Genomic DNA, 72,089 nt, shown 5'->3' with positions numbered 1-72,089 from the left:
TCAGGCCCCTGGAACTATGAGGTTCTCACACAAGCCAAGCTATAAAAACAATGAGAAATTGGAGTCATGAACTCATGATTCATTAACTATCCAAGATGTAGAAATATTTGTGGTCACCCATTCGAAAGTAAGAAGAGAAGAAGAAATTGGTTACTGGCTAAGTGTATATGCATCACTGAACTCAGAGTTGTGAATACTCATATACTTACAGAGTTAGGAAGGACTAGCCGCTGGTAGTCGCTCAAGTTGGCAAGTAGACAGAGGTCGGAGTCGAAATACCAGCCAAAGGCGCTATCATGCAGGCAAGGAGAGAAGAACTCATTCTCCAAGGCTAGCTCCATAGGGTACTTGGATTCCAATGCAGCTTCTTCTAGCTCGTCGGCAGGCTTTCCTAACAACAACTACACAGATGGACAAATGAATATATGGTTGATCGCAATAGACAGATAGGTGTGGTGATATGGGACTAACCAGGTAAGCTTTGAAGCGATAACGTTTATACTTGGCAAGGAGGCTATCCAACTGCTCTTGATTCAGTCCAGTCTTAATGTCAATTTCAGCCGGTCTGCGAGTCTTTAGTTGTCCGGAGTACTTGGCGAATTCCTTCGCAGTGATATCATCGCCCAAGTCCTCTCCAAAGTATGTATCTCCAACATCTGGTCCGTGGGGTTCGCTCAAGAACCTGTGGGCTTGATATTCTACTAGGGCAGCCCGCAGCTCATCATCATAGAAATTAGAACGAGCGAGGATTTGGACGATTTCATCCGAAGGAAGATTTGGACTGTCGACGGCGACGCCGGCTTGTAACTGCAACCGGGCGAGGCGCGAGGCCAGGATCTCATGGTACCTGGACTGGCGGGCCGGCGGCTCGTCCAAGGATCCGGACGGCGGTGCGCTGGATGTCGTGCTGCTACTTTCCAATTCGACAAGGGATCCAGACAACGATGCGCCTACTTCACCGCGGCGCCGGCGGGACGGTCCTTCGCGAGGAGACCTCCTGCGGCGGCGGCGCCTCTTCTGCGGCATCGGCATCTGATCGGCGACCAGAGGGGTGGAACCGTTGTGACGGTGATAACAGGGTTCGGACGCTAGTGACCTTTGTCCCTCTCGGGACGGCTGGGCCTAAATGAAAGCAGGCCCAAATTTTCCTCCGGTATTCCTTGAGCTTTTTTAACAAAAGTACTCGTAGTCGTAGCTACAGACCAGACGCACCCTCTCGTTTAGGGTTTCTCGTCCTCCGACGGCGATCTCATCGCCGTTGTGAGTTTTTTACCCGGCTGCCGGTCCTCCTCCTGCTAGCGCACACCTCCCTGGTCTGCTGCTGGGAGTTTAGGATCGGAGCCTTCTTTTTCCACGCGGGGCTGCTACATGGTCTAACCCTAGATGGCGACTCCGGAAGGATCCTCATCGACGGCCCGCTGGACCGGAAAGAACTTGGAGGAGATGCTGCAGCACCTCGATTTGAAGGACGAGGAGTTGGATGACGTGGTCGTAGGCGAGGAGGAGTTGAGGAAATTTGAGGCAGAGGCACGGTGGATGGCAATCGGGAAGCTGAACACGACGCGCCGTTTTAGTTCCACCGCTATGTTCGAGACACTGAAATCGATCTGGGGGCTAGCGCAGGTGCCGAAGTTCAGAGAGGCAGGCGACAATCTGTTTGTGTTCCAAATGTTTTGTTTGGGAGACTGGAAGAAGGTCGTCCATGGCGGCCCATGGCTGTTCAAGGGGATGGGTCTTTTGATCGAGGATTACGATGGCAAGACAGACCCGGAATCAGTGGTCTTTGATGGTCTGTATGTTTGGGCACAAATCCATAATATCCCAAATCTGTATCGTAAAACAGAAATTGTGGATCAACTTGCTCGCCGCATTGGCAGAGTTAAGGAGGTGGTACTTGCTCCAAAGCTTTACTATGAGGGAGATTATGTCAGAGTTCGCGCAAGGGTGCTGATTAACAAGCCCTTGACCAGAGTTACACCATTGAATGTCACTGGTGAGGGGCGTCGTTTCCTCCCAGTCAAATATGAGAAGATCCCTTACTTTTGTCAGGTATGCGGTTTCATGGGGCACAACCATGAAGAATGCGGAGACAGGGTGTGGGAACCAAAACAACGGCAGTTTGGAAGCTGGATGCTCGCCCAACGCAAGGAGGTGGCCCCTGATCAACAGCAGTACGGTCGTTCCACTCGAGGGGGCTGGTCCCGGGGCCGAGGCAGAGCCGGGACTGGGCGTGGTAGAGCCCCACCAAGTAACCAGGAGGGTCTGCGCAAAAGGTCATCCCAGGAGGCTGGCTTTGAAGATGGAGATGATATAGATGCTGATGTGACTAGCCCTCTGAAACCTACTGCTGGCCTTAGCTCGTCTAGTGAGGAGCCAGTGGCACGGCGTAACCTGAATGATGTTCTTACTGCTAGTAGCAACATGCCTGAAGAGACAAGTAACACGGGGACGAACTCAATCATCACTGATCAAAGCCAAGCGCTAGTGCTGGCACAGAAGGGAGCTGCAAGTGCTATACCTGCTAGTGAGTCTGATACACCACCGCCTCCACCAGCATATGTGTCTCCAAGGGAATCGAAGAAAGCTAAGAAAGGTTCCTCACCGATGAAGGATAATAAGATGGCGTTATTGGCGGGCTCCGAGCCGGGGCGCCGCCAGGCCCAATGAAAATACTATGCTGGAACTGTCGCGGGATTGGCGACCCTGCGACGGTCAGAGAACTCCACGATCTCGTGGAGAGGAGTTCGCCGTTGATTCTTTGCTTAGTTGAAACTCAACTGCCGAAGAATCGTGTTGAAGGTCTTCGTTTTTCGTTAGGTTTTGATTTCAGTTTTGGAATTGGTAGTTCTGGCCGCAGTGGCGGCATATGTATCTTTTGGAAAATTTCTCTGGATGTTTCAATAAAAAACTTTTCTCGGTATCATGTGGATGCATGGGTTAAGGAACCATTGAAGGAACAATGGCGGCTCTCGTGTTTCTATGGTGAAGCAAATAGAAGCCTCCGCTATAAGACGTGGGATATGATGAAGCGTTTGAGAGGCGAAAGCACTCTGCCGTGGCTGTGTATTGGGGACTTTAATGAAATTCTCAGGAAAGAAGAGCAGATGGGAGTACATGAGAGAGATAGTGCGCAGATGGAGGCTTTCCGCGAGGCAACTTGGGCTATAAGGGGCTGGACTGGACATGGGAGAAGAAAGTTTCTGGTGGTAATTACTGTCGAGTTCGCCTCGACAGGGCACTTGCGTCAGCTTCTTGGTCCGCCCTATTTCCATTTGCCAGTGTAGAGCATCTCACGGCGGTCAAGTCCGACCACTCCCCAATCCTATTGGCGACTGACTTAGTCAGTGAGAGTGTTCGGGCAGCCCAGCGGCCCTTCCGGTATGAATGCATGTGGGAACGAGATGGTCGGTTTGGGGCTGTTCTGGAGAATGCATGGAAAGCCAAAGCCAGGGCTCGGTCAGTTTCTGATTTTTCAGAGAAGCTAGCTAGTGTAGCGACAGATCTACAGAAGTGGGGGCGTTACACTTTTGGTTCAGTTCGATCTGAACTCAGACAACTCCGCAAGAGACTTGAGGAATTGCGAGCGGCACCTATGCGCGTCGGACCAAGCATGGAAGAGGAGGAAGTTGAAGCTCGGATGGTCGAGCTGTGTTGTAGGGAAGAGATCATGTGGCGTCAAAGGGCCCGTATACAATGGCTCGCTGAAGGGGACAGCAATACTAATTTTTTTCACAAAAAAGCTAGTGCAAGGAAAGCCAAGAATCACATTTTGGAGCTCCAGAGAGATGACGGATCTATGACGTCCGATCAGGAGGAGATGGCAGCGATGGCAACTAGCTTCTACGAGAACTTATATGCTTCGGAAAATACCATTGGAATGGAAGAGGTTCTCTCTCACATACCGGTTAAAGTGAATGGCCAAATGAATAGTATGTTGAACGCCCCTTATACCAAGGAAGAGGTGAAGTCTGCACTCTGCCAAATGTTCCCGACAAAGGCCCCGGGGCCCGATGGCTTTCCCGCTCACTTTTTTCAACGTCACTGGGATTTATGTGGTGATGAGGTAACCGATATGGTGCTGCGTCTTCTGAGTGGAGATGATTCACCGGAGGAGATAAACAAAACTTTCATCGTTCTCATTCCCAAGATTGCTAGTCCAAAATATTTACCACAGTTCCGACCGATAAGCCTATGCAATGTGATCTTCAAGATTGCTTCAAAGGTATTGGCTAACCGGCTCAAACTCATTCTCCCCGAAATCATTTCAGTGGAACAATCTGCATTTGTACCTGGTCGTCTAATCACTGACAATTTCATCTCTGCTTATGAGTGCCTACACTATATGAAAACAAGGAAGTTGAAGGGAAACAGATTATGTGCTCTAAAACTCGATATGATGAAGGCCTATGACAGACTCGAGTGGCCATATTTGAAGGCAGTAATGTTGAAACTAGGTTTCAGTCCACGGTTCACCGAAACTATCATGAGGTGTGTTATTTCTGTTTCTTTTTCAGTCATGTTTAATGGAGGCAAGTCAGAGGAATTCAAGCCAACCCGAGGCTTACGACAGGGTGACCTCAATTCGCCCTATCTTTTTCTGTTGGAGGCAGAAGGCCTCTCATCTTTGTTGAAATCTTCGGTCCCAGGGGAGAGTATCCATGGCATTCAGGTAGCTCCAGATGCTCCAATTGTTAATCACCTCCTCTTTGCTGATGACAGCTCGCTCTTTTTTGACGCTACACCCAAGATGGCAACACGGGTCAATGTCCTTGCTTCAGAGATATTGTGATGCGTTGGGACAACGTATTAACAAAGATAAGTCATCAATCTTCTTCAGCAAGGGGTGTTCTGAGGACTTGAGGAAAGAAGTTATGCGAGTCTTGGATGTTAATAATGAACAATTATCAGAGAAGTACTTAGGGCTCCCTTCGGATGTCGGAAGAGCAAAAGAGGGATCATTTAAGTACCTAAAGGACAGGATTTGGAAGCATGTCCAAGGGTGGATGGAAAAGGCCCTTTCGGTGGGTGGCAAAGAAGTTCTTATAAAATCTGTGGCGCAAGCGATACCCACATATTCAATGGCGTGTTTCAAACTACTGAGGGGCCTATGCCTTCATATTAATGGCTTGCTTCAGAAGTTTTGGTGGGGATCTAAGAAGGGAGAAAGGAAAACTGCATGGGTCTCGTGGGAAGTCATGACGCAACCGAAGTTTATGGGAGGCATGGGCTTTCGTGACATCGAGCTTTTTAACTTAGCCTTGCTTGCCCGTCAAGCCTGGCGCCTACTGCAAGAGCCTGATTCGCTAAGTGCACGCATATTAAAGGTTGTTTATTACCCTAATTGCACCGTTCTGGAAGCTATGCTGGGAAGAAATCCGTCTCAAGTGTGGCGCTCCATACATGAGGGGTGTCGGTGTCAAAATCGGCGGATCTCGGGTAGGGGGTCCCAAGCAGTGTGTCTTAGGATCAATGGTAACAGGAGACAAGGGACACGATGTTTTACCCAGGTTCGGGCCCTCTTGATGGAGGTAAAACCCTATGTCCTGCTTGATTCATATTGATGATGTGGGTATTACAAGAGTAGATCTACCACGAGATCAAGGAGGCTAAACCCTAGAAGCTAGCCTATGGTATGATTGTTGTATATATCTATCGACTAGCCTGACCCTGGTTTATATAATGCACCAGAGGCCTAGGATAACAAGAGTCCTAGCCGAATACGCCGGTGGGGGAGGAGTCCTTGTCTTGATCGCCAAGTCTTGTGGATTCTTCCTTGTATGCGGCAGCTGTCCGGACTGGCCCATGAGTATACGGCCATGGGGGTCCTCGGCCCAATCCAACTGATCGGGAGACGACGCGTTGAGTACCCCCTAGTCTAGGACATCGTCAGTAGCCCCCTGAACCGGTCTTCAAGTTAGGGACGCTCCTCAATTCTTCCGAACTTTTCTTCATCTTCGGTTGCCGGTCTTGAAAACTGGTTCAACAAATCTTCTCATCTTCTATCTTGAGGATCGCCGAAATGCATTCGACGAGTTTACATGTTGGGTATCCGAGGAGCCCCTTTAAGTTTACGGCCTTTATCAATGCCTTGTTATTTTTATGCCATGCTTCGGGTTTGAAGTTGTTCCCGGGCGGCAACGTCCTCTTGCGTCCGAGCTCCAACGCCGGACTGCATTCGAGGTATCTTTTGCAGCCGAGCACCAATGTCGGACTGCTTCCCAGCTCTAACGCGGGACTATGTATCCGAGCTCCAACGCCGGACGGTATCCGAGCTCCAATGCCGGACTATGTATCCGAGCTCCAACGCTGGACTGTATCAAAGGTGTCGTAAATCACCTTGGTTCAAAGAAGTTTGAAGGAGTTTAGCCGAGCTTAATGCCGGAAGTGCCCTCTATGGAGCCAGCCACTAGCGCCCGAGCTTTACGCCGGACTGCTTCTGAGGTGGTGCACCACCCCGAATGTGGGCCGATTTTTGTCAATATTTTTTGTTGGTGCAATTTATTCTCTGCCGAGATACATAGCCAGTAGCCCTCAAGGTGGGTATCGGTCTAAAACCCGAGATGCACATGAAGGATGACATAAGACCGCTGATCCCCGTAGCCGCTGAGACTCAGGTTGATTTGCAAAATCGGTCTGAGGATCAAGTCCTAGCTCAGGAGAATACTTCGGGACACAAAAAGCGGCGTGCTCAGTCCTCGAGACTCAGGTTGGGTGCGGCCGACCAACCTGAGGATCAAAATCTCCTCGGAAACTGTATTGCACTTAAAATTTTCTGCATAGAACAGGCAATGCAGTAGCCCCCGAGACACTGGTCGGGTGGCAATACCAGATCAGAGGATCGATGTGCCCCTTTAATATTTGTAAATAATAAGCCCGAAGCCCAGTAGCCCCCGAGCCTTAATGCGAGCACGAGAGGCCGAATTAAGGATCGATATCCATAGTAAAATCACAAATTATGTGTAATGACTCTATGTATCCAAGTACTTTACGTCATTAATGCTCGGATCCGCATTGTACAAAACTTTGTTGACCGACCATCGGCTTCCACCTCCTCGGCCAATAGCCGAGGAGTGTTTGTCCTACTTAATAAAGCCTTTATGAGGGCAAAGATTTACAACAAACAAGGCAATCTGGCCATACGATTTTATAAACAAATGTACGCGGAGAGACATGTTATATTACTGTTTAACAGAAGAAATGTCTTCCAAAGAAAATAGTCCCGCTATCGGTTTCTTTCTTTGGGTTGTCATGCTAAGCATGATCATGAAACCTCAGCTCCAATGTAAGGGCAAAATATCGAGGATTTAGTTTGGGAGGCCAGTTAATAGCCCCCAGTAGTGTTCGGCGACAGTCGAGGTCAAGTCGTAAACACTTCGGCCATTGTTATGAATGGCCCATCGTTTAACGCCGTCGTCAGATCACCGACCAGTTTACGCTTATTGTGACAGTCAGTTTTCGGCTTTCTCCACTGAGGTGCTTAACCATGTGAGCTGGAAGCACAATCGTAGTGGTTCTCCCTTTGCACACCTAGCCGAACAAAGCGGAACATAGGAGGCAAGCGCAGGAGCCGGGCAACCCAACCATTGACCGAAGACACAATTCGAAACCGATACATATATAGGAATATCCGAGAATGTTTTTGCCGAATCTCTAAAGGTGTCCGGCGTTGCACTGCGAGACTTGTGCTGAAAACACATAAATAGTTTAAAAGTGCCATGGGCTCGAAAAGCCAAAAAACTTATTCAAAAGGTTAATGTCCGAACTAGATGAAGTGTTCGGTGCCAATCCGAAAATTGGACTTTAGAAAAAAAAAGGTGCTTCTGCCGTGCTTTAACGTGACACATCCTATCTCAAAACTTCAAGCGGGTCAGCCTACAGCTTCAACCTCCTATCCCGAAGGCGGAGTACTTCTTACTAGGCCAGTTCAGCAAACTAAACTCTAGCTACTTTGAGAGAGAAATTAGGCTCCCCGGCTAGTGACCGCACACTTGTGTCAAAAAAAGGAGTAATAAATAATAATAAAAACTTTGCAACGACTAAGAAGAAAAACACTTATCATAAAACGGCTCATATAAATTTAAGAGCCCCCAAGTGACTTGGGTAAAAGAATGATTGCATGTACCAAAGTACTTATATCATATCTATGTTCAACCGAACTTTAAACGCGTCTTAACCGACCGTCGGCTTCTCCCTCTTCGGTCAAGGACCGAAAAGTGTTATGTACTCCATCTGTCGAGAATATCAACGGTGTTTCCAATAACCAGGCAATCAGGCCATAAGGCTGTAACAGACAAAGCGCGCTCAGGGAACTTATGCTATATTACTGCGAAGAGTAAGAAGCATCTTCGAAGAAAATAGTACCCCCACCGATACCTTTCTTCGGTGCTCATTGTTATTATGAGACTTGTGCAATAGATTTTTTGTACTCATGAGTTCTGTTGTGTGCCGACCATGATTGAAAACAATAAGAGAGCTAGCTTTCGGCTTCACCCAGTCTGAGGTCCGGCTCGGTTGACCCGATCGTGACAATCGCAGAGGTGCTCCCTTTACTCCCTAGCCGAACAATCGGGAACGTAGGGATAAGCACAGGAGCCAGGCAACCCAGCTTGCAAATCGCTTAAGTCAATATGGTGCATATTGTGGCCTAATACACGAACAAGGAACGAAGCCGTACAGGTATAATCATATGCAAGAGGAAAAAGCTTCATGAAGGAAGCCCCCAAGTAAACGGGGATTTGAATTTGCGCGTCACAAACAAAGTTTGGACAAGGAAATTTTTACAAGCAATTTTTTTCCAAAAAAGTATAATGCTTGACTGAGCCGAACACAAGTTAAAAATTTAAAACTTTGAGCATGAAGACAACTTAGCTGGTTAATGTGTTCGGTATTGATGACGCGGTCCGAGCTTGATGCGGGACAAGGTTCCATCCCCAAGCCGGTCCCGAGGTGGCGGAGCAAAGAGCTCGGCACTCCGAAGTGGTGACATAGCACGGTCAATGCAGGACGGTAGGGTGATGCCGAAGTCCCCGGCATGGGGTAATGAAGTGTTGACGAAGCCCCCCGTCCAGCCGAGGTGACGCCAAAGGATATATAGTCCGGCTGGATCATTTTCCTATGCACAAAAAATAGTGCAAACCAGAGATAATAGTAATAATAATAATAAAAATCGTTGCATAACAAATAATTTATGCAAAGTGAGTAATAAAAGAAATATGGCCTGGTGCCGAAGTCAATGCCAATGCAGGGCGGCGGTGTGATGCGGTAAAGGCATGGTGAGGCCTGAATTCACAGGTCGGTTCGAGTTCCGGATGCGGCGTTCGCCACACTATGTACGAAAACTGACCGAACCATCATGCGACCGTCATTAATGCCGCCACTATTTGATAGACCTGCGTACATATGACGGACAAACCAGAGTAATAATTCATTGGAAAAAAATGAACCCTAACAAGCAAAAAATACTAGGATTAATAGCACCTGGCTTATTTGTTGTAGCAATCCGAAGAAAGGTGATTCCCAAAATTGGGATTCGATCCGCACACCTATCGCCTGATGGGCGATAAAGCAACAGCATGGAGATGCTGGCAAAGGTTGGCTCGCCGAGGCAAAGCCCTCGGCCCAGCTAACGTGACGGAGCTGGTCGGCCAGCGACACCGAAATCTCCGGAGTAGGTTGCTGAAGAGATGATGAAGCCCCCGGTCTAGTGATGCAGGTCGTGACGTGGTCGATGCCGGCTTGATGAAGTGACCATGTGGCGATGCAGGTGTGCCCGCTCCGTGTAATCCGTGGGGCGGCGATGTTGGCGACGATTTATCCTTCGCGATGCAGAACTATTGTTCGGCTGGCCGAGATGATGATCCGAAGAAATTGAGCTCGGCTCAACAAAGCGACGACGTGTCTAACACAGGTCGGCCGACGTGGAGTGATGTTGTCGGGCTGGTTTGACACCGGCGCGACGGTGAAGTTCGTATTGCAAGAATACTTTTAATACTACTGCGATGTGTTTGAGAATAAAACACAACACCCCATACGAAAACTTCCTTCAAAAAGGATGTCCTAGATCTCGTTCATAAAGAAGATGAATTCGGGTCGGATTCGTTCTCGCGCAGAAAACAGATCCAAAACACTAATCGGAAGTTTTCCGGAGTTTGGACGGTCGGATCGAGCTGAATTTTTGGCAGGTGGTAGATATGGGAATTCCGCAGCAAATCAACGGTTGGATCCTCCAAAGGACATCTGAGCTAGATGCTGGATACCACGCCCTAAACTCGCCCGGATTCTCGTCCAGATTCAACAGGGCTCCGGTATATCGGAGATTGCCAGAGATTCCTCCATCGAAACTCGACGGAATTTTTGCAGGGTTGTTGTAGACTTAATTCCGCATAATTCCACCGAAGGAATCGTTTAAGCGACACTCGAGGAGGCGGTGGCGGCGGATACAAGTTTGCTGTCCAGAAAAACAGCACGGTCGCCCGAGGGCAATGTTGATGTTGAGCCCCCGAGCTCCATGGATGACTCCTCCATGATCTTGATAGAGATCGGAGTTTGTGTTGATGAAGGCCTTCATCCGAACATGACGATCGAAGGTAGGGCGCAGTCCTCGGTCAAGCCAAGGTGACCAGTCGAGCTGGTGACGAAGAAGCCGATGTCGCAGTTGACCTGCAATCGAGCCATTGACCCTTTCGTCGATCACACAGCGGAACTCTCAATGAAAGCACCAATGTCGGTGTCAAAACCGGCGGATCTCGGGTAGGGGGTCCCAAGCAGTGCGTCTTAGGATCAATGGTAACAGGAGACAAGGGACACAATATTTTACCCAGGTTCGGGCCCTCTTGATGGAGGTAAAACCCTACGTCCTGCTTGATTGATATTGATGATATGGGTATTACAAGAGTAGATCTACCACGAGATCAAAGAGGCTAAACCCTAGAAGCTAGTCTATGGTATGATTGTTGTATATATCTCTCAACTAGGCTGGCCCCGGTTTATGTAATGCACCAGAGGCCTAGGATAACAAGAGTCCTAGCCGAATACGCCGGTGGGGGAGGAGTCCTTGTCTTGATCGCCAAGTCTTGTGGATTCTTCCTTGTATGCGACAGTTGTTCGGACTGGCCCATGAGTATACGGCCATGGGGGTCCTCGGCCCAATCCAACTGATCGGGAGACGACGCGTTGAGTACCCCCTAGTACAGGACACCGTCAATTGGTGTGACACCCTGAAATTGGGAATCATCAAAAGGATTGGCACGGGATGTGAGACGAGCATTTGGCATGACAACTGGATACCGCGAGATCATAAGCTACGACCGGTGTGCCCAAAGACCCCAAACCTGCGGCAACTTGTGTCAGAGTTGCTTGACCACACTACTGCGGGCTAGAACATTGATGTTCTCGATGAGCACTTTTATGCAATGGACAAGGAAGCGATACTGAATATCCCTTTGAGTACACGAGTACAATCTGACTTTTGGGCCTGGCATTATGATAGAAGAGGCACCTTTTCAGTACGGTCTGCATACCGTTTACTGGCGACTACAAAGCAACAGAGAACGGAATGGTTGGAGCATGTTCCGGGGCATTCAGATTCGGATGCAGACAAGAAGTCTTGGGGCAAACTCTGGAATTTGAGCATCCCACCAAAATCAAAATGTTTGCTTGGTGGTTAGCCAAGACATCGATCCCCACCGGCGAGGTGAGGCAGCAAAGGAAGATGACAGACTCGCCGGCTTGCCCGCTCTGCCAAGCGGCAGTGGATACGTGGAGACATTCTCTGTTTGATTGCCATATGTCACATTGTGTCTGGGCTCTGGCTGACGAGGAACTGACAGAAGTAATGATCTCAAACCGAACAGAGGATGCTTGTTTGTGGATGTTCTGGCTACTGGATACTCTAAAGAGCAGGAAGTTGTTCATATTTTGATCACAATGTGGGCCATATGGTGGGCGTGACGCCGTGCTATCCATGATGAGCAGTACCAAAGCCCCTTGAGCACTTCGGTTTTCATCAACAAGTTTCTGTCCGATCTTGATTGCATGGCTGTGCACAAGTCACGCCTGAGGGACTTGCATGCAAAGCCAAAGGACCTGCATGTAACAGCGGGAAACTCGAGGACCAGAGCGACATCACCTGGTTGGCTTCCTCCAACCGATGAAGAAGCGAAGCTAAACGTTGATGGAGGCGCGTCCATATCTGGTAGAAGGGGTGCAGCAATTGTGGTCTGCCGTGATAGAGCGGGAGCTTTTCTTGGAGCCTCAGCCAGAGTTTTTGAGGGTCTCACGGATCCGTCCTCGTTGGAAGCACAATCATGGAATGAAGCCCTTCCTTTGGCGATGAATCTCAATCTCAACTCTATATGCGTGGCTTCGGATTGTGCTGCTGTTATTTCCATGATAGGCTCAGATGTTCCCTGCCAGTTTGCCTCAGTTTTGAGTGAGATAAACCATAGGGCTAGATTTTTTCCTAATATCCGTTTTATTCATGAGAATAGGAAGCATAATTTCGAAGCGCATGCTCTTGCAAAAGCTGTGGTTTCTTTGTCTCCCGGGCGCCACCCGTGGCTTCTAAATACGCCCGACATCATCTGTATACCTATAAACATCCAGATTTAATAAAGGTTACAGATGCTCAAAAAAAGCTACAGACCAGACCAGGCATGCACCTTTAGCCAAAAACTGGCTATTCACACAGCTAGATGCATTATCGCATGAGATGTTTGTCAAATTGACAGTCACTTTGTGGGCAATATGGTCATCACGCAGAAAGGCTATTCATAAGGGAATTTTCCAGAGCCCAAATTCCATCTTTTCTTTCATAAATAGATTTCTAGAAGAGTTAACAATGACAGGGGAAAGCCGGCCAGAACAACCTGCTGCTAGGCAGCAATCCTCGACAGGAAGTACACTGAGGCGCCCTAGAGCTGCACTCCTCAATATGCAAAAATAAATGTTGATGCTGGCATCACGCGGGGAATAAGAGGAACGGCGGCTGCAGTGTGCCGAGACAATGAAGGTAAGGCAGTTCTGCGATCGTGATAGCTGGAGTGCATGACCCAGCGACGATGGAGATTGCATGCCATGAGGCACTTTGCCTTGCTGAAGATCTTCACATTAATCAATTTGTAATGGCCTCTGACTCCAAGCGAGTGATTCAAGATATCAACCAAGGCACTCTAGGCAGCTATGCAGCCATTACCAGTGAGATCAAGTCTAGAGCATTATATTTTTTGTGTAAATTTATTTTTGAAGGTCATGCCAACAATTATGAGGCACATAGGTTAGCTAGATTTTCTCTTAATATTGCTTTGGTCGTCATGTGTGGCTAGGCCAGCCCCCTGACACCACTTGTATCACACTTTTTGTGGTCTCCGATGAATAAAAATTGGCCTACCCCTAAAAAAAGGCATGCATGTACCTTTCCTCTAACTAGGGTTATGTTTCTCCCGGCGGCGATTCTCGCCACTATCGAGGCTTTACCTTCCCTCCCCTGATCTATCTGCTGGTTCACTCGGGGTTTTCTCGGGGTGATCCCGAACCACTCCCTACACTCGATCGAATTGTTGGTGCGTGAGAGGGGAGCTAGGGTTCAAGGTTTCACTAGCAGGGTCAGCGATGACGGTGTCCGGCGCGGGATCAACAGTCGGTTTGCAGAAGATGATGGTGGAGTTTGGGCTCCTCCAGGAAGGGACAGACGCAGGGATAACTAGCGCGAGCACTGGAAAAAAATCCTGAAGAACTAGAGGGCAATCAGCCGGCGTTAATCACATAGGGAGCCCCTGTCGCGATCCCACCTCCTACAAGAGACCCCTTGTGGTCTCGATCAAACAATGATGGCTCGACACCGAGCAGGGTTGACTTGACAGGAAATCAGCTACGATTGTTCCAGCTGGAGCTATAGTTATGAGTCCCTCTCTGCAGAGAAATCCCATGAGAACCAGGACAGGTCAAGACGGTAAAGATGGCACAAGCTTGGCAGCAAAATCCATTTTGGCAGGCCCTCTGGATGTGCGCCGCCGAGCCCAATGAGTTGTTTCTGTTGGAACTGTCGCGGTGTGGGCAAAGCTACGGCAGTTCGGGAACTTCACGATATCACGAGGAAGTTTGCCCCTACCGTGTTATGATTGCTGAAACACGGATTAGTGGGACACGTGTATAAGCACTAGCTAGTACTTTGGGATATAATAAAACTTATGCAATAGATAGTCAAGGTAGAAGTGGTGGCATTGGATTCTTTTTTTGGAATAATTCAATGCGAGTTGAGATCTTGGTGTTGGGGAACGTAGTAATTTCAAAAATTTCCTACGCACACGCAAGATCATGGTGATGACATAGCAACGAGAGAGGAGAGTGTTGTCCACGTACCCTCGTAGACCGTAAGCGGAAGCGTTAGCACAACGCGGTTGATGTAGTTGTACGTCTTCACGATCCGACCGATCCAAGCACCGAACATACGGCACCTCCGAGTTCAGCACACGTTCAGCTCGATGACGATCCCCGGGCTCCGATCCAGCAAAGCTTCGGGGATGAGTTCCGTCAGCACGACGGCGTGGTGACGATGATAATGTTCTACCGGCACAGGGCTTCGCCTAAACTCCGCGACGATATGACCGAGGTGGAATATGGTGGAGGGGGGCACCGCACACGGTAAGGAACGATCCGTAGATCAACTTGTGTTGTCATGCCTAGAGGTGCCCCCTGCCCCCGTATATAAAGGAGAAAGGGGGAGGGGGCGGCCGACCTAGGAGGGGCGCGCCAAGGGGAGTCCTACTCCCACCGGGAGTAGGACTACCTCCTTCCTTGTTGGAGTAGGAGAAGGGGAAAGAGGGGGAGAGGCAAAAGGAAAAGGGGGCTGCGCCCCTTGTCCAATTCGGACCAGAGGGGGGGCGCAGGCCTCTTTCCTTTTGCCCTCTCTCCTCTATTCCCGTATAGCCCAATAAGGCCCATATACTCCCCGGCGAATTCCCGTAACTCTCCGGTACTCCGAAAAATACCCGAATCACTCGAAACCTTTCCGAACTCCGAATATAGTCGTCCAATATATCGATCTTTACGTCTCGACCATTTCGAGACTCCTCGTCATGTCCCCGATCTCATCCGGGACTCCGAACTCCTTCGGTACATCAAAACTCATAAACTCATAATATAACTGTCATCGAAACCTTAAGCGTGCGGACCCTACGGGTTCGAGAACAATGTAGACATGACCTAGAACTATTCTCGGTCAATAACCAATAGCGGAACCTGGATGCTCATATTGGCTCCCACATATTCTACGAAGATCTTTATCGGTCAAACCGCATAACAACATACGTTGTTCCCTTTGTCATCGGTATGTTACTTGCCCGAGATTCGATCGTCGGTATCTAATACCTAGTTCAATCTCGTTACCGGCAAGTCTCTTTACTCGTTACGTAATGCATCATTCCGTAACTAACTCATTAGTCACATTGCTTGCAAGGCTTATAGTGATGTGCATTACCGAGAGGGCCCAGAGATACCTCTCCGACAATCGGAGTGACAAAACCTAATCTCGAAATACGCCAACCTAACATGTACCTTTGGAGACACCTGTAGTACTCCTTTATAATCACCCAGTTACGTTGTGACGTTTGGTAGCACCCAAAGTGTTCCTCCGGTAAACGGGAGTTGCATAATCTCATAGTTACAGGAACATGTATAAGTCATGAAGAAAGCAATAGCAACATACTAAACGATCAAGTGCTAGGCTAACGGAATGGGTCATGTCAATCACATCATTCTCCTAATGATGTGATCCCGTTAATCAAATGACAACTTTTTTGTCCATGGCTAGGAAACGTAACCATCTTTGATTCAACGAGCTAGTCAAGTAGAGGCATACTAGTGACACTATGTTTGTCTATGTATTCACACATGTATTATGTTTCCGGTTAATACAATTCTAGCATGAATAATAAACATTTATCATGATATAAGGAAATAAATAATAACTTTATTATTGCCTCTAGGGCATATTTCCTTCAGTCTCCCACTTGCACTAGAGTCAATAATCTAGTTCACATCGCCATGTGATTTAACACTAATATTCACATCTTTATGTGATTAATACCCATAGTTCACATCGTCGTGTGATCAACACCCAAAGGGTTTACTAGAGTTAATAATCTAGTTCACATCGCTATGTGATTAACACCCAAAGAATACTAAGGTATGATCATGTTTTGCTTGTGAGAGAAGCTTAATCAACGGGTCTGTCACATTCAGAGCCGTATGTATTTTGCAAATATTCTATGTCTTCAATGCTCTGCATGGAGCTACTCTAGCTTAATTGCTCCCACTTTCCATATGTAACCAGATTGAGACTTAGAGTCATCTGGATCAGTGTAAAAGTTTGCACCGATGTAACTTTTACAACAAACACTTTTATCACCTTCATAATCGAGAAACATCTCCTTAGTCCTTACTAAGGATATTCTTGACCGTTGTCCAGTGATCTACTATTAGATCAAAATTGTATTCCTTTGCCAAACTCAGAGCAAGGTATACAATAGGTCTGGTTCACAGCATATCATACTTTATAGAACCTATGACTGAGGCATAGGGAATGAATTTTCATTCTCTTTCTATTTTCTGCAATGGTCGGGTCTTGAGTCTTACTCAACTTCACACCTTGTAACACATGCAAGAACTCCTTCTTTGACTGTTTCATTTTGAACTATTTCAAAAATTTATCAAGGTATGTACTCATTGAAAAATCTTATCAAGTGTCTTGATATATCTATATAGATCTTGATGCTCAATGTGTAAGCAGCTTCACCGAGGTCTTGCTTTGAAAAACTCTTATTCAAGTATCCTTTCATGCTATCCAGAATTTCCATATCATTTCCAACTAACAATATGTCATCCACATATAATATTAGAAATGCTACAGAGCTCCCACTCACTTTCTTGTAAATACAGGCTTCTTCAAAAGTCTGTATAAAACCATTTGCTTTGATCAACTCATCAAAGCATATATTCCAACTCCGAGATGCTTGCACCAGTCCATAGATGGATTGCTGGAGCTTGCACATTTTGTTAGCACCGTTAGGATTGACAAAACCTTCTGGTTGCATCATATACAACTCTTCTTTAAGAAAACCATTAAGGAATGCAGTTTTGACATCCATTTGCCAGATTTCATAAAATGTGGCAATTGCTAACATGATTCGGACAGACTTAAGCATCGCTACAGTTGAGAAAATCTCATTGTAGTCAACACCTTGAACTTGTCGAAAACCTTTTGCAACAAGTCGAGCTTAGTAGATAGTAACACTACTATCAGTGTCCGTCTTCCTCTTGAAGATCCATTTATTTAACATGGCTTGCTGATCATCGAGCAAGTCAATCAAAGTCCATACTTTGTTCTCATACATGGATCCCATCTCAGATTTCATGGCCTCAAACCATTTCGCGGAATCTGGGCTCATCATCGCTTCCTCATAGTTCGTAGGTTCATCATGGTCTAGAACATGACTTCCAGAACAGGATTTCCGTACCACTCTGGTGTGGATCTTACTCTAGAAGACCTACGAGGTTCGGCAGTAACTTGATCTGAAGCTTCATGATCATCATCATTAACTTCCTCACTAATTGGTGTTGGCATCACTAGAACTGATTTCTATGATGAACTACTTTCCAATTTGGGAGAAGGTACAATTACCTTATCAAGTTCTACTTTCCTCCCACTCACTTCTTTCGAGAGAAACTCCTTCTCTAGAAAGGATCCATCTTAGCAACGAATCTTGCTTTCGGATCTGTGATAGAAGGTGTACCCAATAGTTACCTTTGGGTATTCTATGAAGACGCACTTCTCCGATTTGGGTTCGAGCTTATCAGGTGAAAACTTTTTCACCTAAGCATTGCAGCCCCAAACTTTAAGAAACGACAACTTTGGTTTCTCGCCAAACCACAGTTCATAAGGCGTCGTCTCAACGGATTTTGATGGTGCCCCTTTTAAAGTGAATGCAACTGTCTCTAATGCATAACCCCAAAACGATAGTGGTAAATTGGTAAGATACATCATAGATCGCACTATATCCAATAAAGTACTGTTATGACGTTCAGACACACCATTAAGCTGTGGTGTTCCAGGTGGCATGAGTTTGTGAAACTATTCCACACTATTTTAATTGAAGACCAAACTCGTAACTCAAATATTTGTCTCCGCGATCAAATTGCAGAAACTTTATTTTCTCGTTACGATGATTTTTCCACTTCACTCTGAAATTCTTTGAACCTTTCAACTATTTCAGACTTATGTTTCATCAAGTAGATATACCCATATCTGCTCAAATCATCTTGTGAAGGTCAGAAAATAACGATACTTGCCACGAGCATCAACACTCATTGGATCACATACATCGATATGTATTATTTACAACAAGTCAGTAGCTCGTTCCGTTGTTCCGAAGAACGGAGTTTTAGTCATCTTGCCCAAAAGGCACAGTTCGCAAGCATCAAATGATTCATAACCAAGTGATTCCGAAAATCCATCTTTATGGAGTTTCTTCATGCATTTTACACCGATATGACCCAAACGGCAGTGCCACAAATAAGTTGCACTATCATTATTAACTTTGCATCTTTTGGCATCAATATTATGAATATGTGTTTTACTACAATCGAGATCCAACAAACTATTTTCATTGGGTGTATGACCATCGAAGGTTTTATTCATGTAAACAGAACAATAATTATTCTTTGACTTTAAATGAATAACCGTATCGCAATAAACATGATCAAATCATATTCATGCTCAACGCAAACGCCAAATAACATTTATTTAGGTTTAACACTAATCCCGAAAGTATAGGGAGTGTGCGATGATGATCATATCAATCTTGGAACTACTTCCAACACACATCGTCACCTCGCCTTTTTACAATTTTCTGTTTATTCTGCAACTCCCGTTTCGAGTCACTAATCTTAGCAACCGAACAAGTATCAAATACTCAGGGGCTACTATAAACACTAGTAAGGCACACATCAATAACCTGTATATCAAGTATACTCTTGTTCACTTTGCCATCCTTCTTATCCACCAAATATTCAGGGCATTTCCGCTTCCAGTGACCATTTTCTTTGCAGTGTAAGCACTCAGTTTCAGGCTTTGGTCCAGCTTTGGTCTTCTTCACGGGAGTGACAACTTGTTTGCCATTCTACTTGAAGTTTCCCTTTCTTTCCCTTTTCTCTTTTCTTGAAACTAATGGTCTAGTCAATCATCAACACTTGATATTTTTTCTTGATTTCTACCTTCGTCGATTTCAACATCATGAAGAGCTCGGGAATTGCTTTCGTCATCCCTTGCATATTGTAGTTCATCACAAAGTTCTACTAACTTGGTGATGGTGACTAGAGAACTCTATCAATCACTATCTTATCTGGAAGATTAACTCCCACTTGATTCAAGCAATTGTAGTACCCAGACAATCTGAGCACATGCTCACTAGTTGAGCGATTCTCCTCCATCTTTTAGCTATAGAACTTGTTGGAGACTTCATATCTCTCAACTCGGGTATTTGCTAGAAATATTAACTTCAATTCCTGGAACATCTCATATGGTCCATGACGTTCAAAACGTCTTTGAAGTCCCAATTCTAAGCTGTTAAGTATGGTGCACTAAACTATCAAGTAGTTATCATATTGGGCTAGCCAAACGTTCATAACGTCTGCATTTGCTCCTGCAATAGGTCTCTCACCTAGCGGTGCATTAAGGACATAATTCTTCTGTGCAGCAATGAGGATAAACCTCAGATCACGGATCCAATCCGCATCATTGCTACTAACATTTTTCAACACAATTTTCTCTAGGAACATATCAAACTAAACATATGGAAGCAACAACGCAAGCTATTGATCTACAACATAATTTGCAAAATACTACCAGGACTAAGTTCATGATAAATTTAAGTTCAATTAATCATATTACTTAAGAACTCCCACTTAGACAAACATCTCTCTAGTCATCTAAGTGATCACGTGATCCAAATCAACTAAACCATGTCCGATCATCACGTGAGATGGAGTAGTTTCAATGGTGAACATCAATATGTTAATCATATCTACTATATGATTCACGCTCGACCTTTCGGTCTCCGTGTTCCGAGGCCATATCTGTATATGCTAGGCTCGTCAAGTTTAACCTGAGTATTCCGCGTGTGCAACTGTTTTGCACCCGTTGTATTTGAACGTAGAGCCTATCACACTCGATCATCACGTGGTGTCTCAGCACGAAGAACTTTCACAACGGTGCATACTCAGGGAGAACACTTCTTGATAATTAGTGAGAGATCATCTTAAAATGCTACCGTCAATCAAAGCAAGATAAGATGCATAAAGGATAAACATCACATGCAATCAATATAAGTGATATGATATGGCCATCATCATCTTGTGCTTGTGATCTCCATCTTCGAAGCACCATCGTGATCACCATCGTTACCGGCGCGACACCTTGATCTCCATCATAGCATCGTTGTCGTTACGCCATCTATTGCTTCTACGACTATCGCTACCGCTTAGTGATAAAGTAAAGCAATTACAGGGCGTTTGCATTTCATACAATAAAGCGACAACCATATGGCTCCTGCCAGTTGCCGATAACTTCGGTTACAAAACATGATCATCTCATATAATAAAATATAGCATCACGTCTTGACCATATCACATCACAACATGCCCTGCAAAAATAAGTTAGACGTCCTCTACTTTGTTGTTGCAAATTTTACGTGGCTGCTACGGGCTTAGCAAGAACCGTTCTTACCTACGCATCAAAACCACAATGATAGTTCGTCAAGTTAGTGTTGTTTTAACCTTCGCAAGGACCAGGCGTAGCCACACTCGATTCAGCTAAAGTGAGAGAGACAGACACCCGCCAGCCACCTTTAAGCACAAGTGCTCGTAACGGTGAAACCAGTCTCGCGTAAGCGTACGCGTAATGTCGGTCCGGGCCGCTTCATCTCACAATACCACCGAACCAAAGTATGACATGCTGGTAAGCAGTATGACTTGTATCGCCCACAACTCACTTGTGTTCTACTCGTGCATATAACATCAACACATAAAACCTAGGCTCAGATACCACTGTTGGGGAACGTAGTAATTTCAAAAATTTCCTACGCACACGCAAGATCATGGTGATGACATAGCAACGAGAGGGGAGAGTGTTGTCCACGTACCCTCGTAGACCGTAAGCGGAAGCGTTAGCACAACGTAGTTGATGTAGTCGTACGTCTTCACGATTCGATCGATCCAAGCACCGAACGTACGGCACCTCCGAGTCCAGCACACGTTCAGCTCGATGACGATCCCCGGGCTCCGATCCAGCAAAGCTTCGGGGATGAGTTTCGTCAGCACGACGGCGTGGTGACGATGATGATGTTCTACCGGCGCAGGGCTTCGCCTAAACTCCGCGATGATATGACCGAGGTGGAATATGGTGGAGGGGGGCACCGCACACGGCTAAGGAATGATCCGTAGATCAACTTGTGATGTCGTGCCTAGAGGTGCCCCCCTGCCCCCGTATATAAAGGAGCAAGGGGAGAGGGGGCGGCCGGCCTAGGAGGGGCGCGCCAAGGGGAGTCCTACTCCCACCGGGAGTAGGACTCCCTCCTTCCTTGTTGGGGTAGGAGAAGGGGAAAGAGGGGGAGAGGCAAAAGGAAAAGGGGGCTGCGCCCCTTGTCCAATTCGGACCAGAGGGGGGGCGCGGGCCTCTTTCCTTTTGGCCTCTCTCCTCTATTCCCGTATAGCCCAATAAGGCCCATATACTCCCCGGCGAATTCCCGTAACTCTCTGGTACTCCGAAAAATACCCGAATCACTCGAAACCTTTCCGAACTCCGAATATAGTCATCCAATATATCGATCTTTACGTCTCGACCATTTCGAGACTCCTTGTCATGTCCTCGATCTCATCCGGGACTCCGAACTCCTTTGGTACATCAAAACTCATAAACTCATAATATAACTGTCATCGAAACCTTAAGCGTGCGGACCCTACGGGTTCGAGAACAATGTAGACACGACCTAGAACTATTCTCGGTCAATAACCAATAGCGGAACCTGGATGCTCATATTGGCTCCCACATATTCTACGAAGATCTTTATCGGTCAAACCGCATAACAACATACGTTGTTCCCTTTGTCATCGGTATGTCACTTGCCCGAGATTTGATCGTCGGTATCCAATACCTAGTTCAATCTCGTTACCGGCAAGTCTCTTTACTCGTTACGTAATGCATCATTCCGTAACTAACTCATTAGTCACATTGCTTGCAAGGCTTATAGTGATGTGCATTACTGAGAGGGCCCAGAGATACCTCTCCGACAATGGGAGTGACAAAACCTAATCTCGAAATACGCCAACCCAACATGTACCTTTGGAGACACCTGTAGTACTCCTTTATAATCACCCAGTTACGTTGTGACGTTTGGTAGCACCCAAAGTGTTCCTCCGGTAAACGGGAGTTGCATAATCTCATAGTTACAGGAACATGTATAAGTCATGAAGAAAGCAATAGCAACATACTAAACGATCAAGTGCTAGGCTAACGGAATGGGTCATGTCAATCACATCATTCTCCTAATGATGTGATCCCGTTAATCAAATGACAACTCTTTTGTCCATGGCTAGGAAACTTAACCATCTTTGATTCAACGAGCTAGTCAAGTAGAGGCATACTAGTGACACTATGTTTGTCTATGTATTCACACATGTATTATGTTTCCGGTTAATACAATTCTAGCATGAATAATAAACATTTATCATGATATAAGGAAATAAATAATAACTTTATTATTGCCTCTAGGGCATATTTCCTTCACTTGGGTGATTCGGTTTATCATACAGATGCAAAGATAGAAGAGGGAGGTCATGATCCATGGATATTAACCCGTATATATCGTGAAGCTCAAACAAACCTTCGACACCAAGCATGGGATCTTTTGAAGGGGATAGCTACTTTTAGTCCTCTACAGTTGGTATGCTTGGGGGATTTTAAATTAAGTGCTACGCCCAAAAGAGCAGTTGGAGTTTCTAATCACAGTAACGCTCAGATCCAGCGATTCAAAGATGCGGTTGATGTTTGCATGTTGCTCGATTTAGGCTATCAAGGCCGTTTTTCGACATTTGAGAAAAAAGTGGCGGGGGGCTCCTACACTCGGGTGAGGCTGTAAACAGCCCTCGCAAACGCGGATTGGGTCACTAGATACCCTATGGAATGCCTAACACACTTGACGGCAGTGGCGGCCGACCATGCAGCAATTCTGCTTGAGCTAGAGGCGGCACAAATACATCCGAAAGGTAATTTTTGGTACGAGGTCATGTGGGCATCTCACGAGACTTGGAATGAGATGGTTACTGCAGGATGGAATGAAGTACCACCTGAACACACTGCATATGGCCTTCGTGGGAAGCTTTTGGCACTCTCGAAAATCCTTTCGGAGTGGAATTTGGACACCTTTGGCAGCGTCCGAAAGGATATAAAACTGCTCAAGGGGGAATTGGCAAACTTGCGCCATGTTCCTGCAAGAACCTCCCCTACTCACGCTGAGATCGAAATCAATGAGCAGCTAGTGGAACTTTATCACCACGAAGAAATTATGTGGAGACAATGGTCTAGGCTAGATTGGCTCTCGGCGGGGGATAGAAATACAAGGTTCTTCCATATGAGCGCGAGCTTGAGGCAAAAGAAAAAAATGATCTGCGCGCTCTCTAATGCCCTCGGAGTTCGGGTAGATGATCCAACGGTATTGAAACAAATGGTCAGTGAATTCTTTAAGAACCTATACTCGTCAAAAGGGGTCTAGGGAGTTTGATCAAGCCCTCTTGCATGTACTTCACAAGGTAACAGAGGAGATGAACACAACCCTATGAGCGCCATACACAAAGGAAGAAGTTAAAAAATCTTTGTTCCAGATGTTCCCCCACCAAGGCACCCGAACATGCTGGCTTCCCAGCGCATTTTTATCAAAGGCAGTGGGACATATGTGGTGATGAGGGTTCAAAGGTGGTATTTTGGGGAATGTATTAATGACACGGTCCTTGTACTAATCCCGAAGGTAACAAACCCATCCCTTTTGATACAGTCCAAACCTATTAGTCTCTGCAAATTTCTTTACAAGATAGCATCAAAGGTGGTAGCCAACAGACTTAAGCTTATTTTGCCTGATATTATTTTTGATGAACAATCAACATTTGTGCTAGGAAGGTTAGTAACTGACAACATCTGTCTACAAATGCTTACATTTTACGAAAAGGAGCAACTCCAGGTAAGATATTTTTTGTGCTTTGAAGTTTGATATGATGAAAGCTTATGACAGACTTGAGTGGTCCTATCTTCAGGCCATGATAGGTAAGCTAGGCTTTGGACAATAGTGGATTGATATGGTTATGAATATGATCAATTCTATCACATTTTCAGTTCTTTTCAATGGAGAAAGGTTGGGGCAGTTCAAGCCATCCAGAGGTATAAGGAGGGGAGTACAACGATCGTATAAGCCATGCATGAATAATGTCCCGTGATGATGGTTATTACTATTCGCTTTACTGCACTGCAATGAAGTTAACTTGGTGGTGTTGTTTGTAACGTCTGTCTTGATAACCCACTACAGGTCGACTCGCATGGACGTCGTGTTGTAGGTTAGCCGGATGAGATGCATGATGCCAACCCACACAAGTAGCTTCCAGAAGTGGATCCAGGTTGTTTAGGCCTACTGGGCTGAATCCTTATTATGGGCGTGCTCCCGAGGGATCTCGTCGTCACATACTATCAAGATAGGCACACAAATTAGATATATGGATGGACACTTGGAGAAAAAACTAAGGAAGCTACCCCTCAACATTATCACTCATCTTCTCTCATTTCCATCAATTAAGTATATAACTAGTGATATTGCCAGTGCTACTGAACAGAGTGAGTTCAGAGAAATGTTGAGCGAACTATTTGGAACCCTAAGCGTTGATCTGTAGTTATCGAGATGTTTCTCCAAACTACCGAGATCAGTTGACATTCAGAGGTGCTTTGTTAGGCCCAGTGTCTCTGAGTATTTTCATGTTCAGAACTTCCAAGCTAGAATGGTTTAGCTCCACTAACCAGTTATACTATAGGTCCACTATTAAGAGAAAATTTCGAGAATATCTGAGCTGAGACTTAGCCGTGCACTGTCGAGACATTTCCAAAGGGTGCTCTATTAGGTATGATGCTTCTTCGAGCGGAACCCCAGACTGAGGACTTACTCGGAATGCTGCCAAGATATCAGTATCCTTAGTTTCATACTCCAAGGTGTAGTTGCTTGATTATTTTGTGGCAATCACGTGTGTTGATGTCTGGGACCTCCAAGCAATCATGTATGCACCCGTAAGTTATTTGGATCCCATAGGTGTTTTTTGGATAGAGCGGTACCACCAGGTGCCAAAGGACACTTTCAGGGAAGTGTTTTTTTTTACCCAAAACAGTGATAGAGTGTCTCACTATGTCATTTCAATTAAATAAAAAATGTACATCAAGATTTACAAGTATCTAGGCACTTTTGGGATAAGACCAAGAGGGCAAAATTATTGGAAGGAAGAAACAAAGCTAGAAATAAAAGGGTTGTGTTTATCCTTAACCCTATAGGGAAGGAGAGAGAAGTCCTGGATAAATCTACTAAGCCAGGATTTAGATATTGGAGGTGGTGGTGGTTGGGGGGAGGGGGGGATGCCTTGAAACTTTTTTTTTTGTTTCTTTCCTTCCAGATGCTCCATGAGGCAAGAAGAAAGACTTCCGTGAATAAGGGGTGTGCCCATGAGTTCTTTAGATGTGGCGCCAATCAAATCTTGTGCGCTGATTCGGCCATTAAATCCCAAGACAGTTCCAGCAGTGAGTACTGAAGGTGCAAGAGAAGATCATATGTTCTATTGTTTCTTCAGTATCCAAGCCCACGGAGAATAAATTTTGTTCCACTCTCAACTTTGTAGTGTCTTCAGTTGAGCATATTTCGTGTATTAAGTTTGTCAGGAAGCATTAATCATCCAGAGACCTTGACCTACATAGTGTTTTTTGATTTCCAGAGCAAATAGTAAGCCTGATGCACTTCAATCTCTCTGAAGTAGAAGACGTAGAATTGTCATGAGTATGCGGCTGTCTATTACGTGTCACATCCGCCGTGTCCACCGAGTCTTCAAATGCTTTACAAGAAAGCATATGAAACGTCGCTCCAAGTGATGTGTTGCTCAAGTACTCCTGCATTGAGGCATCTTCATTTGGGGGAAGTGTTTTTCCCACTTACCCATTTAAATTCGGAATGTGTTTGACACTACCAGGTGTGTTGTTCGATACTTCTGCACATGTTCTTTAAGGCTCCATGATACATCTCTGATGTATCGATATTTTTTGTTATGTTCATGCTATATGCATACCAATTTTACATAGTTTTGGTCCATATTTTAAAATTTATTGGACTAAAATATTAATCTAGTGGGAAGTGCTAGTTGTTTTTTAGTGTTTTTGGATTTAATAAAAAATGATATTTCCGGGGACAAAAAAATAAAAATAAAATACGTCATTGTTGGACATTACTAGGAGGCACTATGGGCAAAGACCTACCACAGGGGAGGCCCATGGACCCCCTATGACCTGAGCCTGGGCCTCGTGAGCCACCCGCGTGGGCCCATATGACTCCTTTCCGGCGCTTCTCGACGCCCATGGATCTATATATACATGAAAACCATAGTCCTATATTTTATGAAATGTTTACGCCGCCGCCTCGGGAGATTCCAAGGTAGAGAAGGAAAAAAATCCTGATTTAGCACTCTGTTGGAGGGGGTTAGATTCAATACCGAAGGTGTCTCTCGACCTTCGGGGTTCATAAATACTAATGACCAGATGGAAAAACTTCCTCCCATCCAGGAGGGAGGCGAAGGAATAAGGAGTGGGTCCTTCCCGCTCTCTTCAGATGGTGTCGTAGTGTCGCCGGGGGAACCATGTTCACCGCCATCATCTCCATCAACTTCACCGGGTTATCATCTCCATTGACTTCACCATTATCTCCATGACCAAATCCTTCCTCTATGTAGGGTTCACTCATCCACAAACTTATGGATCCCATAATTAAACATGGTGGTTCATACAACGAATTATTATCCAACGATATATATTGTGTTGTCATTATTAATAATACAAGTAGCATAATGATAATAAAAGAATCTCATGGATGTTGAGGTCTCATGTGTAGTGAGGTGGGATGTTTGCATGTTGAGATAAAAAAATAGTGGGGATCAACTAATAATGCAAAACTTCCTTCCATGCATGTTGTGGTGGAGCTTTGATGTGATGCATGTGTGCATGTTAAGGCATTCGAAGTAGTGTGGGGATCAACTATTTGAGTACATAAGATGTGAATTGTGCGTTATGATATGGTGTTATCGTCTTATGCTTATGTATGAGTGTGCGCTTATGTTATATCACACTTGAAGGGATAGCAATGTGTTGCAATGAATATGCATATGGTGGCCGGAGTGACTCATATTACCATACCTGAGTATATATATGACACAAATCATGTCAGATATGGAGGACTCATAGGTCTTAATGCTATGGTTGACTTGAAGGAAATATGCCCTAGAGGCAATAATAAAGTTATTATTTATTTCCTTATAATCATGATAAATGTTTATTATTCATGCTAGAATTGTATTTTCCGGAAACATAATACATGTGTGAATACATAGACAAACAGAGTGTCACTAGTATGCCTCTACTTGACTAGCTCGTTAATCAAAGATGGTTATGTTTCCTAACCATGAACAATGAGTTGTTATTTGATTAACGAGGTCACATCATTAGTAGAATGATCTGATTGACATGACCCATTCCATTAGCTTAGCACCTGATCGTTTAGTATGTTGCTATTGCTTTCTTCATGACTTATACATGTTCCTACGACTATGAGATTATGCAACTCCCGTTTACCGGAGGAACACTTTGGGTACTACCAAAAGTCACAACGTAAATGGGTGATTATAAAGGAGTACTACAGGTGTCTCCAATGGTCGATGTTGGGTTGGCGTATTTCGAGATTAGGATTTGTCACTCCGATTGTCGGAGAGGTATCTCTGGGCCCTCTCGGTAATACACATCACATAAGCCTTGCAAGCATTACAACTAATATGTTAGTTGTGAGATGATGTATTACGGAACGAGTAAAGAGACTTGCCGTTAATGAGATTGAACTAGGTATTGGATACCGACGATCGAATCTCGGGCAAGTAACATACCGATGACAAAGGGAACAACGTATGTTGTTATGCGGTCTGACCGATAAAGATCTTCGTAGAATATGTAGGAGCCAATATGGGCATCCAGGTCTCGCTATTGGTTATTGACCAGAGACATGTCTCGGTCATGTCTACATTGTTCTCGAACCCGTAGGGTCCGCACGCTTAAGGTTACGATGACAGTTATATTATGAGTTTATGCATTTTGATGTACCGAAGGTTGTTCGGAGTCCCGGATGTGATCACGGACATGACGAGGAGTCTCGAAATGGTCGAGACGTAAAGATTGATATATTGGAAGCCTATGTTTGGACATCGGAAGTGTTCCGGGTGAAATCGGGATTTTACCGGGTTACCGGGAGGTTACCGGAACCCCCCGGGAGCCATATGGGCCATCATGGGCCTTAGTGGAAAGGAGAAAGGGACAGCCCAAGGTGGCTGCGCCTCTTTCCCCTCCCCTAGTCCTATTAGGACTAGGAGAAGGTGGCCGGCCCCCCTCTCTCCCTTCCCCTCCGAGGAATCCTAGTTGGACTAGGATTGGGGGGAGGAATCCTACTCCCAGAGGGAGTAGGACTCTCCTGCGCCTCCCTCTTTGGCCGGCCAGCCTCCCCTCCTCTCCTCCTTTATATACGGAGGCAGGGGCACCTCTAAACAGACAAGTTGACACAAGTTGATCCACGTGATCGATTCCTTAGCCGTGTGCGGTGCCCCCTGCCACCATATTCCTCGATAATACTGTAGCGGAGTTTAGGCGAAGCCCTGCTGCTGTAGTTCATCAAGATCGTCACCACGCCGTCGTGCTAACGAAACTCTTCCCCGACACTTTGCTGGATCGGAGTCCGGGGATCGTCATCGAGCTGAACGTGTGCTCGAACTCGGAGGTGCCGTAGTTTCGGTGCTTGATCGGTTGGATCGTGAAGACGTACGACTACTTCCTCTACGTCGTGTCATTGCTTCCGCAGTCGGTCTGCGTTGGGTACGTAGACAACACTCTCCTCTCGTTGCTATGCATCACATGATCATGTGTGCGCGTAGGAAAATTTTTGAAATTACTACGAAACCCAACAGTGGCATCCGAGCCTAGGTTAATGATGTTGATGTTATATGCACGAGTAGAACACAAGTGAGTTGTGGACGATACAAGTCATACTGCCTACCAGCATGTCATATTTTGGTTCAGCGGTATTGTTGGACGAGACGACCCGGACCAACCTTACGCGTACGCTTACGCGAGACCGGTTCCCTCGACGTGCTTTGCACAGAGATGGCTTGCGGGCGACTGCCTCTCCAACTTTAGTTGAACCAAGTATGGCTACGCTCGGTCCTTGCGAAGGTTAAAACGGAGTCTATTTGACAAACTATCGTTGTGGTTTTGATGCGTAGGTGAGATTGGTTCTTACTTAAGCCCGTAGCAGCCACGTAAAACATGCAACAACAAAGTAGAGGACGTCTAACTTGTTTTTGCAGGGCATGTTGTGATGTGATATGGTCAAGGCATGATGCTGAATTTTATTGTATGAGATGATCATGTTTTGTAACCAAGTTATCGGCAACTGGCAGGAGCCATATGGTTGTCGCTTTATTGTATGCAATGCAATCGCGATGTAATGCTTTACTTTATTACTAAACGTTGGTGATAGTCGTGGAAGCATAAGATTGGCGAGACGACAACGATGCTACGATGGAGATCAAGGTGTCGCGCCGGTGACGATGGTGATCATGACGGTGCTTCGGAGATGGAGATCACAAGCACAAGATAATGATGGCCATATCATATCACTTATATTGATTGCATGTGATGTTTATCTTTTTATGCATCTTATCTTGCTTTGATTGACGGTAGCATTATAAGATGATCTCTCACTAAATTATCAAGAAGTGTTCTCCCTGAGTATGCACGTTGCAAAAGTTCTTCGTGCTGAGACACCACGTGATGATCGGGTGTGATAGGCTCTACGTTCAAATACAACGGGTGCAAAACAGTTGCGCACGCAGAATACTCAGGTTAAACTTGACGAGCCTAGCATATGCAGATATGGCCTCGGAACACGGAGACCGAAAGGTCGAGCGTGAATCATATAGTAGATATGATCAACATAATGATGTTCACCGATGAAACTACTCCATCTCACGTGATGATCGGACATGGTTTAGTTGATTTGGATCACGTGATCACTTAGAGGATTAGAGGGATGTCTATGTAAGTGGGAGTTCTTTAATAATATGATTAATTGAACTTAAAATTTATCATGAACTTAGTCCCTGATAGTATCTTGCTTGTTTATGTTGATTGTAGATAGATGGCTCGTGCTGTTGTTCCGTTAAATTTTAATGCGTTCCTTGAGAAAGCAAAGTTGAAAGATGATGGTAGCAATTACATGGACTGGGTCCGTAACTTGAGGATTATCCTCATTGCTGCACAGAAGAATTACGTCCTGGAAGCACCGCTAGGTGCCAGGCCTACTGCTGGAGCAATGCCAGATGTTATGAACATCTGGCAGAGCAAAGCTGATGACTACTCGATAGTTCAGTGTGCCATGCTTTACGGCTTAGAATCGGGACTTCAACGACGTTTTGAACGTCATGGAGCATATGAGATGTTCCAGGAGTTGAAGTTTATATTTCAAGCAAATGCCCGGATTGAGAGATATGAAGTCTCCAATAAGTTCTATAGCTGCAAGATGGAAGAGAACAGTTCTGTCAGTGAGCATATACTCAAAATGTCTGGGTATAATAATCACTTGATTCAATTGGGAGTTAATCTTCCAGATGATTGCGTCATTGACAGAATTCTCCAATCACTGCCACCAAGCTACAAGAGCTTCGTGATGAACTATAATATGCAAGGGATGAACAAGACTATTCCCGAGCTCTTCGCAATGCTAAAAGCTGCGGAGGTAGAAATCAAGAAGGAGCATCAAGTGTTGATGGTTAACAAGACCACTAGTTTCAAGAAAAAGGGCAAAGGGAAGAAAAAGGGGAACTTCAAAAAGAACGGCAAGCAAGTTGCTGCTCAAGAGAAGAAACCCAAGTCTAGACCTAAGCCTGAAACTGAGTGCTTCTACTGCAAGCAGACTGGTCACTGGAAGCGGAATTGCCCCAAGTATTTGGCGGATAAGAAGGATGGCAAGGTGAACAAAGGTATATGTGATATACATGTTATTGATGTGTACCTTACCAATGCTCGCAGTAGCACCTGGGTATTTGATACTGGTTCTGTTGCTAATATTTGCAACTCGAAACAGGGACTACAGAATAAGCGGGCACTGGCAAAGGACGAGGTGACGATGCGCGTGGGAAACGGTTCCAAAGTCGATGTGATCGCGGTCGGCACGCTACCTCTACATCTACCTTCGGGATTAATATTAGACCTAAATAATTGTTATTTGGTGCCAGCGTTGAGCATGAACATTATATCTGGATCTTGTTTAATGCGAGACGGTTATTCATTTAAATCAGAGAATAATGGTTGTTCTATTTATATGAGTAATATCTTTTATGGTCATGCACCCTTGAAGAGTGGTCTATTCTTACTAAATCTCGATAGTAGTAATACACATATTCATAATGCTGAAACCAAAAGATACAGAGTTGATAATGAAAGTGCAACTTATTTGTGGCACTGTCGTTTAGGTCATATCGGTGTAAAACGCATGAAGAAACTCCATACTAATGGACTTTTGGAACCACTTGATTATGAATCACTTGGTACTTGCGAACCGTGCCTCATGGGCAAGATGACTAAAACACCGTTCTCCGGTACTATGGAGAGAGCAACAGATTTGTTGGAAATCATACATACCGATGTATGTGGTCCGATGAATATTGAGGCTCGTGGCGGATATCGTTATTTTCTCACCTTCACAGATGATTTGAGCAGATATGGATATATCTACTTAATGAAGCATAAGTCTGAAACATTTGAAAAGTTCAAAGAATTTCAGAGTGAAGTTGAAATCATCGTAACAAGAAAATAAAGTTTCTACGATCTGATCGTGGAGGAGAATATTTGAGTTACGAGTTTGGTGTACATTTGAAAAACTGTGGAATAGTTTCGCAACTCACGCCCCCCGGAACACCACAGCGTAATGGTGTGTCCGAACGTCGTAATCGTACTTTACTAGATATGGTGCGATCTATGATGTCTCTTACAGATTTACCGCTATCATTTTGGGGATATGCTTTAGAGACGGCCGCATTCACGTTAAATAGGGCACCATCAAAATCCGTTGAGACGACGCCTTATGAACTATGGTTTGGCAAGAAACCAAAGTTGTCGTTTCTTAAAGTTTGGGGCTGCGATGCTTATGTGAAAAAGCTTCAACCTGATAAGCTCGAACCCAAATCGGAGAAATGTGTATTCATAGGATACCCAAAGGAAACTGTTGGGTACACCTTCTATCACTGATCCGAAGGCAAAACATTTGTTGCTAAGAATGGATCATTTCTAGAGAAGGAGTTTCTCTCGAAAGAAGTGAGTGGGAGGAAAGTAGAACTTGACGAGGTAACTGTACCTGCTCCCTTACTGGAAAGTAGTTCATCACAGAAAACTGTTTCAGTGACACCTACACCAGTTAGTGAGGAAGCCAATGATAATGATCATGAAACTTCAGATCAAGATACTACTGAACTTCGTAGATCAACCAGAGTAAGATCCGCACCAGAGTGGTACGGTAATCCTGTTCTGGAGGTCATGCTACTAGAGCATGATGAACCTACGAACTATGAAGAAGCGATGGTGAGCCCAGATTCCGCAAAGTGGCTAGAAGCCATGAAATCTGAGATGGGATCCATGTATGAGAACAAAGTATGGACTTTGGTTGACTTGCCCGATGATCGGCAAGCGATTGAGAATAAATGGATCTTTAAGAAGAAGACTGACGCTGATGGTAATGTTACTGTCTACAAAGCTCGACTTGTCGCAAAAGGTTTTCGGCAAGTTCAAGGAATTGACTACGATGAGACCTTCTCACCCGTAGCGATGCTTAAGTCCGTCCGAATCATGTTAGCAATTGCCGCATTTTATGATTATGAAATTTGGCAAATGGATGTCAAAACTGCATTCCTGAATGGATTCCTGGAAGAAGAGTTGTATATGATGCAACCAGAAGGTTTTGTCGATCCAAAGGGAGCTAACAAAGTGTGCAAGCTCCAGCGATCCAGTTATGGACTGGTGCAAGCCTCTCGGAGTTGGAATAAACGTTTTGATAGTGTGATCAAAGCATTTGGTTTTATACAGACTTTTGGAGAAGCCTGTATTTACAAGAAAGTGAGTGGGAGCTCTGTAGCATTTCTGATATTATATGTGGATGACATATTACTGATTGGAAATGATATAGAATTTCTGGATAGCATAAAGGGATACTTGAATAAAAGTTTTTCAATGAAAGACCTCGGTGAAGCTGCTTACATATTAGGCATTAAGATCTATAGAGACAGATCAAGACGCTTAATTGGACTTTCACAAAGCACATACCTTGACAAAATTTTGAAGAAATTCAAAATGGATCAAGCAAAGAAAGGGTTCTTGCCTGTGTTACAAGGTGTGAAATTGAGTAAGACTCAATGCCCGACCACTGCAGAAGATAGAGAGAATATGAAAGATGTTCCCTATGCGTCAGCCATAGGCTCTATCATGTATGCAATGCTGTGTACCAGACCTGATGTGTGCCTTGCTATAAGTTTAGCAGGGAGGTACCAAAGTAATCCAGGAATGGATCACTGGACAGCGGTCAAGAACATCCTGAAATACCTGAAAAGGACTAAGGATATGTTTCTCGTATATGGAAGTGACAAAGAGCTCATCGTAAAAGGTTACGTTGATGCAAGCTTTGACACTGATCCGGACGATTCTAAATCGCAAACCGGATACGTGTTTACATTAAACGGTGGAGCTGTCAGTTGGTACAGTTCTAAACAAAGCGTCGTAGCGGGATCTACATGTGAAGCGGAATACATAGCTGCTTCGGAAGCAGCAAATGAAGGAGTCTGGATGAAGGAGTTCATATCCGATCTAGGTGTCATACCTAGTGCATCGGGTCCAATGAAAATCTTTTGTGACAATACTGGTGCAATTGCCTTGGCAAAGGAATCCAGATTTCACAAAAGGACCAAACACATCAAGAGACGCTTCAACTCCATCCGGGATCTAGTCCAGGTGGGAGACATAGAGATTTGCAAGATACATACGGATCTGAATATTGCAGACCCGTTGACTAAGACTCTTCCACGAGCAAAACATGATCAGCACCAAAGCTCCATGGGTGTTAGATTCATTACAGTGTAATCTAGATTATTGACTCTAGTGCAAGTGGGAGACTGAAGGAAATATGCCCTAGAGGCAATAATAAAGTTATTGTTTATTTCCTTATAATCATGATAAATGTTTATTATTCATGCTAGAATTGTATTTTCCGGAAACATAATACATGTGTGAATACATAGACAAACAGAGTGTCACTAGTATGCCTCTACTTGACTAGCTCGTTAATCAAAGATGGTTATGTTTCCTAAACCATGAACAATGAGTTGTTATTTGATTAACGAGGTCACATCATTAGTAGAATGATCTGATTGACATGACCCATTCCATTAGCTTAGCACCTGATCGTTTAGTATGTTGCTATTGCTTTCTTCATGACTTATACATGTTCCTACGACTATGAGATTATGCAACTCCCGTTTACCGGAGGAACACTTTGGGTACTACCAAACGTCACAACGTAAATGGGTGATTATAAAGGAGTACTACAGGTGTCTCCAATGGTCGATGTTGGGTTGGCGTATTTCGAGATTAGGATTTGTCACTCCGATTGTCGGAGAGGTATCTCTGGGCCCTCTCGGTAATACACATCACATAAGCCTTGCAAGCATTACAACTAATATGTTAGTTGTGAGATGATGTATTACGGAACGAGTAAAGAGACTTGCCGTTAACGGGATTGAACTAGGTATTGGATACCGACGATCGAATCTCGGGCAAGTAACATACCGATGACAAAGGGAACAACGTATGTTGTTATGCGGTCTGACCGATAAAGATCTTCGTAGAATATGTAGGAGCCAATATGGGCATCCAGGTCCCGCTATTGGTTATTGACCAGAGACATGTCTCGGTCATGTCTACATTGTTCTCGAACCCGTAGGGTCCGCACGCTTAAGGTTACGATGACAGTTATATTATGAGTTTATGCATTTTGATGTACCGAAGGTTGTTCGGAGTCCCAGATGTGATCACGGACATGACGAGGAGTCTCGAAATGGTCGAGACGTAAAGATTGATATATTGGAAGCCTATGTTTGGACATCGGAAGTGTTCCGGGTGAAATCGGGATTTTACCGGGTTACCGGGAGGTTACCGGAACCCCCCGGGAACCACATGGGCCTTCATGGGCCTTAGTGGAAAGGAGAAAGGGGCAGCCCAAGGGGGCTGCGCGCCTCCTCCCTTCTCCTAGTCCTATTAGGACTAGGAGAGGTGGCCGGCCACCCCTCTCCCTCTTTCCCCCTTGGGAATCCTAGTTGGAATAGGATTGGAGGGGAGTCCTACTCCCGGTAGGAGTAGGACTCCTCCTGCGCCTCCTCCTCCTGACCGGCGCACCCTCCCCCCTTGGCTCCTTTATATACTGAGGCAGGGGCACCTCTAAACACACAAGTTGACACAAGTTGATCCACGTGATCGATTCCTTAGCCGTGTGCGGTGCCCCCTGCCACCATATTCCTCGATAATACTGTAGCGGAGTTTAGGCGAAGCCCTGCTGCTGTAGTTCATCAAGATCGTCACCACGCCGTCGTGCTGACGAAACTCTTCCCCGACACTTTGCTGGATCGGAGTCCGGGGATCGTCATCGAGCTGAACGTGTGCTCGAACTCGGAGGTGCCGTAGTTTCGGTGCTTGATCGGTTGGATCGTGAAGACGTACGACTACTTCCTCTACGTCGTGTCATTGCTTCCGCAGTCGGTCTGCGTTGGGTACGTAGACAACACTCTCCTCTCGTTGCTATGCATCACATGATCCTGTGTGCGCGTAGGAAAATTTTTGAAATTACTACGAAACCCAACATGACTTTACCTTAATGAATTCTTAGTATTTAGCATGTTTGCTAAGGGTTTCAAATTGTCCATGATGGTTCATCATCCCCTCGAGATCAGCTTGTCCTCACACACTTTTGAACTAGAACCGCACACATGGTTTGCCATCAACAAAACCCTAAAGAACTGTGATATGTTTGGCGGTAAATGGAACCCAAGTGCATAATCGATTGCAGGCAAACCAAACCTAGGAAACAGAGTACGCCTGCCCTAGCTTGTTCCACCTCTGTCAGTCCATGCGTCAAGTTTGCGAAGTGAAGCGTTATTACGGGGTCCATTTGCGCGGAAAGGATCTAGTCAACACTAAGCAGTGGGTCTTCGATTTCCTTCATCGAGCTTCACCCAATGAAGCTACTGCCATGGTTAACTATTTGGCATATATGGGAAGCTGAAAATGATGCTAGCTAGAAACTATGGAGAAATCTTGCATCCACGCAAAGTGGCTGCTAATGCTAAAACTTATGTGGAACTAATTGTCCAGAACTACCTAAACCTATGAATGCGAACATGTGTGATACCCCCTCTTCAACTTTTTGATGGCTCCGCTACCGGCATACATGTTGGTGATCAATATAATGTTGATGATGCACTGTTTAGACTTCTCGATGGATGGGAGAGGGTGTGGTAATACGGAACCACCAGTGTTCATTTGGTGGCTTGCCATGAGTACATTGAGGAGGTTACCATGCCACAATTAGCTAAGGGCAGTGGTGCATCATCACTCACTCATTCTCATTTGTCAAGAGGGCTTTCAGAAGGCATACTTCATCTCGGATTGATTATCCATCACTCATATTATTACTCCTCCAATAATTTTACCATTGGTTTGGTGATCACCGACATCAGGGGTTTGGCGGAGAGTTCCTCGTTTACCGGTTTTAGTCATGTCAATTGTTTGTTTGAGTGTGATGGCACATATTTTATAGCTCGGTGTCGTTCGCAATGTAACTCCGGATTGCATCCATGAGGCTCTCTCTCTCTCTCTCCCTCCCTCTCTCTCTCTCTCTCTCTCTCTCTCTCTCTCTCAAAAGAACTTGTTTGGTCTATAGGGGGATTGAGAATTCATAAGGAAATAGTAATGGACTTGAGACTCCAACTCGAGTTGGAAAGGACTTATTTTAGTGAGTCAATCTTAACCCTTGATCATAACTTACGTTAACTTCTCTTGTCTAGTTCCTTATCAATTCCCACGAACCAAACAAGGAAATAGAGTTTTTCCTCAAATTCTCACATATAATTCCTATCATAAGGAATTATGATTGAATCAGAAGGAGTAGGCTTAGTACGTTGTGATGAGAAAAGCAAAAAACATAACCAAAAGGGACTGCCTTCTTAACAAAAAAACCAAAAGAAATCTCGGGACCGAACGGGCCTGCTTTCAATGGGGCCCTCGCCGTCACCACGATCCCACCCCGTGTGACAGCCGATCTGGTGCCGATGCCGCAGAAGAAGCGCCTCCGCCGTAGGAGGTCTCCTCGCGAAGGATCCTCCCGCCGGCGCCGTGGTGAAGATGGCGCATCGTTGTCTGGATCCCTTGTCAAATCGGATGGGAGCAGCAGCAGCAGCACGACTTCCGGCGCACCGTTGCCGGAATCCCTCGACGAGCCGTCGGCCACCGGGCCGGCTCGCGAGTACGAGTCCAGGTACCATGAGATGCTCGCCTCACGCCTCGCCGTGCTGCCTCTACCAGCCTACGCCGACTACGAAGGCCCAGATCTCCCTTCTGATGAAACCTTCGAAGCCCTCGTTCGTCCTTATTTCTATGATGACGAGCTGCGGGCTGCTCTGGTAGAGTACCAAGTCCACAAGTTCTTCAGCCGACCAGAGGATGTCCATGGAAGAGATGGAGGTTCAGGAGAACTTGATTCGTCCTCCTCACTGATGGATGATATCACCGACGAGGATTTCCAGGCAGACGATGCACGGCTCAGGTCTCACATAGTAGATGAAGTTGACACCGAGGATAGATTGCATGAAGAGGAGGCGAACAGGATCAGTCACAAGTACGCACGATACCGCCTCAAAGCTTGCATGGTTAGTCTCTCTCTCATTTTCAATCCAATCTAATGCTCCTCCTGCATGCCTGTCAATCTAATGTATCTACCTGCAGTCATATAGTATATACCTTACTCATCTGTCCTTCTGTGTACGTACGTAGTTGCTCAAAGGAGTGCCTATTGACGATGCTGCATTCGACTCCCAGTACCCTCCAGACCTTCCCTTGGACAACCACCGTCTTTACCTGGAAGATGAAGCCTTGGGCTGGTGGTTTGACTTGGGCACCTCTTCACCCGCAACCTTGAGCGACTATCAGCGGCTAGTCCCTTGTAATGAAGTAAGTATGTTTGTACTCCTCTGTGAACAAATATATACGACTTTCAGCTCAGTAATGCATCTAGATTTCTTCTTCTCTTTACCTTTGAATGGGTGGCAGCAATTACTTGCTTAATCTGTCCTTTGGAAGTATATATGAACACTTGAGGGCAATATCAATGCATTTCCTTAATTCTTTTTAGCATGGCTTTATGCGAGCTAGTAACCCCCAGAGATTCTCTCTATCTTGTTTTTTCCGAGGCGCCAATAGTCAAAGTGTCTGGTTGTTGTTTCACCCTCAAATCATCAGGACCACCCATTTTCTTCAAACTGCCTACCATTGGATGCATCTTGATCTTGGCTAGTCTGATCACTGTTTAGGATATCACTTACCGTTAGGGGCTTGAGGTTCTTGGCGAAATGCAAAAATAAAGCTATGTATGTCACTTCCTGCCGAGATTAAGCACAGTTTAAAATATGTGTGATTCTGATAAATCGTGTAAGATCTCAGAATGTGTGCACCGTACAAGAAGAATACCTTCTTCCCCGAGAGTTGTTGGTGCATGGCTTTTCATCAATTAAAAACATATAGAGTTCCATATACTGATGCATTTTTTGCAAGGAGCAAGCTTGTTTCTTTTCTTTAAAAAGAAACCAAGAGGTCCATGCTCCCAAAATACGCGTGCCATCCCTTCTTTTGTATTTGTAATCAGGTTTTTTGCCTGATTTCCCGAGTGCCCATATTTTTTGACATGTTCTAGTACCATGTATTTTTTTTTTTTTGGAATTTCTTCAGGTGCGCAATTTCTCAAAATTTCTTGAGGTGTGCAACTACTTGAATCAGTAATAGCCGCACACACAATCCTAAGAGCATCATTCCACGCCCTTATGTCCACTGCATGTTATTCTCAAGGCAGCAGTAATATGTTGCTTCCCTTCTTTTCTTGGTGCAGGGGGGCGTTGAGTATGAAAGTTGGAGTGAATACCGAGAGTTTTATAGCACCCCTGAAACTGATAGAGATTATCTGCTGTACTGGGAAATGATTGTGAAGGATCTTAAGGTATGCATGGTGTAACTATCGGCTGCTCAAGTTTAAAACTCTGCTCAGTATTTTTTTATTTTTTTTGTTTTGTTTTTGGGACTAACTACCATTTGGTCTTGACAGTGGATTGAAGAGCATGCGCTTAAAGGCTATATGGAGGTACACACCTATACGACCTCTCAAAACAATGTAATGACAACTATTCTCTATATGCGCATAGTAGCATCACAATAACTTGTCTGTCCTACTATCTAGTGGTCTGAGTTGCATGGAAAAGCTTGGCGCCAAGCAGTTAGGATTGCTACTAGGTTCGAAAACATTCCTCTGAGCCTAGCATATTATGGTTTCCAGGTACGGTTCATCTGTCCCTTGCTTATTTAGATTGCAAGCTCTGGTTATGGTTGTGTTTGACAATTGTGGTCTTTTGATTAAATTAAGGAGTATACAACGAGCAGATATCTCGCGTTCGTGAAAGATCTTGACTCTTTGTTTTTTGAGATTTGGAAGCTGGTCAATCGGCAGGTCAGCATTTTGTACATCATAACTAAGAACAATGTCATTTTATTGGTCGGATCTGTCAGTTCATTTTAACCTTGATGTTGTTTTCTTCTTCATTGGACAACGTATAGATGTCTTTCAGAGATGCTATGGAGCATGTGTATGAGGAGAACCCGTTTCCATTACGCAAACGTGATTTGGAGCACGAGCTAAGTCACCCTGTCTCGTTGGGATTGGAGGAACAAGTAAGGTTTTTTTTTCTTTTCCGTTCAGACTTTCTATTTGCTGTTTCATTGGTTAATTTGTTTATCTCTTATGGTGCAAACTGCTTTGATCACCTCAAATCTCCTTGTAGTTTCGACGGTGCACGGAGGGCATCAGCAAGGAAGTAAGTACACTGTGGTGTGGTCTCGCATAAATTGTAATCCATTATGTAGACCATATGCTCACATCTGGTGTCTCTCCTTCGTGTGTATGTTTATATATAGGTTCCAGGGTGGATAGCGCGCGTGTTAATTTCGCAGGAAGTTAGTTTCAAGGTATATATGTTGTATAGATATTGGTAGGCAATATCGTTTCCTCTTGCGGGTTCTGTACGTAATAGCTCATTCTTTCCAATTTCAGTGTGATCTGCCGAGGAGGTATGTGCAGTACGCCAGGAAGAAGCTCAAGATTGCAGAGGTCATAGGATTGATTTCCAAGGCCGAGATAACAGCATAGTTTTTTTTTTTGAGACACCAGCGTAGTTGTGTGTGTTGCTGGCGGCCATAGTGGTCTTTTGCAATCAGTTTCAGAGACTAAACTGTGATATCGCAAGGTTAGCTACTCCATGTATTGTTAAACGCCTACGTATCTGAATGTATGTGCATGTGATTTAAGTATGTATCCTTGTGGCAAATTGATCATATTTTTACCCAACTTAAACTGTGTCCCTACATTCAGCCCCATAAATACATTTGATTTGGTTTGTAAGGAATTGTGGCATGCGGTTTATTTAGGTGTAGCGGCTCTAATCTAAAGAAAAGACAGTTTTTAGTTTTGAAAATTTCTTATTTCTCTCACAAGTGCGTATAGATGCTAGCACATACAAGTTGATTTTCTTAAGAAATGTGCTTATTTGCAGTTTAAAAAAGACAGATATGCGAAGTAGCTCAACACAGTAGCAAAACACCCAGTCACTAATAATCTGACCCGACTTATGCATTATTAAGAGAGGGGGATTAGTCCTGCGCAGGCAATTACCAGCAGGTGTGAACTTCCCATTCACAGAAAGTCAAAACATTTGACTGCTTTCCATGTTTGGCACCTTTAGAAAATTATGTCTAAAAGTTTAAAATCAAGACCCAACTTTTGGAGCGTCCCCAACTTGAAGACTGGTTCAAGGAGCTACTATTTGGTGTCCTGAACTATGGATACTCACCACGTTGTCTTCCGACCAGGTAGGTTGGGCCGAGGTCCCCTATGGTGATTCACTAATTAATGGTCACTTCGGGCAGCCCATGACGCACACAAGGGGGGCTTGGCGCACAAGACAAGTGGACTCCTCTAAATTCTAGGCTTTAGGTACATATATAAGCTGATGTCAGGCTAGTTGATAGATCATATATTCCAGATCATTAGAGTGATACACAATAATCTAGTGGTAGATACATGTACTTTGTACTATTCCTCATATGAATACAATCAAAAGCTGGACGAATGGTATTATCTCTTCGAGAGAACCCAAACCTGGGTAAAATCATGTGTCTATGTTACCATCGCTCCAAGACGACTAGCTTTGGAACCATATCTCGAGATATACCGGATTTGGCACCGACAATGCACCTTTCTCAGAGGAAAAAGTGAAGTCTGCCATGTTTGATATGTAGGGCGACAAAGCCTCGTGGCCGGATGGGTTCACTGGTGCTTTCTTTAAAGCTTGTTGGAACACTGTCAAAGGTGAGATCATGATGGCCATCAACCATTTTGCGAGCCTCCATGCCTCTCATTTTCACTAGTTGAACTCCATGAATGTCGCCGTCATTCCGGAGAAAGACGGTGCCGAGGACATCACCGACTTTCGCGCCATCAGTCTTATCCATGCCATTGCTAAGATCATAGTCCAAACATTGTCATGTTGCTGAAATTTAAGTTGTTTCTATTGGTAGTATAATTTCCAGTGAATAATAATGTTGCTTAATTTAAAGAAATAAAGAGGGAAAAGAGGGCATGACACGAGCCCTTGGCTAAAAAAAATTTGTGTGTGTGTTCATTGTTTTTATGTGATCGATCTGTGGGTGAATCAAACTACTGCTTGGGGTGGCTACCCTACTAGTGTTTCGGGGCGGCCAATAGTTGTTCAGCGGAACGACCATGAGGGAGAGGGTAGGTTGTCATCGGCACGGCACTAGATGGAGATCATTCATGAGGGAGGTGGTGTCGAGGTGCGATGCTAGAAGACTGCTTCAAGACATCGTCTGAGGAACTAGACGAGTCAAGGAGTCGTACGAGTTTGTACGTGCAGTCATCGTTGTGGTTGTGTCTAAATGCTTGTCTTTGTAGGGATTCGTTGCGTTGAAGCGATGTGCAGGTGTTCTGTGAGTTATGTACATGTCATCATGGAATGTCCGGGTTGCGGTCAGTTGTAGGAGAAGCCATCGTAAATAGTAGATGAAGAATCTACTGCAAGCAAGTACAAGAGGAGTATGATGTGAACCAAGTGCAAGGCAACTACCAAACCATTGACGGTGGCGGAACATAGCAGGGCAAGAAAAGTGTGTTCCATGTTTTGTAGTGTGATATTCTCTCTGAAAGAATCGGAGTCAAATGACGAAAGGGAACTTTATTTTTTTGTCCTTCTGTATTTTATTGAAAAACCAAAAGAAATCTCGGGCCTGCTTTCATCGGTCCGCGCTCTACAAAAGGATATGCCACAGAATGATCTGAGGAAAAAAATACTTGCACTATGCAACTAAGATAAGTTTTTAGGGTCTTCCGCGCGATGCAGCGCCCTAGGCCCAAGCCTGCATGAGTCACCCGCGCGGGGCCCATTTGACTCCTTTTCGTCGCCTCTCAACACTCCTGGATCTTATATACATGAAAACACTAGTCCTATTTTTTAGAGAATGTTTACATCACCACCTAGGGGAACTCGGAGGTGGAGAAGAGAAAGACCTGATATGCACTATGCTGGAGTGGGTTAGGTCCAATATTGGAGGTGGATCTCGACCTTCAAAGGCAATGAACATCAAGGAACAGAGAGGGAAATTTCCTCCCACCTAGGAGGGAGGCCAAGGAAGAAAAAAGATAAGAAGTAGGGCCCTTCCCCCTCTCTTTAGGTGGTGCCGGAGTGCCAGCGGGAGGGGAACCATCATCATCATGTCCGCCGACTTCACCACTATCTCCAATACCAAATCACTCCTCTATACAGTGGCTCACTCATCCAAAAAACCTCTGTAATCCCATAATTAAACATGGTGTTTGATATAAAGAATTATTATCCAATGATCTATTGTGTTTTCATTATGCCCGAAATTTTTTATTTTGTCATATGGCACTGGTGACATGTTATGATTGATATGAATTGTGTGTTATGATATGGTGATATATCCTCTTATGCTTATGTATGAGTTCACATGTATGTTCGATTACACTTGAAGGGTTAGCAATGTGTTGTGATGAATTCTTAATATTTTTGGATGTTTGATAAGGGTTTCAACTTGTCCGACACGGTCCATGTTTTGGCGTGAAGTGAAGCTTATGGGATTCATTGTCGCACAAAGGAGAGTTAGTCAACACTAAGCAGTTAGTCCTTGATTTCTTTCATTGAGTTTACCCAATGAAGCTACCATAAAGTCTCTCCAACCCTACTCTCCAACCAGTTTGTCTCCGGTCCACAGAAAAATAGACGTCCTAACCAGTCCGCGGACCGATAGGGTACCATGTTGGATGGTAAAATATGTTCATGGTTTGGGGTCTCCCTGATGAGTCACTCCTTGAAATTCTCTCTCTCTCAAAAAAAAAGATTGGAGTCAAAAAGAGTTGGCAAGAGAAGAAAAAACATAACCAAAAGGAGTTGGCGAGAGAAAAAAAAACATTTTCAAAGGAGTTCGCGAGAGAAGAAAAAACATAACCAAAAGGAGTTTGCGAGAGAAGGAAAAACGTTTTCAAAAGGAGTTCGCGGGAGAAGAGAAAAAAAATCATATTCAAAAGGAATTGTCTTCTTTTTTTAGGGAAAAGGAATTGTCTTCTTGATAATATAAGTACTCCCAAGAGCCCTCGTCGTCACTTCGTTGGGGCCCTCGCCGTCACTTGGATTCCACCTCTGTGATCGCGATCAGAGTTCGATGCCGCAGAAGAGGCTCCATCGTCCGGTTGATGCCTTTGTTAATTCAAAGCCGCCGGGCTCCTCTGGAGCCTCCGTTCCAAAAAAAAAAGAGGCTCCGCCGCGGCCGCAGGAGGTCTCCTCGTGAGGGATCATCCCGCCTGCGCCGTGGGGAAGAAGGCGCATCTTTATCTGCCCCCCTTGTCGAATTGGATAGCAGCAGCGTGACTTCCGGCGCACCGGCGCCCGAACCCCTCGACGAGCCGCCGGCTCGCGAGTACGAGTCGAGGTACCATGAGATCCTCGCCTCGCGCCTATCCCAGCTGCCGCTACCAGCCTGCGCCGACGAGGAAGGCCCAAATCTCCCCTCCGACGAAACCGTCGAAGCCCTCGTTCGTTCTTCCTTCTACGACGACGAGCTGCGGGCTGCTCTGGTAGAGTACCAAGCCCACAAGCTCTTGAGCGCACCAGATGATGTCCATGGACGAGATGGAGATTATGGAGAACTTGAGTCGTCCTCCTCACTGATGGATGATATCACCGAGGAGGAATTCTCCATAGACCGTGAAGTGCTCAGCTCTCGCAGACACGAAAGTGACACCGAGGATGAATTGGATGAAGAGGAGGTGGACAGTCTCCATCGTATCCATGCACGCTATCACAAGTATGCACGATATCGCCTCAAAGCTTGCCTGGTTAGTCTCTCTCGTTACAATTCAATGCTCCTCCTGCCTCTGTCAATCTAATCTATCTACCAGTAATATATAGGTCTTTTTACAGATTCCATTATGAACTACATACGAAACAAATTGAGTGAATCTACACTTTAAAATACGTGTATATACATCAGTATGTAGTTTGTAGTGAAATCTTTAAAACGACTTGAACAGAGGGTACTCCCTCGGTCCCGTAATATAAGAGCGTAGTGTCAAAAACGCTCTTATATTATGGGACGGGGGGTACTTTACTCATCTGTCCTTGTGTCTGTGTACGTACGTAGTTGCTGAAAGGAATGCCTACTGACGATGCTGCACTGAAATGCAAGTACATTCCAGAGCTAGCCTTGGATTACCTGAGTGATGGAGCCTTCGGCTGGTGTTTCGACTTGGACCTCCGTTTACCCGCGTCCTTGAGCGACTATCAGCGGCTAGTCCCTTGTAATGAAGTAAGTATGAAGGCCTAAAATGTCTTATATTTGTTTATAGAGGGCGTATATGTATATCCATTACTTCCAGCTCAGTAATGCATCTAGATTTCATCTGTGCGCTCATGCAGCTGGTAACCAGTTTCTTATTCTCTTTTCCTTTGAATGGGGGGCAGAAATTACTTGTTTAATCTGTCCTTTGGAAGTATGATCACTTTAGCGGCCTGAGGTTCTTTTTATCATGGCCTTATGTGAACCGAGTTCTAGGGGCCTGAGGTTTTTGGCAAAATGCAAAAATAAAACTATGGATGTCACTTCCTGCCGAGATTAAGCACGGTTTAAAATATGTGTGCTTCCAATAAAACTGTGGAAAATCTCATAATGTGTGCACAGTAGAAGAACAATGCTAAAATTATACCTTCTTCCCTGAGAGTTGTTGGTGCATGCCTTTTCATCAATTAAAAAGAAAATAGAGTTTCATATACTGGTGCATTCTTTGCAAGGAGCAAGCTTTTTGTTTCTTTAAAAATAAACCAAGAGGTCCATGCTCCCAAAATCCACGTACCATCCCTTCTTTTGTATGTGTAACCATGTTTTTGCCTGATTTCCTGAGTACCTGTATTTTTTACATGTTCCACCAGTACCATGTGTGTTTCTTTTTTGCAATTTCTTCAAGTGCGCAAGTACTGAAAATTTATTTAAGTGTGCAAGTACTCGAATCAGTAATAGCATTATTCCACGCCCGTATGTCCAATGCATGTTATTCTCAGGGCAACACTAATATGTATGTTGCTTTTTTTTTATGCAGGGGGGCGATGAGTATGAAAGTTGGAGTGAATACCGAGAGTTTTATAGCACCCGTGAAATTGATAGAGATTATCTGCTGTACTGGGAAACGATTGTGAAGGATCTTAAGGTATGCATGGTCCAACGATCAGCTGCTCCAAGTTTAAAACCCTGCTCAGCATTTTTTTGGGGGGACTGACAACCGTTTGGTCTTGACAGTGGATTGAAGAACATGTGCTTAAAGCCTTTTCTGAGGTACGCCTATATGACCTCTCAAAACAATGTAATGACAACTAGTCTCTAATTCTCTATATATGGGCGTAGTAGCATTACAATAACTTGTCTGTTCTACTATTTAGTGGCATGAATTGCATGAAAAAGCTTCATGCCGAGCAGTTAGGATTGCTGCTAGGTTCACAAACATCCATCCGAGGCTAGCATATTATGGTTTCCTGGTATGGTTCATCTGTCCCTTGCTTATTTAGATTGCCAGCTCTGGTTATGGTTGTGTTTGACGGTTGCGGTCTTTTGTTTAAATTAAGGACTGTAAACAGAGCACACGCTTTTATCTCAAGTTCGTGAAAGATCTCGACTCTGTGTTTTTTGAGATATGGAAGCTGGTCAATGCTCAGGTCAGCATTGCACACCTGAACTAAGAATAGTATTATTTTCTTGATCAGATTTGTCAATGCTTTGTAACCCTGTTTATGCTTGGTGATGTTGCTCTTGGACAATGTATAGATGTGTTTCAGAGATGCTCTGAAGCATGTTTATGAGGAGAAGCAGTTTCCATTACGCAAACGTGAGTTGGAACACGTGCTGAGTCACCCTGGCTCGTTGGGATTGGAGGAAAAAGTAAGGTTTTTTTTGTTCTTTCCGGTTCACAGACTTTCTATTTGTTGTTTCATTGGTTAATTAGTTTAACTCTTACGGTGCAAATTGCTTTGTTCACCTTAATTTCCTTGGTAGTTTCGATGGTGCACGGAGGGCATCAGCAAGGAAGTAAGTACAGTGTGTTGTGGTCTCGCATACATTGTAATCCATTATGTAAACCATATCCTCACATCTGATGTCTCTCCTGCCTGTGTGTGTGTGTGTAGGTTCCAGACTGGATAGCGCGCGAGTTAATTTCGCAGGAGGTTAGATTCAAGGTATATATGTTGTGTAGATATCGGTAGGCAATATTGTTTCCCCTTGCGGGTTCTGTGCATAATAGCTCATTCTTTCCAATTTCAGTGTGCTCTGCCAAAGACGTATGTGCAGTACGCCAGGAAGAAGCTCAAGATTGCAGAGGTCATAGGATTGATTCCCAAGGCCGAGATACAAGCCTAGTGTGTGTGTTGCTGGGGTGCGTAGTGTGGTCTTTTGGGATCACTTCCAGAAACAAAACTGTAATATCGCAAGGTTAGCTACTCCATGTATGGTTAAACGCCTACGCATGCTCTTGTTGCAAGATCTGGTCTTCTCTGATTTCCTGCAATAATGCTCTTGTTTCCTGAAGCTCCATCTAGCAAATCCCATCAACAATCTTCGATGAGCTCTTGTTTCTGAAACGCTAGCTCTGTTCCACTCTGAATCATGAACACCTGCGTGAAAAAACAATATCTCTGATTTGGAAACAATAGCTCTGTTTTAGAAACAATAGCTCAGTTTCAGAACGGCTCTGGCGAAGCTGCAGTGCACTGGCGAATGTTGCGACACCGGCGGAGCGGGAGGCGGGGCCGCTGTTGTGCTTCTCAACTGCGCTTGAAGCAAGGATCGATGTAGAAGCGGCAGGCTGGGAGCACGTGGGCCGGAGTTGCAGCAAGCATCAGCAGCCGTGGTAGACGGCTGATGGGATGGGGTCTTTGGTTGAGTGCTGGGGCAGCTCGTACACGAGAGAGAGGAGAGGAAGAGATGGGGATGAAAATTATCGGTGGAGAGGATGGATAAGGTTGGGACGTGGGGAGTGGGACGGGACCACCGGGGCACGTGGCGGACACCAAAGACGGCTGATGGAGCGGTGGAAATCAGCCGGTTGAATAGGATCGTTTCCCATAAACTTTTGGAAAAATCAAGACCCAACTTTTGGGATTCAAAACTTCGAGAAAATTGTATTTGAACTTTGGAAATGCAAATATTCATAAATGTTAAGTTTTGGTAAGTTTAAAAAATAAAATAAAAATTGAATCAAAATTTTCCCAAATGTACAGTGAACTCATGGACCACCTTCCTCCCTACCATCTACATAGCCCATAGCATGACTACCATCCTTGTAAATTTATAATGAAAAATGGTGTCATGCATCTCAAGCATCTCAGCCACTGGTTGGCGCTTGTATCATGGTTAGCACTCATCTACTATATCTAAATAGCTAGCCCCCACTACCGGGAATTCTCTCCCTTCTCCTTGCGCCATATCAACCAAATTAATTTAGCCGTCAGATATATTAGATCAGTCTACAATAGCCCTCAGATCTACATGTTGAGAGCCTCCACCAAGCACATGCAGTAATTGAACGCATGCATGCAAATATGCATAAAGCAATTTACTTATAATGTTTTCTTTAATTTGAAGGAAAATGGACGCATGCATGTGGCTCACACTAGGTTGCTCCATGAAAGAAATTTACATGTTTTGTTTCCATTTTGGACTTATACAGTGAGATTCACATTTATTTATTTTTCAAATGTTGGTAAAGGAATTATCTTGCTGCAGGAGGAGAAGCGTAGACACTATCTAGGTTGATTAGTTCAACGAAATTTTATTGCGCAATTTTTATTTTATACAAATTCCGCAGCAATGCGCGGGGCATCCGTCTAGTTTGTTCAACAAGATCGTCATCGGAGAGCGTTCAAGCACATCTCAGCATTGTACAACTGACCAAAGAATGACGCCATACGAATCTCCCGCTCCACAGAGTGTACAATTGCTCATCGAAAGCAGACACTGTTTTTCTAGGGACAGAACCTAAGCTTTTATTATACTGGAATAACGTAGTTTACATAGCCCCGGGGCTCCAAAAGCCAGACATGGCGGCCTGGACCAAACCCTAAAGAACTTCTAACTATATTTTCATCCTTTCTATATTTGTCCAAGAGCTGTTGAATTGTTGAGAGCCATGTCTATGTGTGACGTCGTCCTGTGCTTGAAAATATTAAGTGTTGAGGCAAAGAGTGGTTCCTGCACATTCTTGACCCTATGCCTGAAACTGATCGCTGCATGCTCTTGATGACGATGTGGGGGAGTTGACATGTTTGGAACGAAATTGCCCATGATAGAACACCGCTGCTGGTTGATGTGTCGAAAAGATCATTATGCACGGTCATTTGGATTTGCTCCTAGGCATCAAGCATGAGTCGTTCGCTGATCCATTTAAAGGCAATTCTGTTGTAGCTTATGTTCATCCTTCCACTAGGGCATACATCCTATTAGGCGGAGTTTGTCTACACTGGGTAAGATGAAAATGAACTGCAATGGCTCTTTGTATGGTAAAGCTGGTTTGGGTATGGTCTCACACGATGAACATGAATCAATTTTGTTCTCCTCGTGCAGACAACCTTTTCTTGTTGGGGAGCATTGTAAGCTGAACTTGGAGCATGCATGGAAGGTCTATCTTTAGCCTTAATGCGTACGGACCTGTCAGCAGCAATCGAGATGGGCTCTCTAGTGGCAGTCAAGATGATTCAAGCTCGCAACCCTGGAAGATCGCGTTACTCTTCGTTGGTGAACGAGGTCAAACATGTGACGAATCTCCGTAGAACGAGTATTACGCACACTAGTCGTTCTTAGAATATAATTAGTACTCACACCGTCCGAAAAAACTTGTCCCTCAAATGGATGTATCCATTTGAGGGACAAGTTTTTTCAGACGGTGGGAGCTCTTTGGCAAACTCTGCTTGTTTAGCTTTTTTTGTAGGGTTACTCTTGGTAGAACGATGACCTGGCCTGAGCCATTGGGCTTAACTATTCTTTTTTTTAGGATAGCTTAACAATATCGATTGTAATCCCCTTGTGGTGCGAGTAATACAGCTTTTATACCTTGGAAAAACACGTTTGACTCATCACGATTACCATCGCACAAACTGTTTTTTTTTTTTTGCTTTTGAGAATCGCCATCGTACACAACCACACACACACCACAAGGGGATTCCACCCGCCCGTGGCCCATTGGGCTTAACTACAGCATGTCTCGTGGGCCTTGGGCCTGGGCCGGCCGGTCCACCCGCCCGTGCGACGACACTGGCTCTGGGGTTGAGGCTTGAGTCCGTCCGTCCGTCCGTCCCAGCGAGCAGCGACTCAGCTAGGGTTTACCTCGCCCGCCCCCTCCGTCGACGAGATCCATAGCGCCACCGTCGACCTCTACCGTCACCGCCTCCTCCTAGACGCCCCTCCGTCAGCCGTCGCCACCGCGACGCCGTTCCGGTACGGTACCTCTACTTCCGCCGACCGGCACCTCCCCCCGCCACCTCAAATCCGGCAGCGAGTCGGGGAAGTCAAAGGCCAGATTTCGTTCGATACAGGAGCCCAGCAGTGCCTCCCTCCCTCCCTCGACCAGCCGCTCCCGCCCAGCAACGCCGCGGCTCGGTCCATAGTCAGGTAGCCCCCAATCCCCCCCACCCCTCCCTCGCGCATCCTCGGCTTGTTCGTTTTTTTCCTCCTTTCCTATTTTTTCGCACTGGATATGAGTACTTGCTGTAGATTTGATATTGTTGCGAGAATATAACTATGACGATGAGTACTTGCTGCATGATTTTTCCACTACATGTGCTCAACCTTACATGGGAAAGGATTTTGCTTGATTGATGAGTATAGATAGATAGTAATGCTTGCAGGGGAGAGCTGTCCTGTTTCGCTTACTTGGATCCTGGAATCCAGCTCCTTGTCGCCTCGTAACGCCTGCTGGTCCTGTCACCTTCGGTCGTTGGATCTGGTTTCTACACATGGGTTCGATGTCGGTTGATCGGTCATTTAATGATCTAGTTTCTGCCCCTCGCACGACCCGTCGGCCGCTCTGTGCGCTCCGTTTTATTCGTGTTTCTCTTGGTGCTTCGCCGCTCGGCCGCTGGCCTTGGCTCGCACCCTCGTTGCATCCAGTGAGTGCAGATCGTGAGGGGTTCATCGCTGTGGCATCTAGCTGCGTGGGCACGTGCTCTGGGTGGCGTCCCGACTTCCCGTGGCCTCCCATAAGTGCGTGCTCGATCGCGCGGGGGCTCGCGGTGCGGCTGCTTGATGACAGCGTGGGTGTGGGGCACCGCTCTGAGCCGCGACAGTACTAGAACATGGAACGAAGCTGGAGCTTGCTCTGCCGGAGCAGACACTCAAGGAGCTGGCCTCGGTGGCGCTGACGACCACAGCGTCCGCCGCGCAGTTGGCGGCACGGTGGCGCCGATGGCTTCTTTTCGGCTGATGCACCAGCACCATGATTGGCTGTTAGGATAAGACGATAAGTACGCATATGTAATTTGCGTTTTTAGAAAAACGAGTAATAGTCGTTTTTCCACAAACCTGTAATTCCAGGTTTACGAGAGCCAACTTTTATATAGCCAGGAGTTTGTTAGAATTGCCAGACGTGATTTTACTCTTTTCCTGGTTTGTAGAGAATGAATTCTATATATTCCATGTATCCAAACAACCCATGCATGTCTTGCCTTTTATTCTTTTCCTGGTTTGCTTGGTGTAGCTGCCGTGGTCGACTTATTACAACTTATTAGGTATTTCCTTTTTATTTGCAAGTGCTGATTAATATTTTTTGTGATTACATGAATAATCGACAACGGTTACTTGTTGAGTTCTTATGGATAAGATTACTGCTGGGTTTTTCTTTGTGAATGCCGATTGAGTGACTGATTCACCGGAATCATGGCCACATCTTTCTAGCACATGCATTGCAGTGACACATGACCCATTTGTTTGATTCTTATCATTCTGCGCTATCATGTCGGATGAATGCGTTGGTGCTATATCATGGATGCTCATCTTAGATATATATAGCTGATATGTATCTATTCATCTTTATAGTGCCTGTCATTAATCTTTTTGTGCATATTCTTGTCTAGTGAGTAAACCATGAGCCATGCTGGTAAGCGTATCAGCCAACACAGGGATCATGACAGAGAAGACAGGGACCAAAAGCGGAGGCTGGCCCACACCCAGGAAACTTCCAGAACGGATGAATTGGTTGTTTACCGGATACTTTGTCCAGACAAAGTGATTGGTAGTGTAATTGGCAAGGGTGGCAAGGTGATAAATTCCATCCGGCAACAGACGAATGCCAAAGTCAAGGTTGTCGACCCTTACCCTGGTGCTGACAAAAGGGTTATTTTGGTATATTGTTATGTCAAGCATAGAGACCTCAAGCATAGCGACATAGATGCTGATGATGATGACAGGGAGCCTGTTTGCGCAGCACAAAATGCATTACTCAAGGTGCATGATGCAATCGTTGATGCTCTGGCAGTCAATAGTGACTCTGATGATGAAGAAGCCAACATTCTTGTACCGGCTAGTCAAGCTGCAAGTGTTATTGGAAAATCTGGTTCTGTCATCAAGAGGCTTCGCTCAGTTTCAAAATCATTCATTAAAGTTAAACCAAAAGATCCAAGCGATGTTACACACTCATGTGCTATGAGTTTTGATAATTTCGTTCAGGTATATTTTCCTCCATATAATAGTTTGGTGAGCTGTGCCAAGATAACGTGAGATTAACCATTAGTGAATAGGTTCAGTCTATCAAGCAGCAATTCTTTAGTTCCCAGTACATGTTTTTGTCTTAAAATGTATGCATATATCATTGTCATCTCTCTATCATGGTAAAGAAATCAGCATGTTGTTTGATACTCCCTCCGCCCCTAAGTATACTTTGTATTGTTTTTTTTTTCAAAATCAACCTTTGTTAACTTTGACTGAGTTTATTGATTGAATACCAAATCAATGCCATTTTATTTATCATGAAATATATTTTCATATGGCATGTATTTCGTATTGTAGATATAATTAGTTTTCTCTATAACAACAGCAACAACAACAACAAGGCCTTTCAGTCCTAAACAAGTTGGGTATAAACTTCGTCAAGTTGATGAAGATTGACGTTTGAGGAAATTTACCGTAGAACGATTGTTCTACAGTGTGCGGGTAAAAAAAAACGTTTGAGGAAACGATTGTTCAAGGATGTAATAATGCATATTAATATTTTGTTTTCCCACTATTGCTGAAGATTGGAAATTAATGCATATTAATAATTTATTTTCCCAGATTAAGACAATTGATAATTCTGTTTTGTTTTCTGTCTGTGTGGTGCTCACTTACACTGCCGAACAATTCCAATATTTTTTTTCTGATATGTTCTTCAATGTCCATTCTTCTTCGGTATTCTGCTAATTATTAACTACTATTATTTTTAACAGATAACTGGGGATGCTAGAGCTGTCAAGAAGGCATTGCTTGCAGTATCAACAATTATCTACAAATGTCCATCAAAAGAGAACATTTCTCTCGAAACATCTATTGATGAACTTCCTCCAACCATTATACTTCCTTCAGAGCTTCCAGTTTATCCGGCTAGTAGCTTATACTCAGTGTCAGATGCTTCTATGCCATCTGGACATCCAAGTCTGTCTATCTTAGGGGCACCAAGTCATGGTTCTCATGTTCCTGAATTTACTGTACCCACTGATGCTCATGGCGGATTGCCCATTTATCATTCTATGGTTCCAGCTATTCCTACTTATAACACCCCAAAATGTTCAGGAGAACTATTGCTGCGTGTTGCATGCCCTGCTGACAAGATTGGGTTGGTTATTGGTAAAGGTGGGGTGACCATAAAGAGTATAAGGAAAGAGAGTGGTGCAAGGGTAGATGTTGATGATGCAAAGAATGACAAGGAGGAAAGTATAATCACCATTGCATCCACTGAGGTTAGATCACATTTCCAGCTGGCTAGCTGCGCTTTGTCCTTTATACCCTATAATATGCTTTTTATTTGAGGTGACACCTTCTGTTTCAGGCGACCGATGATGTAAAGTCTGCAGCAGTGGAAGCTGTTCTTCTGCTTCAAGCAAAGATCAATGATGAAAATGAAGATAGAATGCATCTTCGCCTTCTTGTTCCGGCTAATGTGATTGGCTGTCTTATCGGTAAGGGTGGTTCAATCATTAATGACATGCGGACTAAGTCGAAGGCAATTATCTACATATCAAAGGGTACTAAGCCTCGGAGGGCATCTTCCAGTGACGAGCTCGTTGAGGTTTGCCCCTTGTGTTATTGTTTGAGATAGTCTCCGTGGATCTATCTAGATGTCTTTATGAGTTTTATTGCATGTAGGTGTCTGGGGAAGTGGACAGACTGCGTGATGCTCTTGTTCAGATCGTTCTAAGACTCCGGGAAGATGTTCTGAAGGACAGCGTGGGGAGGCAAAATTCTGGCAAGGATGGGAAGCTAACTGTTGCCACCACTGAACCAGTGTATTCAAGCAGCTTTCCGATGCCAGCGTTATTACCATACAGTCAACAAATCACTCCATTGCGCTATGATCAAAGGAGTGAAGTTGAGCGTGGTTCGGATGTATTTCCTCGTAGCAGCTTGTATCATGGATACAGCCCCAGGCAGGTAAGATGTTTTGCTTCAATGTCAATTTTCTTTGTTTCTCTATTGATCTTCATAATGAGACGTGCCTATAAGTTTGTGAGATAAACTTAACCGGTGATATCCTCCATCAGGCTGTAGATGATGGGTTTGGAGTACGCTCCTCGTACACTTCAAAGCCATATGGAAGGTAGGTTGCAACTTAACTCACCATAAACCCTTTCTAAGCCGTGCTCCATTTTTTTACGAAATAGCCATTACTTGGGTCTTTATTCTAATCCTTACGATTGTATTTCATTTTGCTGATTACCACTGATCAGACGCGTCCCGGATATGGAAATGTTTATTCCTTCTAGTGGCCTTTCAAAAGTAATGGGGAAGCATGGTACCAACTTGGACAATATTAGAAAGGTCAGTTTACTATTTCATTTTACTGGTGCTTGCACTTTTAATTAAGACATAGCTTTGATGTGAGTTCAGCATCTAGTAAAGGTGTGGAAATGAGGTCCAGGTATAGCAAAAAACTTCTACAGGTGACTGCATGAAGGAGTGCCCTCACTCCAGTTCATATGGGGTGCTACTTGCTGTCTGCTATATATTAAGTCCATTAGTATATACCAGTTACCTAAAAGAATAGGTTGTTTTCTAGTATATTAGATCATTTGATTCTTTTCTTATTTTATTTCGTAAAAGAGGGTAATTTTATCCATGACTAAAGATGAAATGTATAACGTAATGGTGTGTGTACAACACCAAGTGGATTGCTTTCAGGCAACCTTTGTACAGGATTGACATGCATGAACATATGGAAAGCACAATCAGTTATAAACTTATAATCTGTCATCTTGAATGGTCTATTTTTAGGATTACTTGGTAGGTAGGTTAATTTTACTTAAAGCATGGTTTTTCACGTTCTATTTCACTACCCATGGGGGGTTCTTTTCACCTTTTCCTCACAGTACTAGTTCACAATTGACGTGCAATCATTGATTATAACTGCAGATTTCTGGAGCTGACATCGAAATTATTGAATCAAAATCATCTCGTCATGAGCATGTTGCTCACATATTTGGCACCCATGAGCAGAGGCAGTCGGCAGAGAATTTGATCAAAGCTTTCATAATGTCTACTTAAGGACGTTCTTCCCGCTGTAGATTGAAAGGATATATGTGGGCACTTCAGTCAGCTCTATCGGACTCTTGCCATCCCATAATGTCCTTAGATCAAAAACAGTCTTCTCCATCCCTTCAATTCTCCAATAGACCACATGCTTATCTCTCTATCTTCCTCAGATTCTCAACCATGGCTTACTTGTGTGGACTTGTTCGTGTTATCGCATGTTCAGATATTCCCGTCTAATCTCGATGATTGCTTCAATCTCTGCTTATTCATAACCAATTCTTTGTGCTGTCAGCGCTGATAATTGATTCATTCGCTTGCCAGTATGGGAGGACCCCTTAACACTCTTTTGCCACTTCAAACAGAACATGCAGCACATATTTTTCCAGTGTTGTGCATGGTGGCAATACCTTGCTTAGACATCCAAGGAGTATTCTAACACTTTGTTTTTTAAGAAATCTGTTACACCATTACCATGTAGAATTCTCCTCGTCCTTTTTCATGGTAGACTTGAACATCATCGTTCTTGTACTCTCTTGCCGCTTACCATGATTGATAGTCTTCAGTCAGAACATGCGGTACATGTTTTTTCAGTGTTCTGCATGGTGGCTGCTACATCGTCCTTAGATATCTAAGGACTAATCAAAATTTTAAGAAATCTGTTTCATCGTGACTAAGTAAAATTCTTCCTGTTCTTTCCAAATACTCTAACATTGTGTATACTAATTTAAAATAGGTTCTTACTTGACTCCACTTCCCAATCATCATCTCAACTTCTTCGGTCATTCCTTAGGTGGATATGTTCTTAGATATGATTATGTTTCTTTGGCATCAACTAGGTCAGTAATGTTGAAATCTGCTTCATCAATCAATACTAAGTACAATTCTTGCTATTGTCAAATAGGTGTTGGTTGAGTAATGGCCTGAAAATTATGTATAATCTAGAAGTAGGTTGTGTAGATGACTCCTCTTCCCATTCATCACCGTCATTCCTTGGCCATGTATGTTCCTAGATTGGTTACATCTCTTGGACACCAACTGTGAATACTAGGTAGGGTGGGTTGTCATGGCCACTCTATAAATAATTTCTTCTTATGAGTTCCAACTGCTTGAGGTATCGCTTGTTATCCTGTGGCTACTCTACTGCTCACAAGCTGCCCTTAGGTGAATTCGTAAATAGAGAACAGGAATGCTGAGATTTTTTGGCATTCAGATGATGATTGCTCTGTTCTTGTTTGTTCTGTATGTCAGCTCTGATAGCTGATTCTCGCCTTTGCCAGTACGGGGAGATTCCCTTATACTCCTTTGCCAGCTTGCCTTTAATCAGAACATGCAGCACACGTTTTTTTTCAGTGTTGCGCATGGTGGCGATATCATCCTTAGATACCTAAGGATGAGTAATACTTGAATGTTGAGCAATCTTTTGAAATCTGTTTCGTCGTTACCAACTAAAATTCTTGTTGTCCTTCTATGATAAACTTCAACATTATCCTTGTTATACTCTTTTGCCACTCGCCATGATTGATACTCCCTCCGTCCGGAAATACTTGTCATCAAAATGAATAAAAATGGATGTATCTAGTTCTAGATACATCCCTTTTTGTCTATTTTGATGACAAGTATTTTCGGACGGAGGGAGTAGTATTCAATCAGAACAGCAGTACACGTTTTTTTTCAGTGTTTGCATGGTGGCAATTCCATCCTTGGATATCTTAGGAGTTCTCTAGTACTTCAATTTTAAGAAATCTGTTTCATTCATCATTACCAAGTGAAATTCTTGTTGTCCTTTTCAAGTAGTATATATATATGTATCTTAGCAATGGCCCTAGAATTACCTATAATCTAGAAATAGGATCAGTACCCGATTCCACTTCCCATTCATCATCTCGACGTCTGCTGCCATTCATTCCTTAGCCATGCACATTCTTAGATATGACCAATGTTTCTTTGACATGGGAAAACTGTGAATAGTAGGTAGGTAGGTAGTCATGGCAACTTTTGTAAATAGTAGGTAGATAGGTAGTCATGGCAACTTTTGTAAATAGTAGGTGGGTATAGTCATGGGAAGTCAAGATAACTTGAGGCTACTGTTAACGCGGTGCAGTTAGTAGGGGTGACTTCTGCCTCTTGTAAATATTGGACATGGGATGCTGAATTTTTTTGGCAATCAGCTCATGATTTGTTTCTCTGTTCTTGTTTGTTGTGTGTGGCGTGCCATCTTGAGTGGCACTCCTTCCACTGAATTCGTGGTTCGACCGTTGTTTGTGTAATGTGACATTGTTGATTCTGATATGCATCTTGTTCATTATATTTGTAACTTTGTAAGCAACGGTTGATATGATGTTTGTCATAACAGAATATAGCTAAACATCCACATTACAGTGTGACAAAAGAAGTGCAATTGGCTGACTGATATGTATATATTCTGAGTACATCATTCTAGTAGGTACTCCCTCCGTTCGGAATTACTTGTCGCAGAAATGGATGTATCTAGATGTATTTTAGGGACAAGTAATTTCGAACAGAGGGAGTACATATGAGCTAGGTACTGTTAGGGTTCGTACACATGAGAGTTGTCAACTTGAAAGATGAATGGGCATTCAATCATCGCACGTTTTATAACCCACGCCGGAAGAATTTGTACATCCAGAACGCCTCAGCAGAAGAATTACATCCAGAACCATTCAGCATAAGAGAAGTACACCCTCTTCCCATTCAGCACGTTTATGACTTTTTTTTTCTACGAAAATGATCAGATCAATTATAGAAGTTCACCAAAAGAATACATCAAGATTCATAAACCACCGAAACGTCCATTATTGCCACCAGAACGAGCAACCAATGTGCTGTTGTCACTGCTTCGCTATTGAAGCCGGTTTGACCTTGTCGATGATAGCTGGGGAGTTTTTGTGCACATGCCCTAAGGACCAGCACATTGGAGCAGCAGTTGTCGCCGTTGAACACTTTGATAGACACCAAATCTTGCCACACGACGACATACAATAGTGGATTTTTTTTTTTGAAATGACAATAGTGGAATTTTTGCAATAAATGAAGTTTTCTAAAGAAAGAAGGAATTAGTGCCATTCGTATTTGATCCATGACGTCTCTACTTCTCTAAATCAACATAATGAAGTTTTCTAAGAAATAATGAATTACCGGCAATGGAATTATCCTTTCAGAAGAAAAAATAATGACAAAATTTACACATAATTTATGTAGAAATTGCGCTTTTTTAATGTGAAACAATAAGCATATAATTGTGGAATTCTCACAAAGAATAAGTTGCCTAACAAGGAATGAATTAATGGCATTGGTATTACCCATTCAATATAATTGTGGAGTTTTCACAAAGAATTTATTATTTTGAAAATTGAAACTAAAACAAAATCAAAATAGTGAAGTTTCTAAGGAAGAAAAAATAAATTACTGGCATCATTATTACGCTCTAAGAAGAAAGAATATAACAAATGAAAAAAATGCACATGGTTTGCACAGAAATTCTGTCTTTTTATAATAAGCAAGAATAAACATATAATAGCGGAATTTCACAAAAATGAATTTCAAAGGAAGAATAAATTACAAGCATCGGTATTACCCTTTAAGAAGAAAGCAAATAAAAACAAAACAAACAATGACAATTCACAAACAAAAAATCAAAAGTATGCAAGAATAAATATATAACAGTGGAATTTTTGCAAAAATTGTTCTTAAAAAGAAATGAATTGATGGCGTTTTAACAAATAAAATGAAAAAATAACTAAATAAGGAACAATGAATTGGTTGCAGTAGAATTACCCTTTAAAGAAGAAAGATAATTTTTTTTAAAGGTTCCACACAACTTCATTCTAAAATTGCACTTTCTGTAGTATGTATAATAATCATATAAGAGTGTAGTTTTAATACATATTGCATAGTTTTTATGTGTGTACACTTACACGCACCCAATATCCTAAAAATACCCACACAATAAAGATAAAAAGCAACTAACAAAGAAAAATAAAAACAAAAACACATAAAAAATAGAAAAAAAGGGAAAGATAGGAGCGTTATATCACACTGTTAATGGGCCTCGGCCCAGTAGCAAATCGACTGACCCAAAATATAGGGCCAGTAAAGGGAAAACGAGTCCAACACATGACAGGAAAAAAAGACAGCACAAATCTCATAGCAAAATTCAACGGGATAGAAATTGACTGACCCAAATTCAAAATTCAGGCAACTTACAGTAACTAAAGTAGCACATGAGACATAACTTTTGGCAAGCGTGTGTGATTAGGGGGAGGGGGCGTACCCAATCTGTAGTGGTGAAATGACACACAAAGCTAACTATATAAATTCATGAATTGCACTTAAAAAATCGATCTTTGGGTTTCTCCCACATCTTTGGGTGGTGAGAGCAACATTCTATGAGCTTGGCCAGCAACTAGGTTTTCCATTTCGCCTCTCTATTCCGTTGATGTTCTATGTAACCTATAAAAATATTTGTTGTCTTATCTGTAGTTTATTATATGTGTGTAATTAATATTACCCTTTTTTGCTTTTGCAAAGATAAGATTATCTCATTTCGGCGTGCCAAGTTAATTATGTCTCGATCCAAACAAGTTCATTATATCTCGGTCCCAAATTTCTGGACGTGGCTCCTACCACATCCAACCAGATCCTCTAATACAATAGATGATCGATCGATCTCCGCTATGCACGTTGGAAAAAGCAATCGTACGTACCAGCCTCATGTATATAGTCGTACGAATAACTAACCGGAGTTCCAAAGTTAGATGCTTTCGATCATCGATCATTGATCCATGGTGTGACCTACTTACGAGTTGTGTCCGTAACCGAGGACGCAACTATCGATAGATTAAATACACTCTGTAGAGGTAGCGCACTGTACCCACATCATGGAACCCATGGCCTCACACTCCCATTCGGGTGGACCAACTACATTCCGACGGACCTACCCACTGGGCTAAGTCATGGGTGGCCCCGTGCCTACCAAAGGCATCAACGGCCACCGTCGTGGCAAAACATGACCACCGTCATGGCAAAACATAAACGGTCCCCTCTTCATTATTATTTCCATTTCTTTGTCTATTATTAAGACATCCCATTTTTTGGATAATAGGTATTCGATAGAAGATGAATTAAATATTTTCTCATAATCACTTACATTGTTATCATCTTTTGATTACCCTTATCTTCTGTTTTAACACTAGCAGCCTCATTGGATTGACGTTTCACAACGCTATACCCATGTAAAATATACACGCCTCCTTCTGTCGTGTGCCTAATGATATACACCTGTAAAATAAATACGAGCATATAAAAATACACCGATGCCAAGCAGAGCCTAGTTGTCCCCTAAAATAAATGTCACATGTGTATTTCTTCAAGTGCTCGTACTACGCACCACAGTCGGGCGCATCCAATTTAGATGGCATGCGATGCTAAAATTTAAATAAGAAGAAAATCAGTATCTGAAAACTAACGCGAAGTTACAAAGGTATTAAATCATCAATTCAATCAAATATTACCTATCATGAGTTTATCATGGCGGACTCAGAAATTTTAAATCCCAATACCATCTCTTTCTGGACTGAGTACGTTGGGGGTTGGGCTGTTGTCTGAATCCTCAAGCTGTTAAGCAGGTACGTGTTGCACGGAGCTCTATTGATTGGCGATTGGTCAAAGCAGCAAGAGAAGGTGGAGGGCTTGAGGAGCGCCATGCCGGGCCTGCATTGATCATCGATCTACTCCCTCCATCTGAAAATACTCGTCATCAAAATGGATAAAAAGGGATACGTCTACATACATCTCCTCTTATCCATTTTGATGACAAGTATTTAATTTCCAGACGGAGGGAGTAGATATTATCACGTGCCGTGACGCTCCTGGCAATTGTTCATTGTTTACACTTCCATTTTAGAGAGTAGTTAAAGGTGGTAACGGTACTATATATAACCACCCCACTAGTTAGTCACAAGCAAGCGATCCTGTGTGGATCATGCATGCCTTATTTTTTGTCAGATTCTTTCCAGCCCCGGCCTCATATCATTGGTGGCGCTCTACAGGCGCCATAGTAGTTTTTGACCTGCTGATCGGGCTTGCGTGCATCCATGCAGAACACACGGGCCGGGGTACGGTAAGGCGGCATATGGGAGTTTAAATTTGAGATGTACTAGTTGCTTATACATTGTGCTTCTGTGGACGTTAGCTGAAGTAGTTATAAGTAGCTTAAGTTCCACAAACCTAACCTAGAATGGACTTCAACTGTAGATAAAAAAAAAGCTTGACCATGACCATCGGCTATGTTATTCGTCAGCCTCTCTATCCTCAAGATGCGGTATCTAACCGATATCGACATTATGTGTACTCTGATCCATATGTGTAATAAAAATTACCTGTTTGTGTCCTATCCAAAGAAAAGATTATCATGTTAGCATGCCAAGTTAATTACTACCTCCGTCTCGGTGAATAAGTCATTCGCGTAGTTTTAGGTTGACGATTTAACTATCTAAATATGTATTATATGTGATAAAAAATATATATTTAGAAACTACATCAGTGTATAAATCTAGTGATATACTTTTCATGACATATAACACATATTTAATTCCTCAAATCGATGACCTAGAACTACGTGAATGACTTATTCACCTAGACGGAGGTAGTACGTCTTGATCCAAGTAAGTTAAGTATGCCCAATCCCAAATTTCCGGAGATGCCTCCTCGGGTCCTCCTACGGCCAGCCAGACCCATTAACAAGAATACACGATCGATCGATTTCGCTATACACATTTGGAAAAGTACTATAGTACCTCATGTACGTATATAGTCGTACAAATAACAAAACCAACTTTCCAAAGTCAGATGCAGAACGAATCTTTCAATCATGGATCGTCTCCAGATATTACCATGTGCCGTCACCGTCCTGGCAATTGTTTACACTTCCATTCCAGAGAGTAGTTAGGTGTGGTAATACTGGTACATATAACCACCCCCCTACTTAATCACAAGGCACCGATCTTATGTGGATCATGCAAGTTCTTTTTGTCAGATTCTTCGAGCATGACTTCATATATATGATTGGTGGCCATCCTTTCGAGCAATAGTTTTTGACTCGACCGGGCTTGTACATCCATGCAAAACACACGGGGGCGGATGGTATGGGGGTTTATAATTTCTAGAATACGGACAAGCATGCACATCATATATTCGTAAAAGAAGAGGCCAAGATGGCTGATAGAACGCCTTTGGGCACAATGCTACACCAAGGATGTACTAATAATACTGATAACAGGGAGAATATCTGGTACTCCCACACCTAGGGTGCTCCTGGTGCTCTAAACTTGGTAGCACATTTTTAAATGTTCGAAAAATTCTGAAAAAAATCTAGCATATTTACACAACATCAATGCAAGTTATTAAAATAATAATTCAAATCATAATATGAAACAGTGCTCAAGATACAAAAAATGACAAAATCGACATCAATGTGATAATGGGCCAAATCTAAAGCACAACTTATGTTGTGTACTATTTACTGTCGAATTTGTCATTTATGTTTCTCAAGCTATGTTTCGAATTTTGACTCCAAATTTTGTGATAACATACATTGATGTTGGGTCTATGTGCTGGATTTTTTTTTCAGAATTTTTTGAACATTTAAAAAATGTACTAACGGGTTTGGAGCACCGGGAGCACCCTAGGGACGGGAGTACCAGATATTCTCCCACTGATAACATATACATTGTACTCCTTCGTCCCGGTTTATTCGGCCACCTCGTATTTAGTGTCAAACATTGTATGAAGTTAACCAGTAAAATATAAATTATATGCCACAAAAACATATGGAGGGAATCCTCTTTCAAATACAAATCCAATGATATATTTTTTGTAGCATGTATAAACCATATGTTAATAGATACTCCATCCGTCCGGAAATACTTGTCGCATAAATGGATAAAAATGGATGTATCTAGAACTAAAATACGCCTTAGATACATCCATTTCGCTGACAAGTATTTCCGGACAGAGAGAGTATATATAAATGGTAAAAGTTATACCTAAATTATGATGGGCCTAATAAATTTGGACAAAGGAAATAGCTAAGTACTCTCTCGATCCCATAATATAAGAACATTTTTGCAAGCTAGAAACATTCTTATATAATGAGATGGAGAGAGCTTGCAACAACGTTCTTATATATTATGGGACGAAGGGGTCACTGCACTCGCGAGGTTGCTTGCGTTCCCATTCCACCCACCCGGCCGGTTCTACTGTAGTCGACTGGCTCGATATTTATTTTCCTAGTTTTCCTTTTTTAGCAGGTACAATATGTACAGAGAGAAGGATTCTCAGCTAGTAGCTGAAAGTGATGGATAGAAGGGAGACAGATTCTGAATTGCCGCCACGTCGTTGTTGTTCACTGTACCACGTCTCATTAAGTAGAAAAATACATGATCGGTCCATCTCGCTATACACGTCGGTAAAAGCAGTAGCACCTCATGTATATGGTTGTACAAATAACAAACCAAATTTCCAAAGTCAGGTGCAGAACGAATCATTCAATCCGGGATCATGTCCAGATAATTATCATGTGCCGTCACCGTCGTGGCAATTGTTTACACTTCCATTTCAGAGAGTAGTTAGATTTGGTAATATTACTATATGTAACTACCACAAGCAAGTGATCTTATGTGGATCATGCAAAGCTCTTTTTGTCAGGTTCTTCGAGCACGGCCTCGTATGATTGGTGGCCCTCCTTACGGGCAATAGTTTTTGACTCGACCGGCCGGGCTTGCGTGCATCCATGCAAAACACACGTACGGGGCCGGGGTGACGCGGCATGAGAGTTCATAATTAGAGATGTGGTTACTTGTGCATTGTGGACGTTAGCTGAATTAACTAAGTAGGCTAGATCAGGTCAGTGCATCGCATGCATTCGTCGGTTGCTCCGGCACGACTGGCTCGATATTTAATTTGTAGTAGTTTTTTTTTCCAGCGTGTATAGTACATGCATGTACAGGGAGAAGGATCCTCAATTAGTAGCTGATGAAAGAGATTTTTTTTAGAAAAGAAGGATGGCCCCCGGCCTCTGCATCTGGGCGATGCATACGGCAACTTTATTAATTATTCTCACAAGACCTTACAAAGTCATACAACAGTAAGACTAAAGCCACCTAAGCAACAAACTGTCGCTACACCTATCCAGTTGATGAAGGGGCGCAGATAGCCTGGGCTTAATACCAAACAGACATCGCAACTAAGTCTAACATCTAAGACTTGAGACCCCAACCTAGCCACTTGCCGGGTCTGGGGCACACACTGGTCCGACGTGCTCTCAGAGGCCGCCGCCGCCAACTGCCACCTGCTCCATCTTCAGAACTGTACTGATGCATCGACCTTGCTCGGTCCAGCTATCGTCGACGCCACCACGGCGCCCAACGGCACCTCCTCCCTGCGCGCAAACAACTGAACATGTCGCGGTCGCCACTGATACACCTCAGCGCCATGCTGCCAAGTACCACCAGCCGACACAGCTTGAAGCCCTTGGATGATCTGTCGTGCGTAGCACCTGCCGACCAGGCATGCCCAAGCGTAGCACCTATCGGTCAGGCATGACTTGACATCTCCACCGAAGCTCCGTGCAAGACGAAGCCGCTCCACCTCCTGCCTCTGACTTCCAGCGCTGCTCCACAAAACGATGCTCCCAAGAGAGTAACGAAACCGCAGTGCCGCCATCGTCCGGTCTGGAACACCAGATCCTAGGGTTTCCCCCGGAGCAATACGAGTGGGTCGACGGTAGTCACATGACGATGCCTTCATCAAGGTAACGACATGGAACGCCGCCATCGCCCGCCGTCGGCTCGGTTTTCACTGGAACTATGTCTTCCCGACTCGCAGCTGGTGCCAGATGACGGATCCCGAGATCCGAACACCCAGCCTCAGGCCGACCACCTCTGACGGAAGAGATGAGCACCACCGCCGGCTGCACCGATCAGAACAGATCTGATCGGAGGTGCCACCGACGAAACTACCAGGCCCTCCACGCCGCCGTCGCCGATCTGAAGGCAGCATGCATGCCACCGCAGCCAAGCCGGCCGCCGCCGCCGCCGCCGCCTGAAGGGCTATCCGTAGCGCCCGCCGCCCTGGCCTCCGCCGCGCCAAGCCGTCGCCGTCCGAGGACGGGCCGGCCTCCCACCGCATGCAGCCATCTGCCGCGCCGCAGATCCCAGATCGATCGCACCACCACACGCCTTGGGGTCCGCCCCACCGCGAAGACGCGCGAGAGAGGAGATCCCCGTCACCGCCGTAGGCCCCCGGGCTTAGCCCGGCGGCGTCTTCCGGCGGCGGCGGAGGGAGACGAGGAGGGAGTTTGCAACGGCGGCGGCTAGGTTTCTGGCCGCTCGAGTCGCCCTAAGGGGAGGACGACGCGGACGTCGCTAGGCCAGGACCGAGAGATTGAGCAATAGCTCTAGGTTTCTGTTGGTTTTCGAGTAGCTGAAAGAGATGGAGAGAGAGGGAGAAAGATTCTGAATTGCGACGTCGTTACTGTTCACTGTAGCACGTCTTATTACCCGATCGATTCCGTGGATCTTGCGTCGTTATTACAGTAGAAAAATATCAAGATATTGGACCTTAGGCCACCTAGCTGGCTAGAGCACGTACAGTCGTCACACTTGAACGTGGATCAAAGTGCGTTTGCTGGCTGGCCGGCCTGCACGTACAGCATAGCTGATTGTAATCCTATTGTCTATGGAACAAAACTACATTTTATTCTCACAAAAAAATAGAATTACAATCAGCTATGCTGTAATCCTATTACCTAAGGAATAAAACAGCATACACGTCTCTCATATGTCCACCGACGCGCCTAGTCAGTGACCGGACAAAAGAACCAAGGGAAAAAGTGACCCCAACCAGACCCCTCATATCATCTTAGTACGTCTGGGCTGTCCGCAAACTCTCGTATTAAGGACAAATATAAGGAGGATATGAGAGCTTGCGGACGCACCCGGTCAGCCCGTCAAGTAAGACGTAGCCCCACCCTGAACCATCTTTTCTCTTTCTTTATTCATTTTTCTCTTTTTATCTCTTCATTTTCATCAATCATGTGCAAGTGACCAAATATACGAGGAAAGAAAATAAAGAGTGCAGTTGCAGGGACGGACTAATAAGGACTCAAAACAGACACTCCCGGTCATTGACCGCCTGACCGGGCACGTCCGCGGACGCCTAGGGGTCATATTTCCAAAATCCGGCTATTGATGCTCTTACACCCTAATGCTAATGGTACCAATTGTAATCTGTATGCAGTGCGGATACGACAAGCAATGTGTCGCCTCCCCTGGGTACAGCCGGCCGGGTCGATCGATCGACATGGTGCATGCGTGCTCTAGCCGGCAAAATTTCGTGTTTTGACCCTTTTTGGATACTATTTTAGGATCTGACCCCCCCTTCAATTTTTTTTCGGGATTTGACCCTTTCGCCTACCGCCAGGAGCCGTGGCGGTAGGATTGTACAACCTACCGCCAAGGGCCCTGGCGGTAGGTGCCTCGACGACGGCTGACAGCCGTTTGCTGGGGCTGACGTGGAAAAGGGCCTACCGCCAGGGCCCATGGCAGTAGGGTACTGAAGCCTACCGCTGGGGCCTCTGGCGGTAGGGTCCTGTGTGGTGGATAAGGTGGGGAGGGGCTGGTTTGTGGGCCCCACCACCACCCTTCTTCTCCACTCATCTTCTTCCCCGTGCTCAGCTCCTCTCGCCCTCTCTCCCCCTCACAAACCCCCACTAGATCCCCTCCATTTGCTTGAGATTTCACCGGTGGATCCGGATCATTTTCATCACCCAAGGTACCTCCCCCATTTCCCCTCCTTTTGATTGGTTGAGATCTTTGTTTTGTGTGGATTTGGTCACCTCCTTGCAAACCCTAGGTGTTGATCTTGTTGTGTGCATTTATGATGCATTTATGATGCATTTATGGCTAGGGTTAGTGTTAGTGTTAGGGTTAGGGTTTGGGTTATGTTGGGGGTTAGGGTTATAGTTGGTATGTTGGGGTTATGGTTAGGGTTAGGGTTAATGGTTAGGTTAACTTGAGTATGACAAAGGCATGTCATTCGAATCAAGAGGAGTATTTTTAGTAGCAAATAATTTCATAAGTTCATCCATCTTTCCACTCAAAACATTGATTTCTTCTATAGTATGCACTTTTTTACTAGAAAATCTTTCAGTGTGCCATTGAGAATAATTAGCCATAATATTATCAAGAAGTTTTGTAGCATCCCTAACGTGATTTCCATAAACGTGCCTCCCGCGGCCGAATCTAAGAGATTTCTGGAAGCAAAGTTCAAACCAGCATAAAATTTGTGTATGATCATCCATAAATTCAAACCTTTAGTAGGGCAATTGTGAAGCATCAATTTCATTATTTCCCAAGATTGGGCAACATGCTCATGATCAAGTTGTTTAAAATTCATAATATCGTTCCTAAGAGTGATAATCTTAGCGCGAGGAAAATACTTAGAGATAAAAGCATCTTTGCACTTGTTCCAAGAATCAATACTATTTTTAGGCAAAGACGAAAACCAAACTTTAGCACGATCTCTAAGTGAAAACGGAAATAACTTCAATTTAACAGTATTGTTATCCGTATCTTTCTTCTTTTGCATATCACACAAATCAACAAAGTTGTTTAGATGAGTAGCGGCATCTTCACTAGGAAGGCCGGCGAATTGATCTTTCATAACAAGATTCAGCAAAGCAGTATTGATTTCACAAGACTCAACATCATTAAGAGGAGCAATCAGAGTACTAAGGAAATCATTATTATTGGTATTTGAGAAATCACATAATTTGGTATTATCTTGCGCCATGGCAACAAGTAATCCAACACACAAGCAAGCAGAAAAAGGCAAGCGAAAAAAGAGAGAGAGATTGGGAAAGAGAGGGCGAATAAAACGACAAGGGTGAACTGGGGGAGAGGAAAACGAGAGGCAAATGGCAAATAACGTAAATGCGAGGGATATGGGTTTGTGATGGGTACTTGGTATGTCTTGACTTGAGCGAAGACCTCCCCGGCAACGGCGTCAGAAATCCTTCTTGCTACGTCTTGAGCTTACGTTGGTTTTCCTTGAAGAGGAAAGGGTGATGCAGCAATAGTAGCGTAAGTATTTCCTTGAGTTTTTGAGAACCAAGGTATCAATCCAGTAGGAGGCTCCTCAAAAGTCCCACGCACATACACAAACAAACAAAGAACTCGCAACCAACGCAATAAAGGGGTTGTCAATCCCTTCACGGCCAGTTGCAAAAGTGAGATCTAATAAAGATAGTATGATAAGATAAATATATTTTTGGTATTTTATAATATAGATGCAAAAAGTAAAGATGCAAATAAAAGTAGATTGGAAGCAAATATGATAAGAGATTGTTGGGGAACGTAGCAGAAATTCAAAATTTTCTACGCATCACGAAGATCAATCTATGGAGTAACTAGCAACGAGAGAGAGATGGGAGTGCATCTTCATACCCTTGAAGATCGCGATGCGGAAGCGTTGCAAGAACGCGGTGGGTGGAGTCATTCACTAAGCGATTCAGATCGCGGCCGAATTCAATCTAAGCACCGAACAACAGTGCCTCCATGTTCAACACACGTACAGCCCGGGGACGTCTCCTCCTTCTTGATCCAGCAAGGGGAGAGGAAAAGTTGAGGGAGAGCTCCGGCAGCATGACGGCGTGGTGGTGGAGCTTGTAGTTCTCCGGCAGAGCTTCGCCAAGCACTACTACTACGTGGGAGGTGTTGGGGAGGGAGAGGGCTGCGCCAGGGGAAGGGTGAAGCTCCCATGCGCCTCCCTACTATATATAGGGGTGGAGGAGGGTGGTTTCTTGCCCTCCAAGTCCATTGGGGCGTTGGCAAAGGTTGGAGGAAAGAAATCCCATCATTTCCTTCCCCACCGATTGTTATCCCCCTTTTTTAGGGATCTTGATCTTATCCCTTCGGGATATGATCTTATTCCTTCTAAGGGGGGATCTTGGTGCGCCTTAACCAGGAGTGTGGGGCCTTGCCCGCACTACCCACGTTCATGTGGGTCCCCCCATGCAGGTGGGCCCCACTCCGGAACCTTCTAGAACCTTCCCGGTACAATACCGAAAATCCCGAACATTTTCCGGTGGCCAAAATAGGACTTCCCATATATAAATCTTTACCTCCGGACCATTCCGTAACTCCTCGTGATGTCCAGGATCTCATCCGGGACACCGAACAACATTCGGTGACTGCAAACTAATTCCCATAACAACTCTAGCGTCACCGAATCTTAAGTGTGTAGACCCTACGGGTTCGGGAATCATGCAGACATGCCCGAGACAGCTCTCTGGCCAATAACCAACAGTGGGATCTGGATACCCATGTTGGCTCCCACATGTTCCACGATGATCTCATCGGATGAACCACGATGTCAAGGATTCAAGCAATCCCGTATACAATTCCCTTTGTCAATCGGTACGTTACTTGCCCGAGATTCGATCGTCGGTATCCCAATACCTCGTTCAATATCGTTACCGGCAAGTCACTTTACTCGTTCCGTAATGCATGATCGAGTGGGCCCAGAGATACCTCTCCATCACAAGGAGTGACAAATCCCAGTCTCGATTCATGCCAACCCAACAGACACTTTCGGAGATACCCGTAGTGCACCTTTATAGCCACCCAGTTACGTTGTGACGTTTGGCACACCCAAAGCATTCCCATGATATCCGGGACTTGCACAATCTCATGGTCTAAGGAAATGATACTTGACATTAGAAAAGCTTTTAGCAAACGAACTACACGATCTTGTGCTATGCTTAGGATTGGGTCTTGTCCATCACATCATTCTCCTAATGATGTGATCCCATTATTAATGACATCCAATGTCCATGATCAGGAAACCATAACCATCTATTGATCAACGAGCTAGTCAACTAGAGGCTCACTAGGGACATGTTGTGGTCTATGTATTTACACATGTATTACGGTTTCCAGTTAATACAATTATAGCATGAACAATAGACAATTATCATGAACAGGGAAATATAATAATAACCATTTTATTATTGCCTTTAGGGCATATTTCCAACAGAGATAGACCCGGGGGCCATAGGTTTCACTAGTGGCTTCTCTCAAGATAGCATAAGTATTATGGTGGGTGAACAAATTACTGTCGAGCAATTGATAGAAAAGAGAATAATTATGAGATTATCTAGGCATCATCATGTATATAGGCATCACGTCCGCAATAAGTAGACTGACTCCTTCCTGCATCTACTACTATTACTCCACACATCGACCGACTCCTGCCTGCATCTAGAGTATTAAGTTCATAAGAACAGAGTAACGCATTAAGCAAGATGACATGATTTAGAGGGATAAACTCAAGCAATATGATATAAACCCCGTCTTGTTATCCTCGATGGCAACAATACGATACGTGCCTTGTAACCCTTTCTGTCACTGGGTAAGGACACCGCAAGATTGAACCCAAAGCTAAGCACTTCTCCCATGGCAAGAAAGATCAATCTAGTAGGCCAAACCAAACTGATAATTCTAAGAGACTTGCAAAGATAACTCAATCATACATAAAAGAATTCAGAGAAGATTCAAATATTATTCATAGATAAACTTGATCATAAACCCACAATTCATCGGATCTCGACAAACACACCGCAAAAAGAGTTTGCATCGAATAGATCTCCACAAGAGAGGGGGAGAACATTGTATTGAGATCCAAAAAGAGAAAAGAAGCCATCTAGCTAATAACTATGGACCCGTAGGTCTGTGGTAAACTACTCACAACTCATCGGAGGGGCAAGGATGTTGATGTAGAGGCCCTCCGTGGTCGATTCCCCCTCCGGCAGAGTGCCGGCGAAGGCTCCAAGATGAGATCTCGCGGATACAGAAGGTTACGGTGGTGGAAATTGTGTTTCGTC

At 44.3% G+C, this 72,089-nt stretch overlaps 3 protein-coding genes and 1 long non-coding RNA gene across 5 annotated transcripts in view; 3 read left to right on the top strand and 1 right to left on the bottom strand.

Moving 5' to 3' along the window:
* The window catches only part of LOC119280276, a 4,617-nt gene extending 3,591 nt beyond the window's left edge, over nucleotides 1-1,026 (bottom strand). Inside the window, exons 1-2 of the mRNA XM_037561180.1 lie at nucleotides 472-1,026; nucleotides 210-401 (exon numbers count right to left, since the gene is read on the bottom strand). Of these exons, the coding sequence (XP_037417077.1) occupies nucleotides 210-401; nucleotides 472-1,026 (747 nt within the window). The remainder of the gene's footprint in view (nucleotides 1-209; nucleotides 402-471) is intronic.
* Nucleotides 1,027-37,794: 36,768 nt separating this feature from the next.
* LOC119280275 lies at nucleotides 37,795-41,060 on the top strand. The gene is made up of 10 exons (XM_037561179.1): nucleotides 37,795-38,391; nucleotides 38,516-38,692; nucleotides 39,624-39,731; nucleotides 39,837-39,872; nucleotides 39,969-40,064; nucleotides 40,152-40,235; nucleotides 40,343-40,456; nucleotides 40,567-40,599; nucleotides 40,700-40,750; nucleotides 40,836-41,060. Exons 1-10 carry the CDS (start codon nucleotides 37,795-37,797, stop codon nucleotides 40,929-40,931), a joined length of 1,392 nt encoding a protein of 463 aa, XP_037417076.1. The 3' UTR covers nucleotides 40,932-41,060.
* Nucleotides 41,061-46,463: 5,403 nt separating this feature from the next.
* Nucleotides 46,464-46,886, top strand: LOC119282619. Its single transcript, XR_005138803.1, has 3 exons — nucleotides 46,464-46,574; nucleotides 46,664-46,699; nucleotides 46,804-46,886. It is a non-coding gene; the product is annotated as an uncharacterized LOC119282619 (long non-coding RNA).
* A 3,831-nt stretch (nucleotides 46,887-50,717) lies between these two features.
* On the top strand, nucleotides 50,718-58,311 carry LOC119278857 (KH domain-containing protein At4g18375-like). Of its 2 annotated transcripts, XM_037560195.1 has the most exons (9): nucleotides 50,718-51,022; nucleotides 52,483-53,074; nucleotides 53,830-54,339; nucleotides 54,429-54,668; nucleotides 54,746-55,030; nucleotides 55,141-55,196; nucleotides 55,327-55,417; nucleotides 56,009-56,177; nucleotides 56,225-58,311. In XM_037560195.1, exons 2-8 carry the CDS (start codon nucleotides 52,493-52,495, stop codon nucleotides 56,138-56,140), a joined length of 1,896 nt encoding a protein of 631 aa, XP_037416092.1. In that variant the 5' UTR covers nucleotides 50,718-51,022; nucleotides 52,483-52,492; the 3' UTR covers nucleotides 56,141-56,177; nucleotides 56,225-58,311. The 2 variants fall into 2 exon arrangements, with proteins under 2 accessions (XP_037416092.1, XP_037416091.1); XM_037560194.1 differs by having other exon boundaries at nucleotides 56,009-58,311.
* Nucleotides 58,312-72,089: the final 13,778 nt, after the last annotated feature.

This window comes from Triticum dicoccoides, chromosome 3B (genome assembly GCF_002162155.2).
Source record: "Triticum dicoccoides isolate Atlit2015 ecotype Zavitan chromosome 3B, WEW_v2.0, whole genome shotgun sequence".
Classification (NCBI taxonomy): Eukaryota; Viridiplantae; Streptophyta; class Magnoliopsida; order Poales; family Poaceae; genus Triticum; species Triticum dicoccoides.
Note: the sequence above shows the minus strand (reverse complement) of the source record. Positions and strands in the feature narration are given on the sequence as shown.

Bases quoted from the DNA above. Each gene is read 5' to 3' on its own strand.
- LOC119280275 (XM_037561179.1), top strand. From the start codon at position 37,795: ATGCCGCAGAAGAAGCGCCTCCGCCGTAGGAGGTCTCCTCGCGAAGGA. The intron at 40,065-40,151 runs GTACGGTTCATC...GATTAAATTAAG, and splicing joins TAGCATATTATGGTTTCCAG to GAGTATACAACGAGCAGATA. The intron at 40,236-40,342 runs GTCAGCATTTTG...GACAACGTATAG, and splicing joins GGAAGCTGGTCAATCGGCAG to ATGTCTTTCAGAGATGCTAT.
- LOC119278857 (XM_037560195.1), top strand. From the start codon at position 52,493: ATGAGCCATGCTGGTAAGCGTATCAGCCAACACAGGGATCATGACAGA. The intron at 55,031-55,140 runs GTAAGATGTTTT...ATCCTCCATCAG, and splicing joins ATGGATACAGCCCCAGGCAG to GCTGTAGATGATGGGTTTGG. The intron at 55,197-55,326 runs GTAGGTTGCAAC...ACCACTGATCAG, and splicing joins ACTTCAAAGCCATATGGAAG to ACGCGTCCCGGATATGGAAA.